At 39.6% G+C, this 56,578-nt stretch overlaps 3 protein-coding genes across 3 annotated transcripts; 1 reads left to right on the top strand and 2 right to left on the bottom strand.

Moving 5' to 3' along the window:
• Positions 1 to 14,832: 14,832 nt before the first annotated feature.
• On the top strand, positions 14,833 to 24,843 carry LOC102686462 (uncharacterized). The gene is made up of 8 exons (XM_069190345.1): positions 14,833 to 14,921; positions 16,532 to 16,569; positions 19,956 to 20,103; positions 20,189 to 20,503; positions 21,630 to 21,732; positions 22,476 to 22,588; positions 23,837 to 23,880; positions 24,227 to 24,843. The coding sequence occupies exons 3-8, from the start codon at positions 20,061 to 20,063 to the stop codon at positions 24,404 to 24,406; spliced, it is 798 nt and encodes a 265-aa protein (XP_069046446.1). The 5' UTR covers positions 14,833 to 14,921; positions 16,532 to 16,569; positions 19,956 to 20,060; the 3' UTR covers positions 24,407 to 24,843.
• Positions 24,844 to 39,733: 14,890 nt separating this feature from the next.
• LOC107076807 (pepsin A-like) lies at positions 39,734 to 45,059 on the bottom strand. The gene is made up of 9 exons (XM_015342420.2): positions 45,001 to 45,059; positions 43,858 to 44,011; positions 43,275 to 43,392; positions 42,790 to 42,908; positions 42,098 to 42,294; positions 41,458 to 41,574; positions 40,976 to 41,120; positions 40,124 to 40,222; positions 39,734 to 39,897 (listed from the first exon to the last, which is right to left on the bottom strand). Exons 1-9 carry the CDS (start codon positions 45,057 to 45,059, stop codon positions 39,763 to 39,765), a joined length of 1,143 nt encoding a protein of 380 aa, XP_015197906.1. The 3' UTR covers positions 39,734 to 39,762.
• A 3,918-nt stretch (positions 45,060 to 48,977) lies between these two features.
• LOC102686258 (pepsin A-like) lies at positions 48,978 to 55,783 on the bottom strand. The gene is made up of 9 exons (XM_015342418.2): positions 55,703 to 55,783; positions 54,376 to 54,529; positions 53,490 to 53,607; positions 52,950 to 53,068; positions 52,551 to 52,747; positions 51,374 to 51,490; positions 50,890 to 51,010; positions 50,110 to 50,205; positions 48,978 to 49,292 (listed from the first exon to the last, which is right to left on the bottom strand). The coding sequence occupies exons 1-9, from the start codon at positions 55,759 to 55,761 to the stop codon at positions 49,158 to 49,160; spliced, it is 1,116 nt and encodes a 371-aa protein (XP_015197904.1). The 5' UTR covers positions 55,762 to 55,783; the 3' UTR covers positions 48,978 to 49,157.
• Positions 55,784 to 56,578: the final 795 nt, after the last annotated feature.

Genomic DNA, 56,578 nt, shown 5'->3' with positions numbered 1-56,578 from the left:
AATTCACAAAATTCACAAAATTGAGGCTACGTTTTTGAAACTGAATAAAACTCAATGTGAGTAGAGCTGTTATGTGTCCATGGTGTGTGCAATATATACATGTAGTGCAGTTATGCTGAATATAGTGAGAATTGTGTGTCCATGTAGCCATTACAGGTGATTTGCTAAGGAGCTCCAGGTTGGCTATTTAGCAGTCTTATTGCCTGGAGGTAGAAGCTGTGTCATGACAAATAATATTTGTAATCATTAACACTACTTCTACTTTAATTGAGAGGACTATATTAAAGGCTCACTCAGTTACTCAGGCATTCATACCAGAACCAACCAAAAGCCCTTAGCTCAGAAGTACACCCTTTCTCTATACCACAAAAATCTAGTCTAGCCAGCAGCCATATCACCCTGCAACTCACAACTGGCAGCCCACTGAAGCTCAGCAGGTGTGAGCCTGGTCAGTACCTGGATGGGAGACCTCCTGGGAAAAAAAAAAGGTTGCTGCTGGAAGAGGTATTAGTGGGGCCACCAGGGGGCGCTCACCCTGCAGTCCATGTGGGTCCTAATGCCCCAGTATAGTGACGGGGACACTATACTGTAAACAGGCGCCGTCCTTCGGATGAGACGTAAAACTGAGGTCCTGACTCTCTGTGGTCATTAAAAATCCCAGGGTGTTTCTCGTAAAGAGTAGGGGTGTAACCCCGGTGTCCTGGCCAAATTTCCCTTTGGCCCTTACCAATCATGGCCTCCTAATAATCCCCATCTATGAATTGGCTTCATTACTCTGCTCTCCTCCCCACTGATAGCTGATGTGTGGTGAGCGTTCTGGTGCACTATGGCTGCCGTCGCATCATCCAGGTGGATGCTGCACATTGGTGGTGGTGGAGGGGAGTCCCCATTACCTGTAAAGTGCTTTGAGTGGAGTGTCCAGAAAAGCGCTATATAAATGTAAGCAATTATTATTAGTCTTTTACAGAGCCTTAATGCTTGCTCTTTCTGAAAAAAAAAAACTATAATGGTGTGATTGAATTCCTGTTCTCCATATTAGTCTGAGATATTAGACCTGAAGCCGGTGAAAAACGCAGCCTTTAACACATGCACACACACCTACTTTCACAGTTTAAGGGGATGATAAACAGGATATGTTGTCATTTGTATAAGATTCACAAGTTCCCCAGTCAAAATGGCTGCTGAATTAAGCAATTAATGTGTAGAGATTTTTGCAGTATATGAACCTACATTTCCCATCAATAGTGGTCAATCCTAAACTTAGTAATACTGCAGGCAGAGGGCTGTTTCCATCTTCACCTGCAGGCCAGGCTGTTCTTTCACAATCATGGGAGAATCTGTGAATCAGTGCAAAATTACATCTTCATCTTATTGGTCTGTTCACATACAATTGTGGTTTGACAGTGAAGGAATTAATTCTCAAAGTTCTAATGAGCAATATTCTCCTCTGGTATTTGTAATCCTGAAATGGAAACAGGTAAGAGGATATATGACTACGACAACTCAAAGAGAATCAGTGGTCCAGTGATTCTAAGTCCAGCCCTGAGAGGAAGAAGAGAAGGAAAAAAACATGAGATACTAATTAGAATGTTAATATAAAGAAGATTGCGCATCTGTGCTCGTTTCTCAGAACATTTTGTCATATTTCCATGAAGCTATCAAATTGTCCATCAACAAAAATATAAAGCAGTCTCCATAGAGGATTACTACAGGTCAACTAACAATGGAGGCATCTGCTTTATCACTTGATTTAAACATTGCAAATGACTCTTTTGTTTCTCACTTTTGTTCCCTTGAACTAGGCCTCTCTGACCACTAGGTATTCTTTTCAACCTGGAATTACCAGTGTCTAATCAATTGATCAGCCTAGGTTCGCATATTCTGTTCTATTGTCCTTGTCTTTTTTCCCCTCCTCTGATCCTCTACAGAACAAAAGGCATTTCCTTAATAGGGCTTTTTTAATCTACTCTCGACACCTTCGCTTCTCTTAAAAATCAACCATCTCTTTTTCTCGCTCTGCCCCCTGGTACACCGACCATCCGTGATCAATGAAGGCAGTCTCTGGGAAACTTGAACGTAGGTGGTGTCTTTCTGGCCTAAAAGTACTGTTAGGAGTCCATGGTGGGAAGATACAAGGATCCAGTGCAGACGCAGGGACGGGTAATAGATGAGGCAGGCGAACAAACCAAAACGAGAGGCAAGGTCGTGGTCAAAAGGCGAAAGGCAAATCGTAATCCAGGAAGATCTCCGGTAGCAAACAGTCCGAGGCGAGAGGCGAGGTGCAAAGTCGAAAAGGCAGAAGGGGAATCCAAAAACCAGAATTAACGAGGTACGGGAAAAACCGCCAGGTAGAGCTCTCAAGGAGTAGACTCAATACCAAGCAGTGGGAAGCAGGTGAAGAGGGTATAAATAGCACTGCGCACCGCACGGTGGGTGTGAGCAGGTGGTTTAACTCGTGCGGCGGCGTTTGTTAATAATCACCCGCTGCTGGGGCTGATTAGCTCGCTTACGAGTTGGTCTTGACTGCCTGGTGGTCGTGACAAGTACATTACCATGCTTGGAAAGAATGTAAGGATATGATGGAGTCTGCTAGATCCACCTTCTTCTCTCACATCATTGAAAATAACCATAACAACCCTAGACACATTTTTTCCACCATCAACAGACTACTAAAGCTAAACTGCCCCACCGCATTACCTGCCTCATCACAACTTTGCAACACATTTTTTGATTTCTTTGGCTCCAGTATTGACATCCGGCATCACATTCTTTCCACAGTGCTTGTCAGTTCCACACCACCTCCCTGCTAAGATAACTTCACTGGTTCCCTTCTTTCTAACTTCTAACTCACTTCTTGACTCTCCAACCATGAGTAAATGAGTTTAACATATAAAACCTCCCACCTGTATATTAGACCCCATTTCTACCACTTTATTTCAGTCCTGTTTCACTTCTCTCTGTTCTCTCTGCCCCGTTGTCCTCAATATAATAAATGAATCCTTGAGCACAGGTGTTGCACCAACGGTCATCAAAACTGCTGCCATTACCCCTGTGCCAATAAAGCCTAACATGGCTCTGGACAATCGAAACAATTTTCACCCCATCACCAACTTATCCATTCTTGCAAAAATTCTAGTCTATCTTCAGTCTAAATTGAAAAACGTGCGGGTGACATTTGATTCAGTCTTGACATTCGACCCACATGTTCAAAATAGTCAAAATATCTTTCTTTCACCTCAAAAATATCACTAGACTACGTCCTGTGTTATCACTAACTGTAGCTGAAAATCTGATCAACACATTTGTCTTCTCCCAAATTGACTACTGTAACACTACTCGCTGGTGTTTCTAAATCCGCATTGAACAAACTGCAGTATGTCCAAAATTGGGTAGCCAGAGTCTTGACACGGACTAGTGCAGGTGCTCACATAACTCCTATCCTGGAGTCTTTGCACTGGCTTCCTGTCAAGTTTTGTGTCGACTTCAAAATCCTCATGATCACCTATACGGCTCTGCATGGTTTGGCACCTTATTACCTGTATGAGCTATTATCATCCTACTCACCTCCTTCCAACCTTCGCTCTTATAATTCTGGTCTCCTATCTGCCCCCCAAGCCCATCTACACTCTATGGGTGACAGAGACTTCTCCTGTTGTGCCCCAAAGCTCTGGAACTGTATCCCCAAGGATATCAGAGAGTAACCTTCTCTAAACACCTTCAGATCTAGACTCAAACCCTTCTTTTTTAGAAGAGCCTTTACTTAACTGGTTCTGTTCTGTACCCCTCTGCTCCTACTGTATTCAGTACCCCAACCTACTGTCTCCTCTCATTGTGCATATGTCTGCAGTGGAACTTGTTCTGTAGCTCAATAAGGTCACAAAACCACAAAAGGGAAGGAAACAAAAATAAAAATAGTCTTTATCTGTAAAGAGAAGTTGAGAAGAGGGGTGCTGTCACTAACAGATCTTTTATTCTCCTAAGCAATGAATCTCCTCGCTGTACTGGCCATTCTGTCAGGTAAAAATAGTTCTCTCATTGCAATCTTGTTTAATTGTCTAATGAAGAAGATAATAATATTTAACAATTAATAACAGTTTTTAGATTTGCCTTATAATTAAGTTGAAACCGACTGTTTTCATAATGCAAAAAGAGGAAACTGAGCTAACTCTTCTACAGTGAAGTGTTGCCCAGTGATGTATATTTGTAGATACTGCTGCACAGACAGGTGTTATATCAGTGTGGTAGTAAGAACACTGAACTTCACAATTTGGTAAATGTCTTACATAAACAGGACCTCAGCACAGCACACTCAGCACTAGTCTTAACATAAGTGTTCATGTAAAATATTGTTACTAATGGGAAAACTGGTGAATATCAGGAATTAACCAAGTGGTTTAGTCAATAAGTCAAATACATTTTCATAGTCTCCAACAATATGCTTACATTGAAGTTAATCTGAATCATCATTTATACTTTCATTTTATTAAAGAAAATGGTTTTGAAGTTGTGGAAACTGGATCAAAGATTTGAACTGAGCAGTTACCATTTCTGCATTCAGAAAGAAAATTGCCTTCTAATGAGGTAATATTGACAGATTTCCAGGTGTAATGAAGAGAAAGCGTGGGCTACAAGATGTTAGACATGTCATTATGTTGACTCTCAGCTCTGTATCCACAGGTGCCCATTCGCTATCAGTAGTGGGTCCAAAGGAGGTGAGAAGCTGGGTTCATGACACAGTGACTGTTCACTTCAGATATGGTCAGAGGCACAGAGAGCATGTGAAATACTGGTGCAAAGGAAGATTTTCTGTCACTTGCTCTGATCTGGTGAAGACTGATGGCTCAGTGACACACAAGAGGATGTCAATTAGTGATGATCAATCAGAGGGAAAGTTCTCTGTCACTATGAAGAACCTCAGTGTGGGGGATGATGGGTGGTACCACTGTGGGATATCAATTCCATTTTCCACTGATGAAACTGCATCTGTGTACATCAGTGTTAGAGGTAAAGAGCTACTCAGCGCACTCATAGACTAAATCACACAGCACTAAGTGCTGGTACTGTATCAAGGACACTCATCTTTGGTGGTTAGCTAAAGAATTACAATATTATTTAACTTTTTTTCACTTTTCAGAATTAATTTTTGATAATCTAATAGTATTGCAAATGCACTATAAATGAAGTTATAAATTAAAATACATCCAAGGCCTATCTGCTGGTCTCCGTCGTGCCTCTGAGGTTTGTCTTGTTAGCAATTCAGACACAATCATGTTAAAAGGTGTTTTTGGATCATCTGCCAGTCTGTTTACACACACAGGTGCAACAGTTATATACAGTTGTATGCAACGGTTTGGGCACCCCTGGCCAAATAACGTGCTTTGTTGATTTTCTAAGTGAAAAGATGTTAACACAACCTCTGCAGCCAACAAACTTAAATGTGACATATTTCTGCAAATATTAATGCACAGTTACTATTTATTTGCTAAATTTAACAGAAAACATTAAATGTGGCATGTGCAAAAGATGATCCACACGTGTTATATTTTTTGTAAGGCCTCAGAACTTAATTGATGATGTGCTTACACTCAACAACCATGGGCTCCTCTAAGCCACTGTCTGAGGATCAGAAAATAAAGATGACTGACTCTTACAAAGTGGGGGAAGGCTATAAAAAGATATCAAAATGCTTCCTGCTTGCAATTTCCACTGCTGGAAATGTCATTAAGAAATAGAAGTTAAAGGGAACTGTTTAAGTCTAGACAAGATCTGGAAAACCAAGAAAAAAATCTCAGATAAAACTACTTGTAGACCGGTCAGAAATGCAAAGCAAAACCCCCCTATCACTGCAAAGGACCTGCAGGAAGGCTTAGCTGGCACAGGAGTAGTGCTGCACAAACATGATCTGCATGGAAGAGTCATCAGAAGAAGCCTTACCTGCAATCTCATCACAAACGTCAACGTCTGAAGCATGCAACACAACACTTAGATAAGCCAGATGCATTTTGGGAACCAAGTGCTGTGGTCTGATGAAGTAAAAATTGAACTCTTTGGCTACAATCACCAAAGGTACATTTGGATAAAAAAAGGAGAAGCATTTGAAGAAAAGAACACCTTGCCAACTGTTAAGCAGGGGGATGGATTTATTATGCCTTGGGGTTGTGTGGCAGCCAGTGGCACTGGAAATATTGTGTGGGTAGAGGGAAGAATGGATTCTACTAAGTATCAACAAATCCTGGAAGCTAATGTCCCACAGTCATTGAAGAAACTGAAGCTGAAAAGAGGTTAGATATTACAACAAGACATTGATCAAAAACCTCAAAATCAACCATGAACTACTTCAGGAAATGAAAGATTAAGGTTTTGGAATGGCCTTCACAGTCCCCAGACTTGAATATTATTGAAAATCTGTGGGTGGATCTCAAACACGCAGTTCATGCATGAATGCATGCCTCCTCTGGCTTTAAAGGGGTACCTGTTTGCTTTAACTATTATTAAATTTGCTGCCCACTTTGAATTTCATTGTGCATATATCATAATCAGAGACAATCCTGTCTTCCTCACTGTCACAGGTAAACACTACCTGAGCTTTACAATACTATTGTCTCCTCTGGCTTTTAAGAAGTGATATACGCTGGTGTTGACTTTTATTAAATTTGCCACCAATTGTAAATTCAATCTTTTGTATACCAAAATGTTAAACTATAAGGTTCTGTGAATTGTTTCAATATAGATTTTGATAACACATAAAAATTGGATATGCTGCAATAACATATATATACATTGGCACATTGTTTCATTACAGTTTATGTTATACAAACTTTGGATTAGGTACATTTATATAAAATAGCACATTTATTTATTGAAAAATATATTTTAAATGATTAAAATAAGCTTATTTTTATAGAAGCTATAAACAGTCTATCAACTCAATATGATTCATTATGTTGTGAAATTAAATTTCTGTAAAAACAGTAATTTATTGCAAACTTGTATATTGTGAATGAGTGAAAAAATTGCATGTCCTTTAAATTCCTCTTAATAGATTTGAGACCCACAGATTCAAAACTAGGGACGACTACATCACAAGATGGAACAGAAATAACCACAGGAGACCCCACTGAGATGTCCCCTGTGACCAGTGGGTACAGGACAGTGACTGCAGCTCACATTCATCCTGCTACTGAGGAGCCCAGGGGGTCTTATACCAGCCGTTCTGATGAAGAGCCCAGGTAACAACACGATTACTTACTTGGCAGCAGTCACAATATGTCACAATATGCAACAAGGTGGATAGAAAGATACCTGGCCTATTGAAATCACTCTAACATGAAAACTGCATGAAGCAATGGGGTTTAGTGCACATGCTCTAAGACAGTAAGACACCAGGGAGAAATTTCAGACTGTAGACGCATTCAGAACTGTGGATAACCACGGTCACTACATTGCCTCAGTGTGACTGGAGACCTTGTATGTCCACATTGCTCACATGTGTGCAAAAAGATATGATACACAGCTGCACCAAGCTGGACAGTGTCCTCTGTCACTGTCTATTGGAACATGTCTCTCTCCGTTCATTCCACATAAGTCAACATTAACTTCTAGGCCCATCTGAGCTCTGAAAGCTTGAACTAAATTTGAAATTGATTAATTCAATATAATTCAAGGATGCTTCTAGACTTTTTTTCTCCAGAATTAAAAGTGATCAAAACTCATAATCGAGAAATAGCTACAAACACGTCTAACATGTTACTTAAAGTCTCTCTTGAATGGTTTGAGCAGTATGGGTCCTTGCTCAGAGTGCAGGGTGAGCCATACAGTCCACACCTCACCAGTACAAGCCTGGGCTGTGCCATTAGCCCAAGTGTTGCCATCCAGCTGAAGAAGTGGTGACAGGTGCTGGGTGGGCTTGAATCAGCTAGCAAGTATCAGACAGGCTTTACTACACATCGTCCAGCAGTGACATCAGTGAGGGATGCTTGTCCTGTCCACTTTGTGCTAACTCTCCTGTAGGTCACCTACTGATTAGAATACTGCGGCCTATCTCATTCTTGACAGAAATAATACAATGCTGACAGCGCTCGGAGCCTGCTTTGGAGCTCTGCTGTTCCTGTGTTGCCTGACAGTCCTGATAGTACTGAAGATTAAGGGTAAGAGCTAATTTGTGTTGTAATCTGTGAGGAAACTAAAGGTCCTTTCTATAAACACGGCAGAAAAGGAAGCCCAAAACAACACTTTATTGAAAGTTGCTAGATTATGGAAAGCTCTGAATCTGGATGTTTATAATTGTCATGTAGAACAGTTTATGTGTGGGAAATCTTAAATATTTAATGTCAATAATTAAACACAAAATGAAATCAATTTCTAAAACCTTGATGGGGAGCAGCAAAGAACCTGCAATTCCAGTGACTTTAGGGTCCTTATTTTAATACAGATCCCACCAGGCAATTCTTACTGCTTTTCAACAGAAAAGATGTGTGTAACAGCTTTTACTACTGGGCCTTGTACCACTTCCTTGTACTGATTGTCATTAGTGATCAAGTGTGAATTTCATCAGTCACTGTGAAATAAAGAAAGTATCTTTTATCCATAGAGAGGTGCGAAAATAAATGAACTTGTGGAGTTAACATGGAACGATTAAAATTGCACATTTAAGGTTCAGACATTCTAGGCTGTTAAATGTACAATAAAGTGTTCAAAATCAAACCACAAGCTTACCAGTTGCATTTGTACTAGAGTCCTTCAAGAGTACAAAAGTGTGTTTTATGAAGCCACGTTTAAAGGTACAATATAAAATAAAGTTTTTAATTTTTACTATCATCTGTTTCCTTGTCATTTTCAAGAAGTGACATCTGATCAGTTTGGGCATTGCCGCGTGTTGAAGTTTAATGTGGTGAAGGAGAAGATCCCATTTTATTCGAAACAAAGGACTTGACATTATATAGTGTGCTGTTTTTCTTTAGGATGAACAACAGTTCATTTGTAAATGTAAAAATGACTGAGGTTCCAGCGACGTTCTATTTTTGTTTCAAGTCTGTCATTTTGAAAAAGCTCCAGTATCACAAGACGTGGGGTTGGAGATTCAGAAACAGTCCACAACATCAGAAAAAAAACATCACTCCAAACACAAGATCTGAGGTTAAGACTATATACTTGGAATCAACCAAGAGTCCAGTTTTAAAACCCAAATTATGAGAAAACAAGTTACCTCTTTGCGTCTTGGCAAATCATTTTGTCGTAGTTTTTATAACAACATTACGGTGTGAACGGGATGGAGAAAAGCAAAACAGCGCCTTCTGGTGGACATGTAATGGATTTATCTAAATTAACACCAGCAACATCAAAACCTTCTGCTGCTTTCATTACAGATAAAACAAGGAAAGAGGATGTGAGAAACAGTTTAAAGGTAATGTTTCACTTTCGCATTATATAAGGCCTACCAACAATTTCGCCTACACTTTAACAATTAAGTGGAGCCAAGACAATGACATTTATTGCATACTAAATCTAGAAAAGCAGTTGTTCACTTGAAAGCTTTTCTAGGCTCTCCACAAAATTAGTTTTCCTCATTTTATTACAAGTATGGTTCCAAGTATTATATATGATTTTAACAAAACCATAGAAAATGTCTTCTGGACATGCTAGTGCATATATATGAATATGCCAATTTTATCACAACCTATAAATTGCATACATTAAGGTGCCATAGATACAGAGTATATTACCAATTAAAATAGATCAATATGTTATCTTTTCAGCCTTCTGGGGAAGCTGTAGAATTAACCTACACTGAAGTGAGAAGTGGCAACAGCACACTGCCCCCTAGTGACAGCACCTATGCCAACGTCAGTCTCTCTCAGTGCCCCCCCACAGAGGAGTCTGTGGTGTACTCCATCGTCGCCCGGTGAAGAGGAGGAGGAGGGTTTCCTGTGTGTGAGGAACAGGGTGGAGTCTCTTCATGTGGAATCAATTAATAGAATTGGCTAATTAGAATGCTTCTCAACAAACACTTGAGACAATTTGATGAAACTCAAAAAGTCCACTGATCGATTACCAGAAAAGCCACAGATTCATCATGAGGGTTGTGGCACCCCAGAGCCTGTCTTGGATGTTTTTATGAGACAATTCTAGGAAACTAAACTAATGTCTCATATTTGCAAAATATTTGTGGCTTCACGAGGAAACTCAATTCTTACTTTGAAACTTGTTCAATGTTGTGTGATGAAATCAAATAAAAGGTGCCTACAGTCATCTGAGACAGTTGGAGGTTGTCACTATACTGCTGTTACAATCATCTGCAAAAGCACATACTTGAATACTTTAAGGGATCATAAAAATATGTTGTCATATTTCCAAATTCTCAAACTGGCTGCTGAATTAAGCAATCACTGTGTAGAGATTTTTCTAAATACAGTAATAAAAATGACTCTTCCCAGTAAGAGTGAGCAAACAGTGGTCAGTCCTTAACTTGACATACTGTAGGCAGAGGGCAGTCTCTCCTTTTTATATCATTAATGGTCTGTTCACATACAATTGGGGTTTTCATGGGGAAGAAAATAATCACTGGAGTTCTAAGGAGCAATATTCTCTTCTGGTATTTGTAATCTCAAAGGGAAACAGGTAAGAAGACATATGATTATTAGTTTCAAACTCAAAGGGAATCACTGGACTCTGATTCTCAGTCCAGTCCTGAGAGGAAGAAGGGAAGGAAAAAAAACACGTGACAGTTTAATAATCAGAATGGGTTTCGATAAAGATGATTGTGTTCACATTTTTCAGAAAAGTTGGTCTTATTGCCATACATCTCTCACATTGTCCACCGGCAAAAATGAAAAGTGGACTTCATACAGGTGTATTTGTAGAAATGCTACAGGTCTACTAACAGCTGGGGCGTTTGCTTTGTTCCTGGTACAGTAAATGCAAGATGATGCTCCCGTCCTGATAGCACACAAAAAGTGCTATTGAGACCATGAGCAGCATTTAAGACAACTGAGGTGATTGTGACTGCAGTATCATTCTTCATCTCTACAGTATGTGCATATGTTTAAGGCCACTGACAAAGATTCATATCCCTCATTTTATCAAAATACATGTCTGAATAACAAATTTCCATCAAACAAATCTAGGCTACGTGGTTCTAACAGTTAAGGTGAGGAAATGGATTAAATCATTTTTAGGAAGTCTGTCTATCCCTGGACGTGTCCTGCAGTTTAGAAGCAATGTAGTGTATAAACCACAGAATGGGAAGGAAATGGAGAAGAAAGCAGCCTGTCTTTCTCTGTAAAGAGAAGTTGATAAGAGGGGAGCTGCCAAGAACAGATCTTATTTTCTTCAGCAATGAAGGTCCTCACAGTCCTGGCCATTCTGTCAGGTAACAACAGTTCTCTCATTTCAATGTTCATTGCAGTTTTGATTTTTGGTCTGTTGAAATAAACTGTTATTCTGTACAATTTATAAGTTTGCCTTAAAGCCAAGCTGAAATGGAAGGTTTTTGAAATGCAAAAACAGGAAACTGAGCAAACTCTTCTACAGTGAACTGTTCTCCAGTGGGTTAAAGATACTGCTGCACAGAGGGGAGTTGTATCGGCAGAGCACACACTTTCAGATTGCTTGATATCTAAATATAGCTCATGAACTGGCCTGCTGAAAGCTACCTCAGGATTATTTTTGAATGTATCCAGGTAAGTAGCAAAACATACTGAAATTGAACTGAATCTGAACAATCGTTTACACTTTCACTATAATATGTAAACTTTTTGATGTTGTGGAAATCAGATAAGAGATACTGTATGAACGGAACAATACATTACTAACATTTCCGTGTTCTGAAAGAAAATTGCCTGCTGATAAAGATTCACAGATTTGCAGGTGTAAAGATAAAGAATGTAAAGGTAAAAAAGTGTGAGATGCAAGGAGCTAGAAGCTTTATTAAGGTCATTATGTTGACTCTGAGCTCTGTATCCACAGGTGCCCGTTCCCTAACAGTAGTGGGTCCAGAGGAGGTGAGAAGCTGGGTTCATGACACAGTGACTGTTCACTGCAGATATGGTCAGAGTCACAGAGACCATGTGAAATACTGGTGCAAAGGAAGATTTCCTGCGAGTTGTTCTGCTCTGGTGAAGACTGATGGCTCAGTGACAAACAAGAGGACATCAATTAGTGATGATCAATCAGAGGGAGAGTTCACTGTCACTATGAAGAAGCTGAGTGTGGAGGATGATGGGTGGTACCACTGTGGGATATCAGTTCCTGGAGTTTTCGGTTTTGATGAAACTGCATCTGTGTACATCAGCGTAAGAGGTAAAGAACTACTCAGTACACTTGAAGATTAAAGCACCCAGCACGAAATACTGGTATTATGCACACAATCTTCAATGGTTAGCTAAAGATTTACATTATGATTTTGTTTTTTTAGTAATTCAGACACAATGATGATAAAAGGTTCTTTTGGTTCCTCTGCCAGCCTGTACTCTGTTTACACATTTGGTTGCAAGTTACATATAAATCAATTTTAATGAGCTGCAGTGACATATAGTTCAATTTCAACAAGCTTTTAGAAGTACTTTAAGTCAAGCGGTGTTGATCACTCTTCTCTCAGGATAAAGGGACAGTGTTCAGTGTGGTTTAGAGGAAGGTATTCAGCTGGAAACCACACAAACCTGAAATCCCACACACAAATAAAATAAATGGTTCTGTAATAAGTGTTACAATGTATTTCAATCAGCATTTGAAATCTGCACTTGGAATCTCAGGTCCAGTAGAGGTTCAGTCCTACTGAATTAATCTCGAACCCCTACTGTAAATTATCAACTTGTCAAAAGGGGGAGAGTGTTTCAAGTCCAATGACATCTAGAGATCATTCAGGATAAATAATGAGACCTTTATTATTGTATAACCACTAAGTGCTATTCTGCTGTTACAGACCCATCTACACCTGGTCTTCAGAGTCCTGGGAATGTTTCAGTCCAGCTGTCGTCCTCAGCTACTGTCCACTGTTCCTACTCTGCAGACTATGAGAGCAATAAGAAATACTGGTGTAGAGGAGCTAAACGAGCAGATTGTTCCACTGTTGTGAACACTGTGGACCACCGGAGAGAAGGCAGGACTTCAATCCGAGACGACCCGGCCCAGAGAACCTTCACTGTTACTATCAGTGACCTCAGCCTGGAGGATGGAGGCTGGTACTGGTGTGGAATAAAGAGATCATTTTCTCTTAGTAATGAACTAGCTCCTGTCTTCCTCACTGTCACAGGTAAACACTCCCTGAGCTTCACAATACTATTGCCTCCTCTGGCTTTAAAGGGGTACCTGTTTGGGTTAACTATTATTAAATTTGCTGCCCACTTTGAATTTCATTGTGCATATATCATAATCAGAGCATTGCATGGTTTAATTGTTTCATTTGAGATTTTTACAACATTTAAACATTGGACATGCTACAATAATATTATAGAAATTAGCACATGAACAACAATATATTTGAAAATGATTTAAACTACGATACTTTAAATAAGGTATTATACCGTTTCCCTACCATGTATATTGTGAAATTAAATTCCTGGAAAAAAACTATTTGCAAACTAATAAAGTGAAAACAAGTGAAAGAGCAAAATAAAGGCACATTTAAACTCATCTTATGCCTTTTCAGGCAATTCAACAGATGCAAGATCCACACCTCCAAAACCACGGACAAATGAATCACCAGGAGGAAAAGCAAAAAAACGACTGACCTTGGAGAGACACCCACCATGACCAGTGGGTATGTGACAAAGACAGAGCCTCATATCAGCTCTACTGCTGAGGAGTCCAGGTAGGAACATGATGTTTCATTATCCTTGTATGCATTATGAGACCTTTAATATTGGATAACAACTATGTGCTAATGTGCTGTTACAGACCCATCTACACCTGGTCTTGAGAGTCGTAGGAAAGTCTCTGTCCAGCTCTCATCCTCGGCTACTATCCCCTGTTCCACTCTGCATTCAAAGTTCTTCCCCATCAGTCACAATATGCAACAGGGTGCTTAGAAAAATACTTGGACCATTGAAACCACTCTGACATGAAAAATGCATGAAGCAATGTGGTTTAGTACTCATATGAATAAGATACCAGGGAGAACTTTCACATACTGTAGACACATTCACATCTGAGGATAACCACGGTCACTACATTGCCTCAGTATGACTGGAGACCTTATATGTCCACATTCCTCACATGTCTGCAAAAAGATATGATACACAGCTAAACCAAGCTGGACAGTGTCCTCTATCACTGTCTATTGGAATATATCTCCATCAGTCCCATTAAAACACGAGTCAACATTTCACATTACTTTATTAAAGATCCAAACCATCTTCTCATCTCATATGAGCTCTGAAAGCTTGAACTGAATTTGCAATCAATTCATTTGATTTGATTCCAGAATGTTTCTAGAGTTCTTCTGCAGAATTAAAAGTGATCAAAACTCATAATCAGGTAAATAGCTACAAACACGTCTAACATGTTACTTAAAGTCTCTCTTGAATGGTTCGAGCAGTATGGGGTCCTTGCCCAGAGTGCAGGGTGAGACATACAGTCCACACCTCACCAGTTCAAGCCTGGGCTGTGTCATTAACTGATTTAGCCCTGGTTTCCCCAAGTGTTGCCATCCAGCTGGAGAAGTGGTGACAGGTGCTGGGTGGGCTTGAATCAGCTAGCAAGTATCAGACAGGCTTTACTACACATCGTCCAGCAGTGACATCAGTGAGGGATGCTTGTCCTGTCCACTTGGTGCTAACTCTCCTGTAGGTCACCTACTGATTAGAATACTGTGGCCTATCTCATTCTTGACAGAAATAATACAGTGCTGACAGCGCTCGGAGCCTGCTTTGGAGCTCTGCTGTTCCTGTGCTGCCTGACAGTCCTGATCGTATTAAAGATTAAAGGTAAGAAGTGGCGTGTAATATAATGTGTGAGGAATAGTCTTCTAAATTAAAGTCTTTTAAATCAGTTTCTAAAAACTTGACAGGGAGCTGCAAAAAGAGGGAGCTGCAAATTAGTCTTTATTTTTATTACACATGCCACCTGACAATTCTTATTGCTTTTCAACAGAATAGGGGTGCGTAGTAACTTGAACTACTTAGGCTTGTACCACTTCCTTGTACTTTATTGTCAACATTGATCAATCGGTGTGAATTTAATCAGAACGTGAAATAAAGAAAGTATTGTAATGGATAGGTTGCGAGAGCTGGCTTACCAGAGCGGTGACATCACCGGCCTTCCCTGTGGATAGCAGGGACCGCAGCTGCTGGGCTGACAGGAGATTTCCCTTTGGCTCAAGAAGCTGGGTCCCCGTTGAGTGACGCCAGAGGCCCGGGTCCGAGTCCCCAATGGTGTGGGGCCGGCCTGATGGGGCAGTGGCGAGGGTGCCCATGTGAACCCCGAAATGTTACAGTATCTTTTCTCAATAATGAGCAGCTAAATTAAATGAAAACATGAGGTTACATGGAAGTATTAAAATTGCACATTTAAGGTTCAGACACTCTAGGTTGTTAAATGCACAAGAAAAGCGTTGTTCATTACCATTTTTATGTGCAAGATTCTTGAGGACAACACAGGTTGTCCTCATAGTAACATCTCTAAAAAAAAAAGAAAAACTGCTTTTCTTCACATCTATAGCTTAAAAAAATCAGGCATTTTTAGGACACGTCAATAATAGAAAAGAGGAACAATGATCACAAGTCTATATAAATCAATAAAATCATAATGCAAAATGAAGATCTGCAGGAAAGTGGGCACCACTGCCATCTCCTTTGTTATTTCATAAGAGAAAGCGCTCCTCACAATATGCTTTAATCTCTTCTCTCAGTTATCTCCGGTCTCACAATGCAAACCCAGCTCACAATGATGAAACATGAGGAAGATAAAACCACAAGCTCTACAGTTTCAGTTGTACTGGAGTGCTTCGAGAGTACGAAAGAGTGGTTTCTCCATCTTCTTCATTGTAATTTTCAAAAGATGACATCTTATTGGTTTATTAAAAGTTTTCAGTGGGCTTTGCTGTGTGTTGAAGTTTACCATGATGGAGAATATCCCATTTTAAAGGATTTGACTTCATCCAGTGCTCTGCTTTTTCTGTATGAAGTTCATTTGTAAGAAATTTACTAAAGTTTCATGGAGGTTCCCAGTTTTTATTTAATTTCTGAAACGTTTTCGTTTCAGGTTTCTCAGTTTGAAAAAGTTCCAGTATTACAAGAGGTGGGGGTAGGAGATTCAGAATTATTCCTCAAGCTAGGAAATAAGCATCACTCCAAACAGAAGACTCAAGGTTAAGATTACACTCTTGGAACATAAAAAGAATTCAGTTTAAATTATAAATTGTGAGGAAACAAACTATCCCTGTCTATCATTTTGTTATATTGTAAATAATGATGAAAAAACTATTTAGGTGTGAACAGGAATGAAAAAGCAAAACAGATCCCTCAGGTGGACATTTAATGCATTTATAGAAGTTAAAATCCAGCCACATCAAAACCTTCTGTTAATTTCATTTCAGATAAAAGACGGAAAGAGGCTGTAAGGAACAGTTTAAAGGTAATGTTTCACTTTCTCATTGTATCAAACTTACAAAAATCATTCTCCCCCCCCCCCCCAACACTTTAAGAACTAAATGGAAGCTACGAAATACTGACATTTATTTCAAATTAAACCTAGAAAAATCAGTTGTTGTCAACTTGAATGCTTTTCTATACTCTCCATAACATTACCTAATTTTTCCCCACTGTGTTCCTGCAAGTTTGGCTTCAAGTATTTTAATTATACCCGATTATAACAACGCTTTGGAAAACAGACCATAATACTAAATGAGAGAGAAGCACGACTTGCTAACTTTATAAACACCCTATAAATTTGAACCACATTAACACGTAATATATACAGTGAATTTATTTTGAAGGTCTTTACAAGAGAATTTTGTTCCAACCAATTTTCCCACGCATGAACACGCATGAACTATTCCTGTAGAATATAAAACCTCCCATACTTTACTCCTCCCTAATCATTTCATAATCATTTGGAGAGTATCTTGATTCAGAATCTCACCCGGACAGTAAATGGGAAACTTGATCCATATCAGTTTGCTTACAAACAAGAGAGAAGCACAGAAAACACTGAAGTTACTATAACTCACATATTTCAGGGCGATTTGAGCAAATGCAAAATATGTTCTAGAATATGTTTCTCTGACTTGTCTTTAGCCTTTAACATAATCAGACTGGACAATGTATTATCCAAAATAATTCAATTACAGATCAACCCACATCTGATATTTTGGTCCAAAACAATTCCCAATCAAACTTTCGGACGATTCCAGTTTGATGAATGATAATGATGACCCTAATCTAGATTAGAGCAGTGTAGAAAGTTTGCTTGCATGGCGAAACCAGAATGCCTTAATTTGAAATATTAGAAGGATATCCTTCCCCTGCCTTGATTAATTATGAATCCATTAAACAAGATACATCCTCTATATATCTGGGAATATACAGTACATACTGTAGATGCTAATTGGTCTTGGAAGGAGCATGCTGGACTTTATTAAGTTAACAATAAAGTTAACAGCGAGTTTGATTTCTTCAAAGGTTACAAGTTTTGGTGCTAGTAGTCAGATTCTGTTCATGTGCTTTAGATCTGTGGTATAAAGTGTCATGCAGTGTGGAATAATTGTCTGGTTTAACAGCCTCTGTGTAACAAAAGCCAAGATATACAGACTCTTGAGCATGTGCTCTAAATGAGTGTGGCAGCCACCTGAGAAGAGATTTCATGTTGAGACTAGTCGTTAGTATCTCCTCTGATCCTTCACTTGTTCTGCATGAACAATACCAACTGATGCTTTCAAACAGATGTTTTAGACTCCCAACATTTAGGCATAACAAAATGTGGAACTCCTTTATCCCACATTCAATCTAAACTAATCAAAACAATAAAGGAGTATTGGTTGATGGTAAAGTTTAACAGAAGGTTATGTGCAAACATGAAGGGGTATTATACAATTATTGGGGTTTCTCGATGATTGTGTAGAAAGTAAACTTACAGTTTCTGGGAGTCTATGTGGATTTCTATAAGAGTGGTGCATAATGACTATGCATGTGTTCATGTCCTGTTATATTTTTAATGTTTATGTGTACCAGTTGTTTGTCTTTGGGCGTAAAACATAGTTGTTTGGATGCCAGACAAATATCCAAGAAACAGATAAAATATTACCATATCATTTACACAGTATTTTATCATTGCAATATCCTTTTTCAGGCTTCTGGAGAAGCTGTAGAAATAACCTACACTGAAGTGAGAAGTGGAAACAGCACACTGCCCCCTAGTGACAGCACCTATGCCAATATCACTTGCTCTTATAAGCCCCCCCCAGCTGAGTTTGTAGAGTACTCCACCATCATCTGGTGACGAGGAGGAGGACTTCCTGTGTGCAATGAAAAGTGATTTTTGACTACAGTGTATTTTGACCACAGCTATATTACTAAAACCTGCATCTGGGGAAAACAGAAAAGATCTCAGCACAGATGCCAAAACCACTAACTGCCCTCAGATAAACAGTCCCGCTGAGTCCAACTAAGAAATTAAAAAATGTATTTTGAATGATTAGCTTTTAAAACAGGCGTGTACAAAGCAAACATCTGTGGATTCAAATCATGTGAAGGGGTGTAGTTGAAAAAAAAATAACATGAATGTCATTGGAAAAAAAAACATCCACATCAGGCAACGTAGCCATATAAGGTACCACATAAGGAGCCATTTCTTACAGTTAAAATAAGATTCTGTTGAAAGGTTTTAAAAGGTAATAGTTCATTCTAGTTATCCATGATTTATTGTAAGAATCTGTATTTGTTTTCCCATTGTTGTGAAGCCAGCATTCATTTTATGTGTAAAAGAGTGTATTAGTTCATTGCTGTACTATTGTAACAATGTAAGCGAATGTATTGTGTGCCAGCTTCAACACCAACATGAAATGTAAGACTGCTTGTTTTGACTTAATACATGATCACTGATCCTTACACTCTTTGTATGCTGAACTATAAAACAGATTGCTGTCAATATTTCTGACACGGTGTTGATGTTTTTATTCTGAAAATTGTTTTTCTCTTAAATCAATAACAAATGAACATTTCTGAAACAGGAGAAAATAGAATCATGCGACTAACCACCATGTACTAAGAAACATCATGTAGACAGTAAACATGTTTTTTTAGAGATTTAGAACCTGAAGTTACAATAAAGGGCATTCCTCAGGCAGATCTACCTCCTCACGTCCACACTATCATCTAGAATAGCCACCTACTTCATTTTAAAACCTAGACCTGACCTGCTTGATGGACCCAATAATGAAACCTTCTTCACCAAGAACCACATGAAAACTCTATTTTCAAAGCTCTATCATCTCATATTTCAAATGGGCTGCACGTTTAAGGGATTAATCACTATATTTAAGAAGGCAGTTTAAAAAAGTTTGTTTTTGTAGTTTAGAGTTTTTTAAAGCTCCTTTTGAACAATCTTCACTTTCCATTAAAACTGAAGGTATAGCAGGGAAGTGTCATTATGATGGAGGACAACAAAACAAGAGCTCGCCCTGTTCTTCCTATTATCAATACTTCTTCATCTCCTACAGTATATCACACACAATAACAGAGGGGAAGATTTTTCCATGAGAAATTTATTATCCATTCCCAGCTAACTCTCACCAACTGCACAGTAGATTTGTGGTTTAGTATAGAATGGTTTGACAAAAAGAATAAATCCCAGTGACTGTTTACTACTCAGGTACCCTTTAAAAGCCTGAGGCTTTGTGTGTGAATAAAAGTGTAAAGCTTTTATACCTTGTGTTTGCTTAAAGTACAAGCTGTTATATGTCTCACAAAAGCAGTTTCTCCTAATTGCATACAGTTTCCTTTTTGCCTGCTGTCTCATGACAGCAATCCTGTGTGACTGGTGCGAAGGTCCTATCTGGCTCTTCGAGGAAGCAGTCAGATCACTGCTGCCTGCTGGTGAAGCAACTGCAGCTTCCAGGTCTCAAGGAGATGAAGATGCAACTCTTGGAGCTACTTCTGTTTCTAAATTTCGGTACCGTATGAAGGTTCAGATACATTTTTTCATTCTTATAATTGGAAAACAAAGACGAGATTAAAATATCTTTGTTCCCTTACAGGTCCACTTTTTTCCGTAGGTCAGCTGATAACCTACTCCATTAACCAAGGACAAGATTTTCAAAGGTTATTTACACATGACAATTACTACACCCACTATGGGAAATACTGCTGCAAACAGACACAAAGCAGATGCACCATGTTTATCAACACAGAAGGATTTATAGCTAATGAATACTGGAGCAGAGCAAGAATAAAGCAATACAGTGGAGCAATAGAACTAATAATAAGAAATGTCCAGAAGAGAGATACCGGCGTTTACCGATGTGGAGTAGATGGATTCAATCTACATGTCAATTTTCATCTACAAATTGCAGGTAAGAAAGTTTTACAAAATGGCTCTTAAAAGTAATTTCATAAAGAAACATTTGATGGCATTATATGTCCTATTGAATATTCATTTGTTATTTGTGGTTTACACAGGCTGATTTTAAATGGGATACTAGCACTGAAAGCAAACAATATTGTTAGTGGGTTAAAGAAACACAAACAGAGGTTTTTTAATAAAATCTTCACATTAAACAGCTGACAGACAAAACTGACACAAAAGCAGCTCATCAGAGTAGTACTTTAAAAAAAGCACTGAAATTTCATATTAGTAAGTAAAATATGTTAAGTAAAATTATCTTGAGGATACAAGATCACCTGCTTTTGGTCCTCTGCAACACTGTATCTAGCAAGTGAGTGATTAACTGATTCAATTAATTTTTGTGGACACTGAGAGCTCTGAAGGAATTCTTAAATATTTTCCCCTTCAAATACATTACACATCAGTTAAACCAGAAAGGGGCCTGCAGAAGTCATGCTCACTAGAAGACATTTCTTCATTACCATGATCAATCTATGCACTGTTTTCAGTTCATGTCAAAGTTATCATCTGATAACTGCTGACCTCTGATAAAGATGAACAGTAACTGTACTCATTTGTGATATCATGATCCTATAAAAATGTGAATCTATATTTATGTAGCACATCTTAAAATCTAGAGAAAGAAAAAAATCTAGTTTCTAAAAATGTACCATCAACTTTATAGTCTGTCAGGTGGAAACATTGATTAAACAAAGAATGTAGACTCGTTTTAAATTAGGTCTGCCTATGTCATGCATGCTAAAAAATCTGCTGGCAAAAGCAAGCATAAATACCCTGAAAGTAGAGAACAACTTAGCCTAGAATCCTCCAGTGCTTGGAAACATGCAAGATGTATTGCATTGCAAGTATTTTTTATATACAGTATATGTGACTGTGTGAAGTCTGGGCACCGAGAGCATTGCTTCTAACTGCTGTGGGAAACCACAGTGGCCAGTATTGAAATTGCCCTGCTTAAACCAAAACGGATGCTCATTTCTTAAAAAAAAAAGCCAGCAAACAGTGCCACTAGGTTTTTAACTTGTTGATGGAAAGCAAACAGTTTTAAGTGTTCCATGACTCTTCACTGCTTACAGCTCCAGAAACTCAAACACCTCCCAGAACAGCAGCCCCTGCCAGCACGGTCAAAACCACCACACTGGTCACAGCTGGGTTACAGAACCAGAGTCCGGACAACAGGTAGACGTAGAGTGATGAGCTTGGCACAACAGGACTTTAAACAAAACTCAAGCTGCAGCAGTATGAAATGGCAGAAACATAAAACAGTTCTGATTATTGAAGTGAAATACAACATAGGTGATGTATTGTATTTGGAAACAATATAAACTTTAAGATATTGAGGTTTTGTCAAAAGAAATTGAAAATGAGTCAATTGAGCGTAATTGACTTTTGAGAGTTTATTATTAAATACTGTGTCAATTGAGCATAATTGACTTTTGAGAGTTTATTATTAAATACTGTGTCTGGAAGAATGATGAGATAAGGGCAAAAACATTTTCCAAAATGCACTTAAGAAGTAACAGCTTTTGTTTTACCCTGAATATGTTTTCCTGTGTAATGCAAAGTACTGACAAATTTAAATTAGAGTTCATATCCCGAAATTTGAAAATAAAACATTTTAATAACTGACTGATTAATTCAAGATCTGGAAGGTGGTAGAGTTTTTAAGCTTTATTAATTTAAAATCTGTAGTAATACATCTTTTTACTACGCTCACTATTAGCAAACTCTTTTTGAAGAGACAAGCATTAAATAATGTTTACACAGTTTAAAGGAAAAGCTGCGTAACATTGTTACTTCAGTTATTTTACCAAAAAAGGCTAAGATAAGAAACTGAGAAGCAAAGGGTGACCAGGACATTACACAATATCCAAATTAATTTATGTTGCAATACTGAAATAATTTCTATATTTCTGCTTCAGAGACCAAGAATACAAGTGGGTAATTCCTCTGGCAGCCACTCTAGCTGTGTTGATGTTAGTGCTCATTTGCTCGGTTGCAGTCATCATAAGACGTAGAAGAAAGAAGACCGAGAGTAAGTTCTGTTCCAGCTGAGGAAAAGACATTGTGTTCTCCAAGGCTACATAGGCTGATAATCTACTTCTTTTACTCTGGATAGGGCATTTACCAAGATAAGTTTCATAATCCTACATTCTGAAAACTGATATACTTATCTCACAAGTTAGGACAATGAGGAAATCCTATGGATCACAACAGTAATCAACAGTACTCTCCACAAGAACATGAGAGATGGTGATGACAGGAACAGACAATTCAGCACACAAGTGCTCATCATCATCCTACACATTCAGCAACTCAACCACAGCATCAAGCTTATTTCAGGTCTCTCTGCATCTATGTCCTGCCATATTATACATACAATATCACTCTATGTACAAAAAGTATTTTCTAACTTTAGTTTGAAATTGGCATTAACCAGTTTCCAGTCCCTCAAGGCTTGTAGCTTGAGATAACATCTCAAATCTGCCTCAATGATTCCATTATATTTTGCATAATTCAAGCAAATCTTACCGGCAAATGTCTCATAGCGAGACTGAAAAGATTATTTTTTTTAAAATCTGCTCTCAAATATCTTTTAGCTCCGGTATGAACAGAAACAGGTGGTAGTCAAGTCACTGGTGTCCAGCATCACTGTCCACTGCAGCAATTTATGTACAGTATACATGCACCAGAGTTCATGGTAGTTTGGTAGTCAACTGGCATTTTTATATTTGCATTTAGGTATGTTTCTTAAAAGGAGGGGAGTAGGGTCTTTATATTAGTGTAGTGTTATCATGTACTGCAAATAGAACTACAGGGCACAATGCAGGCCTACACCCTGGACAGGATGCTCGTCCATCCAAGGGTATAAACAAATGCAGGGGGAAATAAGAATCATCTAAACTCAGGCACACAAACTCCACATAGACAGGTGTCCCAGTCCTGAATTAAATCGAGAAACCAGTTCTGAAGCAGCAGTGTTAATCACTCCCTCACTATAAAGTTCTGCATTAGTTTATCACCTACAATTTTTTTTTACTACACCTCACTAGGACGGACCTTTGTTCAATAAGCATCTAAATATCAATATTTGTTAACTAAACAAACTGCAGGTTAAGAATTGCTTCAAACGAAGGGTGACGATTCAGAGAATATAAAAGCTTGTATTGAGCAGTGACAGAATGGTCGCATGTTCAGTCACTCAAAGAACCAGCGAGAGGATCCAGGTGCTTCTGCGTACAGGAGTAGAACAACAGACTGTTAATTCTTCCCTCCATTGCAGATAAACCCGCAGCCCCCAGCGAGACTTCCGTGCCCTTGCCCTCGGTGAGTGTGACGCTCTCGCTCGTTGCTTCAGAAACATTTCCCATGTCTCGGCTACACCGCAGGAACCGCAGATTCAGAGCAGAAGAAGAACACGATCCAGGTTTCAAACGAGCGCTGGCTCCACAGGTTGCAAATGGAGCTGCACAGATTACCACATCTGCCCAAGTCTTATTTAACGGCAATTTCTGAAATGCTTTTCAAAATAGACAGCGCACTCTATACTCCTGTGCAATCTAGAAAACTAGCTCCGACTTGATTTATTTAGAGAGGTAATAGGGCCTCTCTGGTGTCAAGGGATGTGATTCGCTTATTGTTAATATATTATTTATTTGGTGTTAATTTGCAGTGTGAATCCTTACCAGAACTGGACAGCATCACCTACACCACTGTGGATTTTAAACCCGCCAAAAACAACGATGCTTTTGACCTCTACGCCAATCTGAGGATGCACGAGAGTGAGACAGCACCAGCCAGTCGCAACACAGACACAGTGGAATACTCCACAGTGGCCTTCAAAGTCCAATAGGAGAGCGGTCCTGAAAAACATACTGCATTTTGTGCCGAAACATTTCAGCCCACTCAATAAGCATAATAATGTTCACATAATGAACAAGTAATGCTGTAGGTTTATTCCATGCTGAAAAGAGAAGAAAGAAAACACGACGCTTCGGCTGTGGAGCCTTCTTCGGATGGATGGAATGGAAATCATGCATGCATGGAATAACCCTATTACTTGTTCCTTTGCAGCATACTTGGACTGAAAGTCCTGCAATTCATGTATAAAAGGCTCTCCTTGACATTGCAATTCTCCTCGTGTAAACATTGTAATGAATGCTGCTTTTAACATTTTTTGCACTGTTGTAAATACACTGAAATCTGTTTAACTGAAGAGGAGAATCACGGGTTTATAATAATAATAAACTTTATTTTACATAGCACCTTTAAAGGTGGCTTCTCAATTCAGATGTGGTAATTTTCTTTCATTTTCAGGGGAGAACGTGTAAACAGTTAAAAAAAATTTCAAGAACCTTGTTACACCAAGATCCAACTTAATCTGCTAACATTTTGAGACTTCCATATCAATATCGTCCTATTGTTACATTAGAAGTATCTGTTTCAATGTTGGGGCATTGTCTCTTTAAAACGTCATCATGTATGATCATTTAAAATCAAAGGTGACATTTTTATCGATTAAAACTTCGACGAAGTCTCGTTTTGTAATAGACACGTTGACATGTCAGCAACTCATATTCCATTATAAAACCCAAAGCTCCGAAATTTATAAGAAACATCTCACCTTTCGTAAGAAGTTACGTGGAGGACACGGACACGCGCAGTTTGAAGGAAGCTGAACGAATTTCTTCTGTCAGCAACGTTAACACAGGAAAGACTCGGAAAATTTACGTCGGTTCAATTTTGTTGGTGGAACAAGAAGACAAATACCTCAAACTGATATCAGCAAAACCAACCATTTTTTATTATAAATAAGTTTCTCAAATTTGTTCTATTAAAACCGTGTGTGTTGCGCAGGACTGGACAGGAATACAGCTAGGACTACTAATTAAATTAGTGCAAAGTACATATTGATAATTGTATAATTACGACAGACCCATTTTGACAACTTAAATTATTTCTTTTTCAGAAGCAATCTTGATCTGTCAGAAGGGTGCACAAAGTGCACAAAGAGAAGAAAAACAATTAGATTTTGTCTTTCATTAAAAAATAACACAAATAAACACAGTAATGCACAATAAAACCAGCTCATCAAGTATTTAAATTTTAAAATTGCTTTATGTGGTTACATCTTTTTGTGTTGTTTATGAGGATTCAGCTTAGAAACCTGGCACTTTAGGCTGAATCTGAAGACTTTATGGATAATTACGGTGCTCACAGTTCTTTGGGTATTTCTCAATTATGGGAAGGGTTCCTTCCTCCTCTTGTCCAGCTCCTTCCTCCCCATTCTCTAGAATGTGAATTGCAGGGCACTAGTTAGTACTGAACTGTTGTGCGCTGAGTTGAAGATACAATAGTACTCCCTCAGGAAGGGTTCGCCAAGGACTCCCTGGAAACAGCTCTTGCATTCTCCCCCCTTGCTCACCTGAGTAAAGAAAAGGAGGAATCTGAGATAAAGGGAAAGATAGCTACCACGAATCTTAACTGTACTTCTACAGTCTTCCACAACCCCAAAGAGTAAATTGTGCTTGTCCATCCTCCTCTAGCCCGTGTTGCTGGTGATATCTGTGTGGTGATTGGGCGTGGGGAGAAGTAACAAGACAAATGTTAGCATCCATTAGGAAAATGAAAAAATGCTTTAAAAAAACTAAATGAACCAGGGAAGGGGAAAGTGCTTTCAAAAACCTAGTGCATAAATATAATTGAAGGAAATACATGAGGGACTGAACTATCGATGAGGAATGTGAGTTAAGTGTGGTACAAGGAGCTCTGAGGCCTTCAGGAAGATCTTGAGGGTCTGAGGGTGTTGGGCGGGAGGGTGAACTCACAGGCAGTGTGTAGACGGCTGGGGTCGGTGGAAAGTTCACTCCAGTGATGGTGAACAAAACATCAGGCGTCGTGTCCAGGTCACAGCAGCTGACGACATACTGTGCAGCCATTATGAGGTCAGAACATACGAAGGTCACCTTGTCTCTTACCACGTCACCACTAAATGCATAGAAGTTTACGCTGTTACAGCAATTTAGATGATAGGATTGCATCTTGAAGGAGTTGTAATGTCAGAATTGACCAATCATGTATTAACAAAGCTGCAGATACTGTACAATACACAGAGTCATTCAAGAACAGCAAGAGTACAGAATTGCACAAGAAGAAGAACAAAAATGAAATAGTTGCACATAAATTGACACAGCAGGCGATCATGACACTGCCTGCAATAAAGCTGAAGATCACATAATGCAATCAGCTCCTCTCTTGGACTTGTACCACATTTCACATGTTGGCTCTTATCTGACCTTTCTGTTAGCGTAGGAAGAATCTTACTTTCTGAATGTCCCTGTATCCAGAATAGCATCACAGCTAGTGCTGTAGGCCACAGCAGAACCATTGATCCTCACACCGATTTTCCCGATAGGTACATCAAGAGGAACATTTGTAAAGATCCAGGCCTATCTTTCGTTTGGAAACTGTTCTTTTAGTTTTTGTATTTTGAAGGCGGATACTACTAATCTTCGTTAGCTACTGTGTTGTTCCTTCAGTATTTTTGAAATTTCACATTGAACTGAAGTAGAAGTCGAACATTTTAAAAACATTTTTTATTTTGCAGAACTGAAACAATACAATAAACTTATAAACATTAAATAAGTAAATATGTAATACTTCAAATAAAATTCTTATAAACTTGTAGGGGAGAGGTTATGTAATACTTCTGAAAAGAAAATAAATTAACAAAAATAAGTTAAAAAATATTCAAGCATTAAAGTAATAACTCCTCATGTATTCAAACGGCTGCTTGGTGTAAGAATTTGAAAAAGCGTATGGCACACACTAAATTGTACTTCAGGTTACAGATTAAGTGCCAGAAAGACCAGCTTGTCAACAGTGTCTGGCTTGAGAGCAGATAGCCATGTCCATTGGATGCGTTGCACTGGTAGACAGCGCTACTGCCAATCTGCACCGAGCGGAAGATGATGGTGTCTCCAATCACTTCGCGGCTCGGGTTGGGCAGCGTGCCTGGAACAAGAGGGTCATGCAGGAGAGGTCAGAGGGATGTTGAACCCATCGTTAAAGAGTTTCTAACCCTTCATTTCCATCAATGCCCCAAAGTGAAAAATAATATTCAAATAATGTTGATGACAAAAAAATGATCATGATAAATATATCTAAAATATAGTACAATCTAAACCTAAATGAACATGATTTGGTTACAGTTTCATAAACGTCCTGTTTTGAGTGGGTTTTGAAATTTACTTCCTGTTTAAATAAATTGATATGGATAATTGTTCCAAAATATGTTAAAGTGTTACATCTAATGCACGCAGATTGTGAGATAAGGGCTTCTGCGGTTCATAGTTTTCAGTGTCTACTGCTTTTCTTTCAAGCCACGCTAAATTGTGTTGAACTAATGTGACTTAATTGAACTTTTCATTTAATTCTTCTATTCATCTGCTTAAACTCTTTAGATGTTTTCATCTCCTGGTCTCTGGAAAGACCTTTAAGATAGTTGTTGAATGTTATGAATTAAAATCAGTAAATTTTTGTTAATCTTCTTTCAGACAGAAAGATGGTTCTCATTAAGCAGACAGATAGCTCAGTTAAGTAATTAATAGCTCTGCTTGAATGAAAATCAGAGTACACTGGGCCCATGAGCACCAGGGCTTTACAGCCCTAAAACAAGTTTTGGCAGTGGTCTTGCCTGTCTAGCCTGATCAGGACAGGTTCAAGTTCAGGTTTATGTGTCAATCCATATACAAGTATACAGAGGAGTGAGATAACTTGTGAGATAACTTTCTCCAGGTCTACGGTGCGAATACAGACAAGACAATGCTATAGACAATATAAATTATGTGCAAGTTCCCTTACACCTTTTACCCTAGCTTTACAGTTCATGAACATAATTTTTTTCCCTAACCCAGGCTATAATTGTTTCTCCGAATTTGTCGTACATGTACTTTTGCTGGACTGCTCGGTCCCATTTTCGTCTTTGAATTTATTTTTCATACCATCGTTAAACACAGCAGAAGCGTAATGTATTTCCTAATGGGATGAATTTGGCTAATGGATTGTTGAATTTGCTAATTCTCTATTGTAGTATTGTAGGTTGTTAATTGAAGTGGTGCATGGGGCTGGTGAACAGGTGCTGGACACTTGGAGACCTCCAGTAGAGGGAAGACACGACCTGATACCTGGCGAGTGGGTGTGGTGAGGAAGATATACCCTGCCAGATGTTGCAACCCTGCTGGGAAGGACCATATCAAGTGCAACTGACTATCGACTCTGCCATCTGAGTGACAGGACGAGATCGCTGGATCTACGCATTGCGCCGACACCGAACCACTGCACCAGAGACTGAGTGAACATTAATTATTATATTGTCAGTGTTTCTGTGTTTGTTGAGCTTCCTGAGGGGGGGCGACAGTGTACCTGTTAAGTGTAATGAGTTTTACTTTGATAAAATGGGGATATGGAATCAATACTTTATCAGTCAGGCACAAATAATAATCAGAGCTCATGTTGGGATTGTATTGCTATAGAAGATGCTCATGGGAGTAATCCCCTTTGATAGAGGTGATTATTTAGGTTTATTGGCATGGGTAAATAGCCCTGCTTTTAGTCTGAGTGTAACTCAGATCTATTAAAATGGAAATAACTGTATGCTCCTCGCTATAATCACAGTTTTAGGCCTATCTCTATTAGGGTGATAGACAGCTGTTTAGGTAAGCAAAGACTAAACAGTACTTGTATTCTAGACAATTATTAGCAAATTAATGACTTAGCAAAGCACATCTTTGAAAAATATATATCACAATTATAATCCAGATGATTGGGGCATTGGTGCATGGCTACAGTCTGTGCTAGGAACCTGGAGAGGGTCTCTGGTTCAATACATATTTGTGTGTCTGGTATTATTCGTTATGATCATACTGTTAATATCCTGCTTGAAAAACATGTGGACTAAAGCTGCTGCTTCTGTGCTAATTGTACGCCCTGAAGGGATCATGAAGGTAAAAAAAAATGTAGAGAAAGGTTCTCCTATCTAGTGGCAGAACCTGATGGGTAGAACAATATAGTTTTAAGGGGAGTTACCCTTGGGAGTGATTCCCATAGATGCACATTATTATTATGGTTTGTTTGTTTATAATAAGATGTTTTGCAGGAACGGACCAAAGAGAAATTTTACAACTTCAGCTAGAATTGTTCTGCAAAACGGCACAGCTGAGGCAGTGGAACAATGTGTAGATTTTTCTAAGAGTTATTACCCAGCTGTTGACCAATCTTGTAAAAAACCCCTAAGAAAAATGCTGGGCTCCAGCCCACAGGGATTTACCTGTGCTGTAAGAACTAATACGTGAATAAGGAGACTGGATTCTGGTGAAAGACAGGAAAAAGAGGTGGTGTTCGCTCAGGTGGAGGGGGCCGTGCCAGGTGCCCTGAATTCATGCTTCCCACTGTAAAAAGGTCACAAACGAACTGAGCAAAGAGCAGGAGTGATGTCTCCACAGGGATAGATGGGGATCACATGCTTGGGACTGATGTGCACAGCCTTTTTCCTTTTTATGTGGAAGCCTGTCACCCAGAAGCCCAGAAAGAGGAAGAATCTAAACGCGAAGCCTCTTTGTATACAAACTGGCTGAATGAAACTGATAATGAGGGGGATATGAGTAATTTGTGGTACAAATTTATAAATCATACTGTAAAGTTAAAGAAATTTAATGCATCTTGTTATGTATGTGCTTTAATGCCTCATTCTACAGCCTCACCCATTTCTCTCCTGGTTAGAATCACTGTTTGGGCCAGGGGGAATGTTTTTCTTTAAGTTACTAACACCGATTATAGTAGCTGTGATACTTGTATTTCTGTTTTTGTGTTGCTGTACAAAATATATTATTCCAATGCTTTGAAATATGGTAATTAATATGTTTGCGCATCAGTATGTTCTGATAAAAACGGAAGAATCTGAAGTATGGGAGCCTCCTGGGAGTCCATATGAAGAATCTAACTTTTAATCATTTTCAAGAATAAAAAGGAGGGAATTGTAGTGGAAATCTAATGAGTTAATTGATTCTTAAAAATGTAGAGAGCTTTGCAAAAAAAATATATTGGTGCTTTTAGATAATATTTCAAGGATATAACTGCTATGCTACAGTACGTGCAGAATTTTAGAAAACAGTTCGTCAACAAAGTACACTGTTTAGGTTAGTTTAGAAGACAATGTACCAAAACAATATATGCTGTCTGGGTCATTAGAATTAGCTGAAAGTAACTGATAAGCTTTGAATAACAAATCTAGTTTTTCTTCTCTCGCTCTATGATGTAATCTGTTTTCTCTTAGAGAAAGGGGAAGTTTTAGAAGGGACCAAGTGCTGAACTTTTTTACAGCGCAACGTCTTATAAAAACCCTGTACTGCTTGTAACAAATTGAGTCTCTGGTTGCACTTGGCGAAGTGGCAGCAGGGCTCCCAATATTGCAATATTGAAATAAAGACCTTACTCAGGTGAGAACTCTCTCTTGTGGCTTCCTTGATAGTTATATTTCCATGACAAGACATAGACATTTCTGACAGGGTACAGGGTACATAAAGTGCAAAGTGCATAATTCAATTTACTTTACAGGATCGTGCAAACAATTGTGCAAAGAATACATCAGACAGTATCCCTGACATTAGGCAAAAAATAACTAAGTTTCCAGGTTCTGCTTCTGACAGGAGTCCCGTGCACAGGGCCAGCATAGCCACCAGGGTCAACCCCTCCAAATGTCAGCATAGCTGCAGGACCCTGGAACAGAAATTGAGTTACCAGCAGGACTCACTCCAAGTCCTGAAAAGCAGGATTTGCAGACATCTCAAAGTCCATTGGTGCTAAAAATTGAAGGTGTTGTCCCACCAGCACAAACGTGGAGGAATAACGGGACAAGGAGACCTGTCTCACTATATTTTTGTCCCGCAAATGTCACTCAGTTTGTCCCATTGTACACTCTTAAGCTGAGTTTGGATTCCAGCACAATCAGAATATTTATTAAAGTAAACAGGAGAACATTCCAAGTCAACACACCACATTACCAGCAACATCATCCAGTCTAGCATTTGAACTGGAGGCAGAAACCCACACTCCTTGACCACGATGTACGAAACGTGTAGTCAGTGGAGTTGTCATGCACTGCTGTGTCAGCGCATCTTAAGATTACAATACACTCATGCTGAGGCTCAGGGAATAGACCAGACTAAACCAGAGTCATGACATATGAAAATGAGCAACTAAGGAGCAAACACCAAGTAACCCATCCATCCATTTTCTAATCACTTCTTCCAACCACAACCACAACCACCCACACACATTCACACCGGGACCAATTTTCCCATAAGCCAATTAACCTACGTTTTTGGATTGTTGTAGGAACCTGGAGCACCTGGAGGAAACTCACTTGAACATTTGGAGAACATACAGTACAAACTCCACACAGATAGCACTGCAGGTCTGGAATTGAGCCCAGGCCCTCAGCACTGCTAACCACTGCACCACTGTGCTGCCCACCAAGTAACCCAATATTCATCTGGTAGATGAAGGGTTATGAGCATTGAAATGCCACCTGGGTTAAATCATTCATTGCAGAGGAGCTGCATATTGGCTGGGCACCTGTTCAGGTAGAAGGAGAAGACATCCTGGCACATAAGGTCTTCAGCCATCATGGTGTCAAAGACAGCAATTGTAGCTCCTGAAGAGATGCTGGGATAGGCCAGGCCCACATTCCCATCAAAAGTCGCATGATAATACGCTGATGCAAGCTCTGACACACTCAGGCCCACCTCCTGTGTGGTCACCACAATGTCTGACACCTGAAACAGGCGAAGCAAAAAAGGGCCACGCTGAATCTCAAGCAAGAACATGCTGGAACCCCGGAAATAGTCATGTGTTTTTAAGAAAGCAATGGCGTTCCCTGAATGGGTCCAGGGTACATTCAAAAGAGTAAGTAAAAGGAAAGGTCAAGTTCCCAAGAGCTGGGGTGTTATCGCCCATGTCCTGACTTAATTCAGCACTGGGTTTGTACAATCTGGATCCCTTTATTTCTCTCTCCTCCGCTTGATGGAGTGGGATTGGGATTGGCAGTGGGATTGCTGGAGCAGAATGGGTGAAACACATTACCCAGGTGACAGCATCACTTCGGGAGTGAGTGCAGTGGCTGCCTTTCTGTGTGTAAAACTACAGTACTTTGTGAACCTCTGGGCTTAAAATATACAGAATTGCAAAGAATTGTATTGTTGTTTTTATCTATCATACATTTAAGGAACAAGTAATAGGTTTATTCCATTCTGAAAACACAACGTTTCAGCTGTGAAGCCTTCTTCAGGTGTCTGAAGAAGGTTTGAAGAAGTCTTCTGAAGAAGGCCTCACAGCCAAAACGTTGTATTTTCTCTCTTCTCTTTTCAACATGAAAAAAACCTATTACTTGTTCCTTTGCAGCCTACACATGCTGACGCAGCTACCCACCTGAACTATTTATCATACTTTTATACCATGATTAAATCATTATAAAATACTGATTCCTACACTCTTGTATACAAGGAGTGCTTTTTCACCCTTTGTATCCGAGATATTTTTGATCAGATTATATCATTTTTAAGCTATTAGGTTTTTTAAGCTATTTAACAGTTTAGTGTTTCAGAGAAATCCCTCTTTTATGCTTTCAACACACTGTTGCTTTGTGACATTGAGGTTATTAGCTGTTCCAGTTTAAAAAAAATCTTAACTGACAAAGGCTATTTTTTCCACTCCTTTTTTGTGTATACGTCTGTAAATAGTGATTCAATAACCATAGGACTATTGTTACTTTTAATAAATGTTGAGGTAACAAATAAAGGGAACTGCAAAAAAATACATCAGTTCTCATTTCTGTGTTAACCCATACGTCTCTCTTTTAGTTAACCAGAGGAAAAAGGAAAATCTTCCTGTATTCTATTGTCAGTAACAGTGAATCCAGAGGCTGCAAGAGCCTTTTGACTGAGCTCCACTGCTGTTCAAAGCACAGTGTTCTCTTGCCTCCATTAGCAATCTACTGTATAATATTTACAATTTTCATTCAAGCTGCACTCCTCTTTGGGAAAAATAAATTCAGCTCTTACAAGTCAAAGTTCTGTGTCCATTCAGCGTCCATTTATTTAAATAAAGGACATAGTTCTGAGGGTTTGAACTTCAAGTACTGTAGTTCTTGTTTCAATTATGATTTGTTATGCAAAGTCCTTCTTTATTTTCTATACAATAGGAGCAATGACATGCCATTTTTTGTTCCCAACTTTTCTCTTTCTCCCATGAAAGGGAAAAAGAAACCACTTGAACAGGTCAGCCACAGAGTCACCTTGGAAAGAATTTGGTGGTTTTGAGATGCTTGCCTGCTGGTTCACTGCCTCCCCTGCCCCGCTTGCTCTCAATGTGTCATATCCCAGAATTCCATTCATGGCCCCAGAACCGTACACGATAAAGAAGGGCCTGTCAGTCCCCTGTGATGTAGAGAATGTGTTGGAATTGACGATGGGGTGGTTCACTTAGGAGAGAAAAGATTCCAGATGAGATTGTTAGAATCCCTCCATGTGCTCTTGCAACACTAGAGGTATCATAAAGTCAAATCCCCCATTTTTCATTCCTCTTGATAATTAAATGACCCAGTCATACCAAATACTTGCTTAAACCAGTTTAACCATTAATTGTAGGTTTGTTTCATTTGTTATTGTTGGATTACCTCTTTAGAGACAGGCACTGAGAATCCCTGTCTTAGAGTCAGTGATACTCTTTGGAGGGCAGCCACAAGTTGGAAGAGCCTGTATCAAACAGGACCTTGAAGGTCTGAAGGGGAGTTCCGATGGACACGATCCTATAGTACATACTCTACAGCAGGCAAGACAGACAGAAACACAGCTTGCACTGCTCACTCACTGGACCTGCTTTGCATACTCTGCAAAATGCAGGGAAGTTGCAGGGCTGCATTTCACTTATCCCTGCCAAACATTGACTGTAACAGGGAAAAGACCATTAATGACTGACTTCTCCACATGAAGCTATTCACTTCTATTGGATATGAGTAGCTTTTTATGGAACAGCATTATTCACTTAGAAATAATGCATTAGTTGCAGAAAATACAGTAAACCAAGTGACTTTACCCTGAGTAAGCTGCTGTGCAATCGCTCAAATACAATGCAACCTTTCCCATCTTAAAATATAAACTACTTTGTATACAACTTTTTATACCTAAGGATTTATATGTTCAAAAATTGTATTTAACCTTATATAATATAATTTAGCATGCTTTCTAATTGCTGGAAGTCATTATATGTTATTTCCACCCAACAAAGTGTAGCTGTGATTACATCAAGGTGATTGGTGAGGGCCAATGGTGCCAATGGTGGGAGCACTCCTGTATTTACTCACCAGAATCACAGGATTCTGCTTCAGGAATTCCTCCAGCAAGCCCTCGTCCTCCATACACTCCTGATTGGACTGGCAGCCTATTCAGCCAGTGCAGGTATAACAGCTCATAGTTGTAATGAAAATCACTTGATTCAATGTATGAGATGAGGCTTATCATGTCCCAAACTGTTTTTAACACGTCAAAATAAAGAAACTAAATAAATTTTTATTCAACGAAATCTTCTCGTAAAGAGTTCATCTAAAGTGCTTGGCATAGAGATGACAAAGAACACGATAAAATCCGTCCTCATTTTACTGATTCACATCTGCAGCCCTCAGTCTAGAATAGGTCTGCAGTCACCAGCTACTCCAGGAGACACAGTTTCCTGATGGTAAACAGTGGAGCTGATGTTTAAGGAGAGCTCACTGGTTCAACTGTAGAATTCAGTAGAAGTTTAACAGTTTAACACAGTTTAACAGATGGATATGGCAAACCCTGGAGTATTGTGTGTTTTTATTTAAGCCTTGAAAGGCTGAAGCTGAACTTACTTATTGTGATATATTATTTATTCATCATATTTTCATTGAAATAAAAATGATGTATTCCTAGGACACAGTATTAAGCTGTAGTTTGACAGTGACACACTCATTTCTCTTCTGCAGGCTTCAAGAATGTTGATCCAGAGCTCAGCTATAGTTTCTACAAGTCACTTCAGACAAAACTATCAAATGAAAAAAACAGAATGACATCCTCCATTCACAAAGCTACCAGAAACCATATGATCTAGATGGTCTGAGCGGCATGCTCTCATCTGAAAACATTTTTATGTTCTTATGTATTTTTGTCAGCTACTGTAAATAATCAATGATGCTAAGAAAGTGTTATCAGGAAAAGAAAATTAAATCTGAAATGTTCAGGGTGTGATAAATTACAAGTCCTTCATGAGACAAACCCTTTACATTGTAAAGGCATTTGAAGTAGCCTTGGTATACAAAGGCACTTATCAAACTGACAGATTTGCTGTTGATGCTGAGCACTGTGTGCAGTCTTACTAACAGCAGGCATGACTGATGCAGAAGACTGAAGTCACCCACAGGGTAGCAGAGCCGGTATCAAAAATCACCTAGAAGGTCTGGGGTGGGGTTCCAGTGGAGATGGTCCCAAAGTAGGACACCTGTGATGTGAGGAGAAGACAGACCAGAATACATTGTTCGGAACATTATCAGGACATGTCATATTAGAATTAGAGACAGAAGCTATACATTTCAACTGCTACAAAACCATTTTATATATTCTGTCTAAGTCACCTCAGAGACATTTTCATTTTGAAAGAAAAAAAGCAGTTCTAGAGTAATTCCTTATCACAGTAGAGTAGCATAGTATATTCTTGTATACTATCTCTCTAGACACTTACAGTGTTTTTCACGGTAAAGTCTAACCTAACTTTGGACCTTTGCAACCCTTTATGTCCTTGGGTTAAAAAAAGAAAAGCTCATATAATGTCGGCCACTATATACATCTGACTCATTGAGAGCTGAACTCTGGCCAGCGTCCATTTTGATTCTGCAGTATAATGTCATCACTCACTGACAATCTTCCCTTCCTCCTCTCTGAAGGCTACATTCAGAGTTCATAGACCTTATATACTGGTGGCACATGCAAGTTAAACGGTGATATAATTGCTAAAGCGTTTTGAGAACTTTTGGGTTGATGTTATTTGATTGCAAAAAAACAGGCAAACATGCTCAAGGTCTAATGTAAGCAAGTTAGTGATTAATTTAAGGTCTCAATGTACGGTAATCAAGCAAATGAGACCTTTTTTGAACTGGTGGGGTATGTATGAAGAATCCACATACAGCATTAAAGGGTCCATGTGGTTAGCCTGCAGCATTGGTCTAAAAATGATAATACTCATATCCAGGTAGTTGATCAGGGGCACTTTATCATTGTGAGAGAAGTGTCACGAACAGTTATTTCCGGGCCCTATGCAGATGACACGATCCGGATTAATGAGGAAACACGGGGGAGACAGTCATGCAGGAGAGGATCTGGAGACAGGGGGCGTGTCCAAGGGGTGCAGGTGTCCAGGGGGAGTGAGTCCGGGTCAAACGATCCAAGAGAAAATCCAAACAGCTAATCCAAGACAGAAGCAAAGTCCAAGGCCAGGAGATCCATCCAGGAGATTAAAACCATGAACCGTGTCAGGACTGGCAAAGGGAGGGGAATCAGGAACAGAAAGTTTAAACCATAACGGAGCCAGACGCAGCAGGACTCCAGGCTCTCACGAAGCGGAATTCAATGAGGAACCTCGAGTAACGTCTACGTCTGGCTTTTAAGGTGGAACTAAAGAGGGGCTGGAATAAGGACCAGGTGTGCTGAATGAGGTAGAACAAGGAAGGGCTGGAGCGCCCTTAAGAGAAGGAGTAGCGATCGTGACAAGAGCCCTGGTACTTGGCGTAGGGATCATGGGTGTTGTTCTTCAAGAACTCCACCAACAGGCCTTTCTCTTCCAGGTTGTTCCTGAGGGACTTGCCCTTTTCCAAGAAGACTTTGAAACCCCCAATTGGTTTGCATAAACAGATTAAGGCACTTATGTTCACATCTCTACAGTAAACGCCCCAGACTTGTGAATTAAGCCAACATAAAACAAACTTCTAAAGGGATATAATTGTCACATTTTAGTAAATAGAGCTGGGGCCCCAGTCCTGTGTATATTGTAATGCAGTTGAATGGAGTTTACCTATAAAGACACTCTGAAAGTCAAATGAGGGCCAGTAGAATGAGCCACTTCATTCTGGTGGGAGAAAAGAAACTGGCAACAATATTCTGTGAACTAGCAACCAGAGCATAAAGACCTGTGTGGTTTAGGAGTGTTGCTTGAACCAGGTCTGAGACAGGCCTTGTGATCTAATGGCAATCACCATACTAACCTGTAAATGCAAAGAAGCATATGAGATGTGAGTCCTGAAAATGTTATCCATCAGCCTTTGCAAAGCTGCTTGAGAAGCACGTGAACTTAAAGGAAGCCCTGTATACTGGTACAGTCCTGTGGGAGTTGTGAAAGCGGTTTTCTCTTTTGGCAATTTTGAAGGTATTCACCAGTATCCCTTGGCAAGTCTGAAATGGAGAGATATTTTTCTTCCCCTAGGTGTTATATAAGCACAAATGCTCTGGGCATTGGGTACAAGTTGAATTTAGAGAGTTCATTTAATTGCTCCCAACCAGCTTTAGTATTAATACTATTGGACTAGATCGGCGGCTGCAGGTTTCCTTCTGGGACTCTGTAGGGGGTTTTGTGAATTATCATGCGAGGATTAGTTCATGGCTAAACAGCCTTTTCATATCTCTGTAATGGTTTTTAGTGAGTTTGGGAGCAATCTGGTCCTGGTCTATGGATTGCTTAACATGCACACAAGATGTACAGTAATCACTTGAACTAACATGCTTTTCCTGTTCCATTGTTTCCATGGTTTAAGTAGTATTTCTGGATTTTTTTCTGTTTATCTTGTTAATGTATTTTGAAATTCGCCAGATATACCCATCATACTACATTTGTAATACCCCTGCCATTGGGCATATAATTTGCCCTTTGGAGTAGGGAGAAAAACTAGAGCCTTGTCTGCTAGATTCAATTCCCTTTCCGTAGTGGTCATAATAAGTCTTTAGATTTTACTGCACTCTCTCCAGATATTGATGAGCGATTTCAGCGGTAAGATCCTGCATCCGGATTACATATTCAAGACTACTTTTCTCCTAATTATCTGGAGACTCCCAGATTTCCCTCGAAATGCCTAGCCACAGGTCAAGCCAATCCCCCAGTAACCTCAGGAGAACGCGGGGTTTCTTTTTCTTTCTGATTATGGAGCGTCTCTATGCCGCCCTCTGGTGGCCGAACCCAGATTTGACACGCCAGATCAGGCTTCTGTGCTATAATCTCTCATCCAGATTCATGCCTCCATAGTTAGCGGCTGATAACATTTTTGGCAATATTAAGGATTCTTGTTCATCCTGGAAGATAAAGGTGAACCATTGCAGCTCCTAACTGTATGAGTTTTTTAAATAAAGCAACTTTTGCTGATTGACTATGAAGTGGTAATGCAGACAAAGCGCAACCATCACAACCTACAGTATTTAAAGTATGTTATTTTCTCCCTTTGGACAGTTAGAGCAATCCTTACAAACTATGTATGTATGGAACTGGTGTACCCAGAAAAGCAAGGCTGTGAGTCAAAGTTATGACAGGATAAAATCCTCTATTACTGTATGTAAAAGTCAATGAGAACGAGATTTCACAGCAATGGGAGGTGTTTGACTCCACATGTGAAACACGGCTGGTTGCCATGGAGACAGATGGCCGCAAACTCTGGCTTGATCCTGTTACAGTGCAAAAGCTAAGTCTGGATAATACTGGAATGGGAGACATCCAGGGAATACCAGATTGCAGTTATAAAAGATTCCAATTGCAATCCAGTCTCAGTCTCAGGTCAATACGTTCTGATTGAAGAAAAAAGGACAGCAATGAATTTTAAATGCTAGAATACTTTTATTTTTCAGTCAGAAAAATACAAATAAAGACAATTATTTTAATTGCTTTTTATTTGTCAGTTTTGTTCTATCATATATATTGTATACTAACAGATTAACATCTTCTTTACTGTCTTCTGTTACAATGTAAGCCTCTTCAGTCCCTTCGGACTACAACAGCAGACATGCCAACTAGAAGCAGATGGTGAGTGCCGTGAGGGAGTGGACGATGTATTGTCCACTTGTCCACCTTTTCTTGGATCTGCTCCCTCAAGACAAGGCCAGACTAGACAGCCCGAGCCAGACCCACCATGTTGTAGGCCCTGTTAAAGATAGAGTAGTACTCCCTCATGAACACATCACCCAGGATCCAGAGCTGGTTGTTTCCACTGTAGAAGCCGGAAGTGCAGCCATTTCCTCTCTAGATGGAGGTAAGAATGAAACATGAGTATGACTTCCTGTTAGCAGAAAACACCTAGGTCTCCCTTCCTGTTATGATATCACTTTGGGTCACTCCATCCAAAGGCACTCGTTCAGCCCAGTGCCATCCATGGCTGCTTGTTAAATTAGACAAGTCCTGGTCTAGTTCCTGCTTAACTCTCTGAACTGTCCTGGAAGGTACCAGCCTCACACAAGGACACACTGACCTGCATGACATAAGCAGAGGACGGCAGAGTGAAGTCGTGTCCATTGATGGTGAAGGTCACCGCAGGCATGCTTCCAATATTGTTGCAGTTCACAATAGCCTTGGAAAATGATGGATTCCATTGTTAAAATTATACTTAAAAACAAAAAAATAAACATGAGAACAAGAGATATATTGTAGAAAAAGCTACTCAGCTATGATGCTGAAGCTGATATCCTGGCTTCTTTCAAGGAACAGCTGGCTGAAACTAGGATCAATTTGCTATTAACAAAATGCGCTAGTTGGGCCAAAAACTTTCCTCTTATTTGTAGCCTTTCTTATGGGACCATGCCCATTTGGTTGCTAACATTTTATTGAACTAAAGTTCTCTTCCTCTTTAAAGAATCCCAAACAATGATTTGTTCCAAACCACCACAACCATATGCTTTGCTAAAGTGTTTCCAAATCTCTGTCTTTAATTCATTCTCTCTTAATTCCTACTTATGTCTTATAAGCTTATTCTTCATTCTAGTGCAGAAATAAATTAATATTTCACAATGCTTGAGTAAAATAGCAGGCTTTGCCTGTCACTAGCAGTGCTGTTTCTCCTCTTCCCCTGTGAAAATGTAATGGAGATGAACACATGCATCATGGAAAAGGGTTTTGATTATAAATGGGAATTGTATCATGTTCCAGGGCTGTGCATGCCACTCTAGCGGACATGCAAAACAAATTCATGTTTTCCTCTGTCTTATTAAAAAACAAACTGCGAGCTGCAACAGAGTAAAAGGCATGCTATTGTCTTCATGGGAAATCGGTGTCATATTGGTAGCTTCAACGAGGAAAGTGGTAACTTTTGTACTCAAGGTCTTACTTCTCCATTCTGGCTCCCTGAGGTTCCCACCCAGGCGTTGATGTTGTTGATGTCGCTAGATGGACCAATGACCAAGGAGGTGCCACTGTCCACAATAGCCTGGCAGCCACCAGCACAGGCCACAAGGTTGCCATTGATGGTAACCCTGCATGTTACCACAGACACTAGAATCAGACTTCAATGCAGAATCTGTTCATTACTGACCAGCGCAAGCAGCTTTATAGATGCTTGCTACCATAGCATTAGCTGATATAGCATATACAGGATAAAGAAACACCTTTACTTTATTTTCTTGTGTATCCCTTCTTAGACTAATTGTTGATCTTTCCTCACCCAGAGGATTGGATATGGATATGGATACAAATATGAATATTAGCATGTATATTTGTCGTCAGAAGGTTTGGCCAAGGAAAGTGGGACTGTGTAATATTATATTACTTCTATGGAAAAGAACAGACAAATACAAAAATAAATCTGCTCACTTTTCCATGGTGATCTGCCAGTAGGTCTTGGAGGACAGAGGGATCCAGTAGATCTGGCCAGTGTAGTAGGATGGGTCTACTCCACCAAGGGTCAGAACACTGCCAGTCTGGCCATTGCTGGAGCAAGAATCCACATTAGACATTGCAAAGAGCACCTCACATTTTTACTTCAATTCACATAAAGACATATAACTGGAAAGAAAATAATCAGTTTTTCAAATAATTCTCATAGTATAGTTGAAGGGACCCAGCAAAAATAGAAGTTCTTTTATAGTACAAGAGTTAGCTGACAGGTAGTTGGGTGTACAGGTATATACTGTAATTTAATGCATTCAAATTTGTTGCTAGTTACAAATGGTGTAATCTTGGAATTGAGTAAGATTCTAAGGAATTCCAGGACTGCAGAGGAACCAGATGTTTTATCTAAGGCAAAAAGACTCAAACAGTTTTGAAAACTGATGTCAAGAGCAGTTGGCAGTTGATGTAAGTAATGGTATATCCCAGTCTACCAAAGCATCCTAGAAATTCCAAAAATGCTTTTATAGTCCCATTTATGTCTAGACCTCTTTTGTACCTCTCTTGCTATCTTGAACTGTAAGCTAGATAATTAGTCTGTGTCATGCGGGGAAGGATTTCTCACCGGCTCAGGTAAAAAGAGAAGACATCCTGGGAGACCAGGCCCTGTTTCATCATGTTGTCGAAGACGGGGGTGGCACCAGAGGCTGAGATGGAGGGGAAGGCCATGCCCAGGATGCCATCATATGGCATGTAGTACTCAAAGTCTGCTTCAGTCTGGCTCAGACCAAAAATCTGGTTTCTGATTGCAATGCCAGCAACCTTGCAGAAGAAAATTTAAACATAAACAACCTGCATAAGCAATCATTCTTTCACAAGATTTCCTGATATCAGATTGAGCTACAGTACAAGTACGACCATCTGGTTCTTACATAACTTCTTATTTTCTTTGTACTCTCATGTTTTTTTCTTTAACACTGCTGCTACAGTACTCTGGGGCCCTAACTTTGATTGCTGAGGCTATTGTTGGAGCAGTCCAGATGTGGATCTTGCATGCGCACTCTTGTCCATGTCAGTTTTCACCAAGAGTTCCGTTTCCCATCTATTGTCCAATGGCATGCCTGTCAGATTAAGAGGTGTCTCTAAATTGTTCCTGTGTGAATATACAGTACATGCCCTGTAATGGGCAGGAATCCCATCCCAGATGTAGTATCACCTTGTACTCTGTGTTTCCAGGATAGGATGAACAGATGGAAAATTATTACCCTGTAAGGCACTGATAAAGTATCTCAGGTCACACTATAGTTGCACACTCACAGTGACAGTGTCGTATCCGAGGAAACCAGTCATGCTGCCAGTTCCATAACTGATAGAGAGGGTCTGGGAAGTGTAACGGAAGGTGGAAGACCGAGCAGGGTTGAATCTGTCGTGGTTCCCTGGCAATGGAAGTTAGGCACGTCAGTGATTTGTTGTGTTCTTATTTGACATGATGTTACTATTAGGATGACACTTGCATCTGAAGATATGACAGCCATCTTGTGAGCTTCAAAATTGTACACGAGAAGCTCACAGTTACTTCGTCCAAGGAAAAAAAAGAAGGGATATAAGCTTTAGCCATTACAAACTGGCATGATTAATATTTCCAGACACTTGAAGGAAATATGCCTAGTGGTGCTATTCCCATCCAGGAATGATTTGAAGTGAAAGGGAATAGATTTATTGTATTTCACAGTCTCCTAATTGGAAACACGACCAAGAAAGAAGTTTTCCATGCTGGATTCAGCCTTCTTTCCCTCACTCACCGCAGGCGGCGCTGCTGCAGTAGACCGAGGGCACCCACAGGTTGGCAGAGCCGGTGTCAAACTGCACCTTGAAGGACTGGGGGGGATTTCCAATGGAGATGATCCCAGTGTAGACGAGCTGCAACCATAGAGAGATTGTGTTGTTGCTAATTAATGGATTGTCAGTTCTGGAGACACAGTACAATACTCAAACAAGTTAAAAGAAGATGACGTTAAAAGAGTTGACGATCTTACAACATCTTTGGCTGGAATGACAGCATAAATTGATCTGGCACCAAAGAAAAGCATAGCCCATAGTCTGAAGAGGTGTCACACAGAGTGACATTTGAATGATTTTAACGTGTATTTTGTTATGCCTTCTATTTTATCTTATTGCCAGTATTAGAAGGAACCTTGAAAATAATGCATCAATCAAATAAATCATATCTAATTAGATGTTATACATTCTAGACATCAGAGTTTGCTTTCACAGGCAGGTATTATACAAAACACCCTTACCTTATTTTTTTAAAATGAATCTGTGGCATGCATAAACCACTATCAGCTTATCCTGACAAGACAGCAGGGAAGGATTTACACTTACATCAGCATCGTTGGTCATGGGCTCATTTGCTACTGTGGCAAAATCAGGGTTAAACTTGGCACTTGGGTTGTAGGGGTGTCTCTTCCTGTACTCCTCCCACAGGCCTTTCTCTTCCAGAGCCTGTCTTGCAGATTTCCCTTTAATCAAAGGGATCCTGGATCCAACAGGTAAAGTAAACAACTAGAGTACTTCTACTTGATATCTTAGTTCATAACGCCTGACTTTTAGAAGACCTTTACTTGGGACTTTGAAAGAAATACGTCAGGGCAGATATCAATAGTTTATTAACTACTTACAGTTCTAACTTGGCACAAAATTTATTTTTGCTTTTGAGCAAATATATGTTTTTATTGTGTGTTTTGGGGAAAGCCATAATGGTTTAATTTGATATGCTTTATTTGCATGACAAAGCTTAAGAAATATCAAAAAGTACGTTTTTGGCTTCAAATTGCAGAGACACTTGAGATCTTTCACTATTATTTTGTTACTTTAACCATCACTGTAAAATATGCTCCTGATGACACCAATTGGTTTTTATTTACAAAGGAACAAAAGGTTTATTCCATGCTGAAAAGAGAAGAAAGGAAACATGACGCTTTGGCTGTGGAGCCTTCTTTGGGTGTAAGCAGCGATGTTTTCTTCCTGTTTTCTCTCCTTTTCTTTTCTCCTTCTTCCTTTTTTCTCTTTTCAGCATGGAATATACCTATTACTTGTTCTTTTGCAGCCTGCGCATGCTGACGCAGCTACCCCACCTGAACTATTTTTAATCTATTCTGCTGTTCTAAGCCTTTTTATTTCTCACAGGTCAGTGATCTATCAATTGATTCTTTGGTATCTCCAAAGAAACCAGGGTAACAGCTTTGACAGCATTGGTTGGATCGCTTGCTCCTGATCAGTTAAACTCATGTCTTAGTAATACCTAAAAGAGTGACCCCTTCTCTCGGCTTTAATTCCACTTCCCAATAGTTTCCACTTTCCCCTACATTATTTTTTAAGAAATAGAGTCTCGTGCACCTTACATTCTCAGACAATGCATTGAAGTAATGCATAACCTAGACCACATGTTCACCAGAAATCAAGGTATTCTGCACTAAAATTCTGCATTATAAAGAAATTAATAATAAATATATAGAAGGAACTCACTTCTGCATACACTCGGAGAGAGCCACCAGGGCACAGAGGACAACGGCCCACTTCATCATGGTGCTGCAGTTCAGAACAGTCTCCCGCTGGACTCCAAGGCTGAGAGTGTCCTGCTGGGGTGAGACAGACCCTTTTATACCTGAGGGTCACAATAGGACCCTCCATTACTTTATCACCACGATAAGAAAACCCAACAAGTCTTCTTAACAGAAAGTGATAAGCAGTGGAATGGTAAAGATGGGTGTCCTTTCTCATAATGTCAATGTGAAAGCGTGCAAAATAACAGCTCAAACTTAGATCAGCCTTGCCTCCAAGTTATTGATGTTAAAGACATTCTGAAAGACATTTATGCATTCAAATATCATAGTAAGATGCACCGAGGACATAGAGAGACTTTAGATTTCTTTGGATGAACTAGGAACTGATGTCTTGATTGGAAACATTCATGTAATTTCCATCACCATGATTTATACCCAAGACAGCTATTATAACAGAAATGAAGAATCAAGGATTCAAGGTTAGAAGAACCTAACAGTCTGTAACCTCATGACCATGCATCATAACATGAAATAATTGTCTGCTTTGTATCTTAAGACATGGACGGTGCCGAGCATGAAAATACTGTGGTTTAGGATCTGCTCTTTATTGGTATCAACGTCTTTCTTGTTGATATGGTGGTTACCTTCCATTGCCTTCATCATCCTTAGTTAACTTTCCATGTTTCTTAGCCTTAATTTCAAACAAATATGCAAATATTCTAAAAGGGTTTGAGTTCTTGGAAGACAAAAGCAGTACCTGCAGGAAACTGCTCTTATTCATTATTCTTAGTCATTAACGATAACTAAATTAAAAGTGAGGAACCACAGCATTACAGTACCGTACCAGCCTGCCGGTCTGTGACATCATGGAGGAATTACTGAGATCACTGGATAAACAGTAGCACGCTTTATCTTCAGGCCACTGGGGTTTATCCAAAATTATCTTAGAGTTTAAAGCTGCTTCACTTTCTCAAATCACTGTAATCAGTGGAACTCTTATGGTAGTAATACCTTTATCATAATCATTGAGATTAATTCACTGATACTTGGAAATCCCTTCCTAAATATTTGGTATTTGCATCAGTGTGAAAAAGTATTAATAGTCCTTATTAAGATAAAGAAAACAAACAATGTACAGTCCTAGTAGAGGTCGAAACCACATTTTGTTGTATACCACAATAAAATAAAGAAATATTAAACACGATTCTATTGTATTCATCAGCAATCATGGTATAATTTGGTGACAATCATTGAGACTGGCCGACTCATACAAATAATTCTTCTTATTATTTAAACTGTCACTTACAAAATGTTTATTTCCAGGAAAGAAGATTTTGTGAAATCATACAGAACAAAATACATACGACGAAATATTTACATCATACGGATCATATGGAAATACTAATTAAATGTGATAAAGTGTTTTTGCTTTCTTTCTGTAATGTGAATGGCCAGTCACATCTTATTTTGCATTTGACTTTTTCAGGAAAAGTGAAGCCTGTAGCTTCTGAAATGACAGACACATTTCTTAAGAATCCCTTAAAATTGCTCTCCAGAATCCATTTTTTAAAACAATTAAATGATTTGGCAATGCCAGCAAGGAAGTAAGGGCATTTCCAATTACTGTAAATTTAAGGTTTCTACGGGCCTACAGATGAATAGACTAGACACATGGCTGGTGTCCCAACCATAAAGGAAAGGCAGCCTCAGACCTAGTTTCCTCCAATGAACGTCCCTGCAAACCTGCCAGTTACAGTTGCCCAGCACAACCCAGTACCGATCCCGGGGCAATGTGTACAAATGGAATGACATGCAGAAAACAGTGTTAGGTGAGCCATAGGTTTTCATTTTTCTTAGGGTCTTTTTTCAAATGTCCCCACTCTTCTATCATTGTTACAGTTTACAGACCCCCCATGGGGTCTTTTAATGTGAGTTTGTGGATTTGCTTTCTCTGTTAATCTTCAGATTTAATATGTTCCTTGATCTTGGAGGTTGTAATATCCATGTTGATTCACTGCCTACCAGTTTATCTAAAGGTTTTCTAACTTTGATGGAATACTTTAGTCTCATTCAGCTCAGTATAACTCACAACAAAGGTCACACGAAGGTCACACGTACCTTGAACTAGGCCTTTATGGTGACCTAGCTGTTCTTTTTGATTTAGGATTTCCTGTCTCACACTCTTCACCTTCATGCTCTAATAGTTTTTGCAATTGGTAAAAAGTTGACCAGTCTAGTTTTACTGACTGCCCTGTCTTGTCTTGCTTTTCCAACTCTGATACTCTGGAAAACAAGGTACAAGTTTTTAACAGTTCTCTTTTAACTACTCTTGACAGCCTAGCACCTCTTGAAACTCAAAGAATCTCCTTTAGTTGATCTGCCCTATGGTACTGTAGTTATGCTCAGTAAAGGCAGTGTCCCACAAACTAGTACATAGGTGGTGTCTTTTTGGTCTGAATGTATCTCTTCAGTCTTGGAAGGAGTCTGTTACATCCAGCTACTTCTTCCATGTAATTAAGACCAACCATACCAATCCTAGATACCTGTTCTCCACCGTCAATAGACTACTAAACTGCCCCACCACATTACCAGCCACATTGTTAGAGGTTTTTACTTCTAAGATTGACAATATCCAGCATCATATTGTCTCCACACCACATGTCCTCCCTGCTGGTCAAGGTTTGCTAGTTCCCTTTTCTCTAGTCTTTCTCAACTTGATGCTGTATGCCTTAGAAAATTGGTACCATGTGTGAAATCCACCAACTGTTTATTAGATCCCATTTCTACTGTTTAATCTCAGTCCTGTTTTTCTTCTCTCTGCCCTGTTGTTCTCAAGATAATAATCTAGCCCTTGCGAACTGCAGTGGCACCTACGGCCTTTAAAACTGCTGCCAATACCCCTGTACCAAAACAAAACAAATATGGCTCTGGATAACTTAAACAATTTTTGTCCTATATCCAACTTACCCTTTCTTGCTAAAATTTGAAACATGCTGTTGCAATTCACTACAAATAACCTCACTGAACCCTTCCAATATGACTTTAAACAATTACGCAGCACAGAAACTGCTCTGATTAAGTCACTAACAATTTTCTTATGGCATCTGATTCCAATTCTATCCTTATTCTCCTAGACCTCAGTGGTGCTTTTGATATCTTGTCTGAGGTACAATCATCCTCACAACCCTTGTTCATCTGACTCTGGTCTCCTGTTCACCTCCCAAGCTTTTTGACATAGTATGGGTGACAGGGCCTTCTCTTACTATGCCCCAAATGTCTGGAATTCTATCCCTAAGGATATCAGAGAGTCACCTTCCCTGAGAGCTTTCAAATCCAGACTCAAAAACTTATTCTTCAGAAAGGCTTTTACTTAATCAGGCCTGTGTCTGCCCCTTACATCTGCTTCTGTATTCCAAATCCTTATTTTTAATTTTGCAAATTTTGTAACTTTTTCTCCTTGTTAACTTTTTGTATTATTGTATATCACTTTGAGATACTATATAAAAGGTACTATAAAAAGGTACTATATAACATATTTATATGAAGGTACTATATAAAATACCAGATAGGGTTATTAATAATAGCCTTCTATTGGCTGATAGGGTAAACAGCTTCAAAGAGAAAAGCCATCACTTTAAATCTTAAAGTTTCTCTTAATCTCTTAAAGTTTTACAGTTATCCTGAAACTATAAAAAGACCACTAGTCTTTCTGGAGCTCAGACTAAAACAATGAATGAATGCAGTATATAACCATTATTACTGAGACGAAGAGGAGGCCTACAACAGAATGTTAATTGCATTAAATGGATTAAAGGATTAAATGCAGACCAATGCCAATGACTAAAAGCACACACAACAACTGGACAAAATCATTTTTGGACAGGCATTATTTGATGCTTATTTCTCTTTATTATTTACAATCAGAGATACACATTCAAAAAGCATTTTTTTCTGTCTCCCATTATGGCTTGAAGATCTCCAGGCCTATCCTGTGACAGCAATGATTGTTGGAAGCATCTACAGAAGACAGACAGCACAAGGAGAGCTGCGGTGACGTTCACGGGGAGTGCAGGCAGTTGGCCGTGCTGTGATGCTGCTCTCCCACAGGAAACTGTGAGACTAGGCAGCCTGGGCCAGGCCCACCATGTTGTTGCCTCTGTCAAAGATGGCGTAGTACTGCCTGATGAAGACATCACCCAGAATCCACTGGCCAAATCCACCACTGGCGAAGCCAGACTGGCAGCCGTTGCTTGTCTGTGGTGATAGAGGGAGACAGTATTGTATTCAACTGGGAAAACCACAAGAACCCCCTTTCATTCCAACTGGGAGTATTGTTGAAAAGTTATGTTCTCTCTCAATAATCTATCAGAATAGCAAGGCCTAGTTGTCAAAATACTGATCAATAAAAGTTAGGATCTCAGGCTAGGAAAAGGTCTTGTTTTTCATTTAGTCCTTGGACAGAACTGCATCTTCATTGTTTATTGAGTGTATATGCAATGTTTACCCCTTTAAACGTACCTTTGGCAGACTCTGATTCCCAGTTAAAGTAACAAAAAACAGCTCTTTACAACACAAGGCTGCTGCTTTTCTCTTCGGGTGTCCGTGAACATTTACCCCAAAAGCTGTTTACTTCTCTGTTAGTCATGCATTTTGGTTCCGAAATGTTGCAGCAGTTGTTGAAAGAACTGACAATATCCTTTACAGCAGAATGGAGATGTACTGTGTGTGGTTTGCTGTAACCGCAGCAACAATCTTTAAAATAATTATGGTTAACAATGATAAATACAGATAGGGAAATTAATAATTTTTGTTACATTCAGAAAAAATTAAGGGCCTCTGTGCTGGCCCCTTCATGGTCAAAGCATACTACCACATTAATCTTTCTTCAGCCCAATAAATATAAAATGTTAGAAAATCGGTATGTATGAAAGACATTTCTGCAATGAAGAATTAGATTTAGGCTCTTAATTGGAGAACTGAAAAGGTTTTACTTTTTGTTGGAGTGGACAAAAAGAACATAACATTCTGAGTAATGGTTCGTTTGGCTGTCCTTTTGTAAATGGCCACTCACCTGCGACACATAGGCAGAGGGGGTCAGGGTGAAGTCATACCCATTGAGAGTGAACGTGACATCAGGCAGGTTTCCGATGTTGCAGCTGGAAACATCCTGAGCAAAGATAGGATCCCACAAGTTACATCCTCCCCTAAATGAAGTAGTGCAAACGGTGAAAACCCAGAAACATCCCAAGAACAGCTAGGATGCAACCACACTAAGAAAAGGGTTACAGGTTACTCAGTGGACTGATGGCAAACAAAAACACTTCTTTCCTGTGCAAGGAGCTTACCAGAAAAACACATGCATCAAATCTGGGAGGGTATTGCTACTTACATTTTCATTCACTAATTTAATTAGTTCATGTGATTCTGAATCACACATAGGCTGTTTTTGGTTGTGACTTGGAAACTGGCACAACACAGTTTAGGTTTATGAGATATTTATGGGAAGTGAAACCATGGGCTCTTCTGCAAGCCTTGAGGAAAGTGACTTTTAAAGCGTCATTCTTACAGCCATGTTGTGGAACACGTGACCCAAGTATGAAATCATTAATGGGTTTCTTCTGCTTTCTGACTTGCTGTTCTCCAACAGAGAAAAATGTCAAACAAAAAAAGAAAAGATTCACCCTGTTGTAGCAAAATTAAGTGAGGTGTAACCACTACAGAAACATGTTGCAGGCCAGTGAAAGGAAAGATGTGAAGGATGATTGATTTTGAGAGTTCACATGCTCTGACAGTGCTCTTCTGATGACATTAGAGTTACAGTGTGAGGTGACCCCTGAGAAGAATTCCTTACTCCAATGTAAGCGTTGATGTTGCTGATTCCACCAGATGGGCCAACAAGCTGAGAAGTGCCACTGTCCACGATGGCTTGGCATCCCCCAGCACACGCAACAGCCTGGCCATTGATGCTAATCCTGTAACCGAAAACAAGGCCTGGCGTTTCAGACAGGTACGGAGTCAGAGCATCACAAGGTATAGCACACCCTACAGAAGGAGCTTGCTGCTATGGAATTAAACTTTAAAAAGTTAAAGGCATCCTTTGGAAAAGATTGAATTTAAGGACATTTAGTCCTGTTCTAGTTGCAGCTACTGTTTTTTTGCACACATTCTTTTCCAATTTTGTAGTCTTTCTCTCAAATCCATTCCTAGTGTCTTTGCACTCCAACAGTCCATTGAGATGTTGGAGGGGTTTAGACTAATCTAGAGCTGTGAGATACTGTTTACAGTCCTTGTGCTGGAGAGAAAAGCGAATACCCAAAGAGACGATCTTTACTCACTGGTCCATGGTGATCTGCCAGTACGTCTCTGAGGACAGAGGGATCCAGGTGATCTGGCCAGTGTAGTAGGATTGGTCGATTCCACCGAGAGTCAGAACACTGCCAGTCTCGCCATTGCTGGACAAGGAAGAAGAGATGAGGAGAATATATGATCCACTTAAAAATAAATTATGTTCTAGATTAAAGGAACATGAGTAGTTAATATGAATCCTATCCTATATGCAACATAACTTAAAACATCAGATCTCTTCTGTATTTGCATGTCCTCATTTCTTTTGCTGTCCTTATTTGCTTCCTGCATTGAATTTCCTGTCTATACCGTACTCTGTAAGACAGATCCCCCTAGTGGAATAGCACAGTGTGGAGGAGCTGCACACACACATCCTTTTTTAACGGGAATTTGGCAGTGGCTGGACCAACCCTGTCTGAAATAGCCTTTCCAGCCCAAATGTGATCAATCACTTGCACGCCTTTCTCTTTCCTTTTTTTGTAATCCTAACCGAAAGGTTGATCCATTTTCCTGGGCCGAAAACACTAAAAAGTGGTTTTACTGCCCCGGACAAGGCAACAGACTGCCTTTAAGTTATTTACTCACTCAAGCTCCAAACCTTTCTTTAATAACAAGATGTCTCACTGTGAGACTGAGTTTATCATTGTCATGAGTGACTGAGATCTAAGATCTAGTCCAAACCTGTCTCCTCCTCTGTCCTGTCTCATGTTTCAGGTGCTTTGCTGTCCTTCCGGTGTCTATCTCTCTGGGGCTATACTGTATATTTCTGGGTCTTTCATTTGCCTTCGTTCAGCATTGACGTTCAAATGTCCTGAGACCCGCCAAGCCCCACGTCCGCTACCTGAGGATATAGGTTTCTATATGGCATTTCCTGAACAGCTGAGCCCGGGCTAACCCCCGTCTAACCTCTACGCATAGGGCTTTTATGCTCTCCTGCCATTCCACGTTTCGCCCTTTCCAACATCTGTGACAAAACCTGAGCAGGCAACCTCCAACTATTCTCTGAATACTTGAGAACCAACTTCCAAACAGGTGATTCATTTCCTCCCTTTTCCTGGAGTGTCTTTATGCCACCCTCTGGTGGCCTGTCCCAGTTTTGACACTGCTATGTTACACACGAATATGCTATATCCACATGTTGCATACTGCAAAGGAGCCATCACTCACGGGCTCAGGTAGATGGAGAAGACATCCTGGGAAACCAGGCCCTGGCTCATCATGTTGTCGAAGACAGGGGTGGCACCAGAGGCTGCGATTGAGGGGAAGGCCAGACCCAGGATGCCATCAAAAGGCATGTAGTATTGGAAGCTTGCTTCAGTCTCGCTCAGACCAAAAATCTGGTTTGAGACACTAATGCCAGCAACCTTGTAGGAGACAAATCATAAGTTAGCAGAAAGCAAGATTTCTTAAAATTTGTAAATCACAAATTATTCATTACTTTATGCCCAGTCTTCATTAAGTATTAATTTAACTTCTACCGGCAGCCTGTTTCTCATGTAGTAGTCTGAGGTTGTTTTCTGGTTCTGTCATGCCAGATCTCTGTGTGTTCTGTGCTTCCACACTCACGGTGACAGTGTCGTATCCCAGGATTCCAGTCATGCTGCCCGTTCCGTACTGGATGGTGAGGGTCTGGGAAGTGGACTGGTAGGTGGAGGACTGGCTGGGGTTGAAGGTATTGTGGTTGGCTGCAAAGGGAATTTAGGCAATGATCAAAAATGTTGGCTTTCGCTGATGCCATCCAAAGGCATTTAACTTCTCAACCGTACAATGATAAGAAAGTCATCTTTCCTTTTTATACTTTTCAGATACATCTGGCATTTGTAATTTTGGCAGCTGCAACTTGTTTGTTTCACTTTAAAGCTCAAATGGGTTCATTCTATTGAGGAGTAAGCTGCTGTAGATATTACACCTCTTGCTGTGTTAAAGCACCTATATTTTCACACATCAGACAATAGAACTAATGCTTTGTGGTACAAGTTTGGAAATGGTTTAATAGTTAGGGGTGGGTGGAATGCAGAATGGGTTAGGGTTTGCATATGCAGAAGAGAGCAACAATGAGAATATAAACTGAGGGCATATTCATCCATTTCTGTTTTGCATACTCACTGCAGGCTTCGCTATTGCAGTAGACAGAGGGCACCCACAGGTTGGAGGATCCAGTGTCGAAGAGGACATTGAAGGACTGGGGGGGAGTTCCAATGGAGATAACCCCATAGTAGGAGAGCTGGAGACACAAAGGAGCGCACACACAGGTTTGAGAGATGTTAGTGCTGATGTTAATATTGTAATGCTACGGGGTTCACGTGGGCACCCTCGCCGCCGCTGCATCAGGTTGGACCCCCACCGTCGGGGACTCAAACCCAGGCCTCCGGTGTCACTCAACAGGGACCCAGCCTCTTGAGCTAAAGAGAGATCTCCCCCCAGCCCGGTGGCTGCGGTCCCTGCTATTCACAGGGAAGGCCGGTGACGTCACCGCTCTGGTAAGCCAGCTCAGCTCTCGCAAGCAATGGAGGCCGTATGCGTTACAATATCGTCACTTAAAATGAGCAGAAAAGCTCGAGTTGTGTGGGTACACTTTAAAGTAATCCTGATCCATTCAAAATAAAATACTTTGTAATCATAGAGAATAAATGTGGCTATAGTTGACACTATTAATGATCAAATAGTAGTGGTTTCATTTATCATCACGGTCCATTTGAACCAAAAGCAAACATTAAACATGTTAAGGACATTTGTGGCTGCAGCACTGAAATGGTAAGAAAGAAATAACCTTTACTTACAGGACTTTCATACATTATACTATTTCTAATGTAGTCTGTTCCTGTACTTGGCAAACATTTTGATTATACATATAAACGTAGTGTTTGTTGTTGCAGTAGTGTCTCCACACACAGAACACCCCCATGAGGTATAGAACAGTCCATTTCTCTTTCATCAGATATCAACCAGACTGATCTCTGCTGTAACACAACTATAAAGTGGACGTACTTACATCAGCATCGTTGGTCATGGGCTCATTTGCTACTGTGGCAAAATCAGGGTTAAACTTGGCACCGGGGTTGTAGGGGTGTCTCTTCCTGTACTCCTCCCACAGGCCTTTCTCTTCCAGAGCCTGCCTTGCAGATTTCCCTTTAATCAAGGGGATCCTGAAAACAGATGACCTTATGAGTCAGACATGATCTAAATGGATATCCTGCCGTAGCATCATAAATTCCGGGGGACAGAAACATGCTAATTAAATTTCATGTAAGCTTACTCCATTCAAGTAAATGTATATTCCCCCTTTATATGCCTGACATGCACTAATGGACAACTGACCAAGCACTTGCTGCTGGGGACTACTTCAGTCCCATATTAAATACATTTCAAATGCTCAAGTTCTAATGTGTCAGAATAAGACTGATCACTTTAGGTAAAGTACTGTAGGTGAACAGAGATAGCAATAAAAGTGGCCTCATTTCCTTGAGTCAGGTTGTACTAATGGCCTGTGGTGTGTTAAAGGTAAGACAAAATGTAGCTTCTGTTCATGTTTTTCAGGAGGCTGAGGTTATGTATACTGTAGTTTGATAATGGGATGTAGAATTGACAATATCTGTGATGCACTCTTGGAATCTGTTTCACCAGTTTCCAATTGACACCTAAACATGCAGAGTGTGATTTGCAGATGTGCATCACTGAAGAACAGCTATGTTCAAATTCTACCCTGCCTTTCAATAAAATAAGTAATAAATCAATCATTCTGTGTTTAATAAGTTCTATACTTATTTTTAACTGTTTAATTCATAGCATCTAATTTTCAGTACACTTTAGAAAGGGACTAGACTTACAGTACATCAGGGGAGATTTCAGCCAATAGGGACAATAGTTTGAAGTCTGCAGCTTCATACGTCCAATTTACATGGCTGAATATAGACAAGACTATGGTTTTCTTAAAAGTACACTGGATTTATTACAGAGAACCATTTGAAGTACAAGAACAAGCCAACTAAATCATTTTCATGATGCAAATTTTCTAAATGGAGTAATCAGTTATTTTTAAGATTAATTATTATGTGCAACCCTTTTTTTTCCTTTTGATTCCTTTTTTGCATTGTATTTTGCATTTCCTTATTTATTCTGCCTTATTTGCTGTTTTCCAAAGAATGTCGTTCTACTTAATAGCATGTGCAATATTTTACTCATTTCATCTCACGTTATGCAGGTTATTGCTTCAGCTGTTATACTTCACAGCAGCATTAAAATAACTGATAAGACTAGACAGCACACATAATTAGAGAGAAAGCTGAATAGTTTTAAATGTTGCAAAAGGAAAAACTCACTTGTGCAGGCACTCGGAGAGAGCCACCAGGGCACAGAGGACAACGGCCCACTTCATCATGGTGCTGCAGTTCAGAACAGTCTCCCGCTGGACTCCAAGGCTGAAAGTGTCCTGCTGGGGTGAGACAGACCCTTTTATACCTGAGGTTCACAATAGGACCCTCCATTACTTTATCACCATGATAAGAAAACCCAAAAAGCTTCCATAAAGGAAAAAGATAAGTAACAGAAAAATAAACTTTATCCAATGCAAATGTTTAGGAAACAACTTTGGGGATAAGGAGTGCAAGGGTATTCAGCTGACCTTTAATTCCAGGTATTAGATGTTTGCACAGCTCATTAAAATATAATTGCAAGTCTACAGAAAATTCCTAAAAACTTTCTATTACTGTTTTTGTAGATTCTTAATAATACTAAAAAGGCCTTAAATATTGTTTTCTTTCTTGAGCCATGAAAATAAAAAGCCTTGTTGCATAACAATGTCAGCAAAGACTGTGTGGCACTATTCCAGCCACAAGCCAAAGTTACAAAGGTGAAATGTTTTGAATTGGATAAGATATACATCCAATCCTGCACAGTTTTATGTAAATACAATGTACCTGTAACTTGAGCACAATCTAATGTTTAAACATAGCAAATTTCCACCAAGGTAATCATAACTGAATTATAAACTGCTAATGTAAGGTGCTGGTGCAGTCATTGTTTATAAACCTGCAATCAGAGGGCATACAATCTGAATAAAACGCTTAGTAATGGTTTTTGCCTTCTTGATGGTGTTCCTAATACTGTTAACACTTAGCAGTAATAGTTCAGAATTAATTCAATAGTTATTGCACTCACAGGCTCTGAGACTGATGGGTTTTCACACATCTACAACG

This window comes from Lepisosteus oculatus, chromosome 5 (genome assembly GCF_040954835.1).
Source record: "Lepisosteus oculatus isolate fLepOcu1 chromosome 5, fLepOcu1.hap2, whole genome shotgun sequence".
Taxonomy (NCBI): domain Eukaryota; kingdom Metazoa; phylum Chordata; class Actinopteri; order Semionotiformes; family Lepisosteidae; genus Lepisosteus; species Lepisosteus oculatus.
Note: the sequence above shows the minus strand (reverse complement) of the source record. Positions and strands in the feature narration are given on the sequence as shown.

Coding starts and splice junctions, on each gene's coding strand:
- LOC102686462 (XM_069190345.1), top strand. CDS start 20,061: ATGAAGATGCAACTCTTGGAGCTACTTCTGTTTCTAAATTTCG. Junction 21,733..22,475: donor AACCAGAGTCCGGACAACAG/GTAGACGTAGAG, acceptor TTTCTGCTTCAG/AGACCAAGAATACAAGTGGG. Junction 22,589..23,836: donor TAGAAGAAAGAAGACCGAGA/GTAAGTTCTGTT, acceptor CCTCCATTGCAG/ATAAACCCGCAGCCCCCAGC.
- LOC107076807 (XM_015342420.2), bottom strand. CDS start 45,059: ATGATGAAGTGGGCCGTTGTCCTCTGTGCCCTGGTGGCTCTCTCCGAG. Junction 42,909..43,274: donor CTGCAGCAGCGCCGCCTGCG/GTGAGTGAGGGA, acceptor TTCCATTGCCAG/GGAACCACGACAGATTCAAC. Junction 41,575..42,097: donor TTCTCTTTTTACCTGAGCCG/GTGAGAAATCCT, acceptor TTCTTGCTCCAG/CAATGGCCAGACTGGCAGTG.
- LOC102686258 (XM_015342418.2), bottom strand. CDS start 55,761: ATGATGAAGTGGGCCGTTGTCCTCTGTGCCCTGGTGGCTCTCTCCGAG. Junction 54,530..55,702: donor CTCTCCGAGTGCCTGCACAA/GTGAGTTTTTCC, acceptor ATCTGTTTTCAG/GATCCCCTTGATTAAAGGGA. Junction 51,491..52,550: donor TTCTCCATCTACCTGAGCCC/GTGAGTGATGGC, acceptor TTCCTTGTCCAG/CAATGGCGAGACTGGCAGTG.